Here is a 70,769-nt window from a genome sequence, read left to right on the forward strand (position 1 = left end):
TTGGCGGGGGAGCTGGACTCGGGGCCCTTTCCTAGAGCCCCTGTCCACCAGCCTGCAGAGTTCAGCTTCAGCTGCTCTCCCGTATTTACTCTTCCTTCTTACTGTCCTGCATAGAAACAAGAGGTGCGCAGGACAGCAGATGGTGTGTTTATAAATTATCCTTTTAAGTGCTTAATCCTAGGCCGCGGACCCAGCAGGTGTCTAAATGTCTTTGCTCTAGCTTTGAAAAGGTTAATAAGCCAGACATTAGCATTTAAGACACTTCTCTTTAAACTACTGTACGGGTTATTTGCCGCTTCATACTGCTTTTGAAGCAGTTATCTTCTGTGGAAGTAAGATGCAAACAGAAATGCATCTCCTGCAATAAACTGAGAACAGCCACAATCCATCAGTTTTCTAACTGTGTAATGCTGGTCTCAAATCAGGTAACGTGTGAATTTGGGCTGCCCTTGTCCTTTAATGGAATAAAGACAACAGAAAGCAGGGAATTGGACTGATGAGCTTTTAAACTCTTGGACAAAAGTGTTAAGCTTTGCTGCTGTTTCATGAGCTTTGGAAAGCAGTAGCTTGAATTGAGAACTGCTGGTAGAACTCGTTACTGCTTTTCATGTTCAGGAAAAACAGTAGCAATCCAATCAAAGGGAGGAGAGAAAAGCCGGCGCCTTATATACTTTTTACCCCCTTGGAACTTTATCAGCATATACTACATTTCTTGAGCATTAGATGGCATTTCTGCACTAACAGTTCAACGCGTATCAATGAATCAGAGTTAAAATGACTGTACAAAGCCTATTAGCCTCTTATTTCTGTTTTTTTCTTGATGTTTACAAGAAGAATTTCTTAACATTTGTCACACTTTCATTATGGACAAGTAAAGGCTGTTGTGGTTATGTCAAAGCCGGTTCAATGTTCATTAGCCTATGGTAAGGACAGCATGTTTCTTTTAGCCATATTTAGTACCATAAATAGCACCTATTTATTTTTCTGATGTAGGTGATTTATGGACATGTGAGCTATGGACACGTTATTAGTTAATTCCTTGCCCGGACTGTGATTTTAACTAAGTCACTGGCATCTTGTACTAGAGATGAGTGATTAATTTTTCTTGTTTCTTAATTATGAAACCAGTGCATTTATGCCTGTTACAGAAAGTCTGAGGTTGTCCTTCATTGCCATAGCCAGTTACAGATATATTCTGCAGATAAATTAAGATGCATTTAAATAGCATAGGGACATCTGTTAATACTAAGGGAACAACAAATACTTAAGCCTAGACCAATGGCAATTGAATTAAAGTCTCTAGTGTATTACTAAGCAGATATCCCTATCCCTATATAGCTTTTCCAGTATTAAAGTGGCATTTTCTTTAGGTGCAATTTTCATAACAAAATATTTGACTTTTGGTACAACTGTTTTAGATTAAATCAATTTCCAGTAAGTTAACATAACCCATATATTGTGGCACATTAGGTCAGCAACAGGAATTTAAATTTTTATATGCAGTTATAAAAGCCATACAAATACATTTCTTTTTTACAATGCTTAAAGTAATCTTTAACAGCTTTACATCTTTGAGGAACATACATACTCATTTTGTACTTTAAAATGGCAGCTTTAATGTAACTACTAAGGCTAAAGAATCTATGCTAAATGCAGTTAACAGTAGTAGCCTACCTCAACATCCTAAAAACAATTCATTGTACATTGCAAGGTCCTTTGCAGGATATTACTATAAAACTTAGCATAGAAGGCAGGGAAAGTATTGAATGAGCATATAAATAGTGAGGTATTGCATTATTAAAGTTTGTGTGTGTTTTCAGGTACCTAAGTTGGCCTTTAAGATCTAAACCAGAAAGCAATGTCTTTGAAGAACAGCCCAATATCCTCCATCGTGTAGCTTATTCAACTTCTGTAGTTTAGTGTGATCACCCAATAAAAACATGTAGAAACAGGAGTTTACTGATAACTTACGGATTTTTGGCTAGTTCACCCTTAAAATGACTGACAGACTGCAGTGATTCAGGCTCCTTTAAATATCACTGTGACACTCCCTTGACAGAACAGATATAAATCTCCACAGATCTTTGACCAAAAATGGTCGTAAGTTAATTATAACAGTAGAATCTTAATTTTTAGGCTTCACTACAGCTTGGCAAGGTAAGGCTAGCATTTGGTACTTGTTTAACTATTTTCCAATATTGCTATATCATTCTATAGCCATATATGGGCCAAGTTTTTAGACCTTCCTTGTGTACTATTTATCAGTGGATTGCTTATGTCCTGCTATAAGGAGTTATCATTGCTATTACAAGTATTTGCACATTAGAGACCCTAAGTAACTCTTAAGTACAAGTGAGTTCTGAAATCCGTGTATGAGAGCGTGGTGTTCTTCACAGAGCCTGATCTGTGCTTTGACTCTCATCTTTCTGGTAAGGGACCAGCCTAATACCTGAAAGTCTGGTGCTGCTCTGTTTTAGCCCTGCTTCTAGCTGCTTGTGTACTTGAGAGCAAGGATAGGAGATCCATCTATAGAAAAATGTCGAGTGAAATCTAATTCTCAGTCGTTTTGGCAATATGTGTTATACAATACTTCAAATAAATCCTACTCTATAGCCTGTATTTTATGTGGTGTTATATGTACTATACAGGTAATAGAACACAAGGTCTTTTTTTCTTCTTTACTATTGCATAGTCTCAGGAAAAGTGAGAGCAAATAGGCATTTCAGGTTTCCAGTGCAGGAGAACTGAACATAGCTCGCACAATATCTACGTAGGATGGTGTTTTCTATCTGTTTCCTCCATATTTGGCCACCCAGTCTGTTCTTCCATGTACTGGCTGAATTGTTGGTGGGCGAGTTAAAATAGTCATGTTTTTTGCTGCTGAATTGAAAGTAGGACCTGGTAACTGAGCACGAGCAGCTTTGGTTTTCCAGGAATAATCTGAAAGGAACAAGAACTCAGAATTAGTTATGACTCAAAAGGTATTTCACTCCTTTACAGATAAAAGAATGAGAGCTTAAAGGTGACTTGTGGTACTCAAGGATGCTAACACAGCAGGATGCTTTGGTCTCTGATATGCTGTCAATGCTTGTTTTCAGATAAGGTTAATGTTTCTTATAGTTTGTGTATCTTACTGCTAATTTTCATCTACTGGATACTTGTTTTGCAACAATCCCTTGAGAAAACATTGAGACTGAAATTCAGTGGAAAAACTGATGTGTATGTCTACAACTCTGTATCTCCTATTACAAAATGGCTACACAATGGAAGTGTTCTTTCCTCTATCATCTCAAGTATCTGAAAAAGCATATAATTATAACATTGCTAAACTTATTAAAAGCCGAACAGCCTAGACTGAAGGACAGCTTCTGGAGACCCTCTTCTTCCTTTTGAGATGTTATGCCTCTTCCTCCCCTCCTGCTTAGCTGAGAACTCCTGGTGTAGCTGGTGGCGAGTCCGCTTCATCTCCGTTTCCCATGTCTCTATAGATTTCATAGGATCTCTTCCAAGTCGTCAGGGTTTTTTATCCTTTATAGTGGCATCCACTCAGTCTCAGCCCCTGGTAGTAGTGTGCTACTATATTCCCGGCCTTCCTACCCAGATTTCCCCTTTCTGCATTTCAGATACTCACTACATGCTTAAGCTTCATGTGATTACTCTAATTGCCCTGCTGCAGGGGCTCGCTGCTCATGGTTTTCTTCATGTTCATCACCAATTCTGCTATCTTTCCAAGCCTTTCAAGTCAGTCATTTGGGACCTCTCTTATATATATAAGAAGAAATCCTGTTAGGATTTGTATATATAAGAAATATATATACTCCTAATATACCTTACCATTGTTTCCTTAGCATGCCTAAAGTATGTCTTGCTGCTTCCATTCCTACTTTCATAGTTTAGCCTTTTGTTAGGTATTACTGATACTTTTTTTTGTGGCAGGGGAGGTTTAGACTTCTTCACTGAAAGGTTAAATTTCTTCACCCCGAACTCAAACTGGGGGTCAGATCTCCACCTCTTTGAAAACTAATTCTGTTCCTTTTTATTGTAGGCTGGCAATCCCTATCTTTCATCAGCAAGTACGATTCCAGCCTACCCTCCCTTGGCAATGAAGGTCAATTTTCTTGGGTCTTGGCATTGCATTTTCCTCAGAGAAACTGATCTTTTATACTGCATTAAATTATTTAAGCTATGGCATTAAAAAACTTAACAGAACAAATGAAAAGAGCAAAAACAATTGAAAGCATAACTTACTTCACTTTGGATAATACAACACAAAGGGCCACCAAAAATGTTAATGTTCAAATATTGACAGATAGGAGATAAAAAACTGCCATTTGCTTCATCCTTATCTCTCTTCCCATGCAAGTCTGCGGAGTGTAGGCTAAATGTGAGGAGTTTAAGCAATAGGATTCTTGCTCTTCTCCAGGACATGGAAGAGTCTCTTAATTGACTTCCGTCTGCCAGCCTTTCTGACTTTTACTACACATTTTCCATTTCTAATTACAGATTAACAGTGAATTTATTTCCCTTTGGATCACCATAAGTAATTCCTTTTCATTCTCACTATTCACAGCAGTCTAGAGATAGTTGCAGATTTTGTCCTCCTGTGAACGTCTTGATCCACACACTGTGACAAATCAAAACTCTCGTCGTTGTGTTTCAGTGGCGAGTTGGTAAGATAATGAAGTGCAGCTCCAGCCTTCCCTGGTGGGTTTCTGATCAACTCAGACTCAGAATATGCATACATTTAAGTGTATTTTATATATGTGTGCCATCTCCTTCCTTCCCTCTCTCCCTCTCAGAAGTCACTGGCAAGTTCCTAAGGGGAACAGGTAACTCAAAAGAGCAAGTCAGCAAAAAGACAACATTATTAAGCAGGACCATATCAGACTGGTCTGCGATAGGCCCTTTAGCTAAACAATTCACAATTAGTTTAGGGCCTTGCTCTTTCCTCCGAAGTAACTAGAGAAGTGTGCTGTTGGGTTTTGGACAACGGCTCTAAATCTTCATTCACCAACCAGTTTCTCCTGCATCCTGAGCACTTCCGTTCATCTTCTCTGAGTCAGAAACATATCAACAAAGAAGGTGCTCAGAATGTCATCCATACCGCAGAGGATCCAAGGGAACAGTTACCTTCAGAACAGATTTCACATTGTTTTTAGCTGATGAACGGAACAGTCTTTTAATGTGTTTGTTAACGTAATCTACAGCTGTAATGTAATCATTTCTGTATCATAACTCTTAAGAACTGGTCATCTGCATTCTCTTGTTTGGCTTTTACCTTCTGTAATGTAGCAACATTGAAAGTTTCACTTCCTAAAGCACTCTTGTGATATTTCATGGATACAAGAGTAGTGTCATCTCAGTATCCACAGACTTACATAGCCAGCATACTGAGATGAAGACAAAGTGAAAACCTGCCTTACATGACCACTGCAGAAACCACAGGCCAACTAGATAGGGCCAGTAAATAAGAGAGCAAATAATTTGAATTTACTGCTTATACCGTATCTGTAACATTCTTTGTGAATTTACTAAGTCACTTGATGAAGGTCTTTGCCTTTTTGGAATTGTTGAGGCCACTGTAAGCATGGATCAGCACCATTCAATTGCATTAAGTGACATTAAACTGATTAAAGACCCACACAAGAAAGCTCCAAGCTACATGAAAGTCACTGTCAAGAAAATTCCTCCAAACCCCCTCAAATCTAAGGCTTTTTTAAAAACATGAACTTACCTATTTTGCATACTTACTAGTTGGTGACTGTACCAACTGCCACTAGCTACAGAAATCATGGATTTATGTTTGTGTCCAATCTACATGACCATTTGCTATAGACTTGTGGAGTTAACATATTTTTACAATTCTGCTTAGCCCTTCACCACTAATGAACAGTAGTTTAGCAAATGGTCCGGATCTTCTAGAATTACAAAACGTTTGCGCCTTTATTTTCTCTTTTACCTAACAAATAATAGTAGCAATAGTTTCTCTGGGTATCAGGACTACCTCTAGACACCTACATTCAATTCACTTACGTTAAAAACAATTTATGCCCTAGAATTTTATTTACACAACTTGAGGAAAACCTCACTAAGGGCTAATAAATCTTTTAGGAAGCATGGGGAATGAACATTTCTCTTTGTCCCAGATATGTATGGTATAAGGATGTTTCTTACCTGATACAGGTGCACCAAGAGGAGCTAGCTGTATCCGTTGTCCAGCTGATCCAACTTCTTTTTTATGAAAGGAAGGGATATATACTCCTGATGGGTTGTAAGCAGCACCACTTACAAAGCCAGGATTTCCTGTTGACATTACAGAGTTTTAGTATTTTCGGTTGCGTTCAGAAAATATTACCTACTTTTTATAGTCACTTCAGAATATATTTGCAGTACCACAAGAGTAAGCATGTGTTCTTTAAAAACTCCCCAGTGCTTGTCTGATGAAAAAAAGTATATATTCATTCTTTGCTTTGGACCCTTTACAGCACCTAACAGACTCGCTAAGCTGCAGATCCAGTACATCTGATATGTAATTTAGCAGAAATAAAGACAACAGAGCAGGATGAACGTTTCATTAGTACTTTCATTCAACTTAGACCACATAGAAAGGTTTACACTGAGTTTTAGAGAAAGGCAGGATCTTACCTTCTACTTACAGCTACTTGCTTTACTGGAAGCTGGCTTAAGTACTTCAGCAGTTGAAAACTAGCACTCAACAGTACTCTTGTGCTCAACATGTCTGGCCTAAATCTGTCTAAAATAATGGAACCAAACTTCTCTTGTGGGAAGTGGTGCACCACTTGAAGCTGACTTTGCTGGTTCCACAGCTAAAGGCCTGCTATAAAAGTCAGACCCAATTACCCTCTTTCTTTAACCCTGGTTATAATTTTATTGTGCCTAGTTTTGGTCCAGATCTTTCTTTAAAGGAGTGCTACCTTGGGAAGGTTGACATAACCATCCTCATTTGGAAGCTGAGAAACATTGTGCATTTACACACAAAATTAGTACTGAAATTATTGTCCAATGGCAGAGTGATCTGTTACAATATTTAGACTCCCTGTTCCAAGAAAATCTCTTACCTTCTCCATGTCTGTCATCACCTGGGACAGTGTTAAGACTGTGCTGGCACAATGTCCAGAGAGAAGTGCCTTTCTGTAGTGGTGTGGTTCTGTTTTCAGTAGTATTAAATTTGTGAACTACAAGGCCATACACAGTAGTTTTAATTTGACCTTTATCAAGTGTGAGCATTTCTATCATATTATTATTCAGCATGCTTTCAATGGTAGTTGCAGTAAAACACGCAATATCCGATTTGACAGTTTTTGTTTCCTAAATCTCTGGCCTCAGTGCAATCCCAAAATGTTCCTCTTCACACAAACACTCCCAGTCTTCTATGATAACTTCAGAGCTCAGAGCAGTGGATCTATAAGCTGCAAAATTGGTCATCTGCAAACCCAAAAAGGCATCCTCAGCTAATTACAGCTGTGTTGGGTCATTGCATAACTCCCTGTTCAGGAGCACTAACAAAAAGCATTCAGCTAACTCAGTTTTGCCAGTCTCCCCAAACTGTCACTTCTGTCAGTCCCGCAAATACTTGGGTCTCCATGTGGCTTCCCTGTATCCAGTTGATGCCAGTCTCCAGCACAGTAAAGAACGACACAAAAGTCCTAGTGAAAAATACAACTTTATTAAAGTGTTCTAATGAAATTTAACTTTCTTGTAGTCTTTAAGTTGTTCTTCCTTTGCCTGAAAAACAAAAGCAGCAGTTTTAGTGGTTCGTTCACCTGCCTGTGCACATACACATCTCTTATTCCTTCAGTTCCTAATTATTTCAGTGGGAGTGGTTCATAGCTCTGACAGTTTAGTAGCATTCTTAAAATTCTGAGGTCTGAAAGTAAGAACACGACAGGCCTCAAGTAATATAACCTCAAAAAGTCTACTTCAGTCTGCTTCTTAGCTACAGCTCAGCAAAGCTGCCTGTCTGTCAAAAATTGCTCAACCATTTTTTGGTTCTCCTTACCTCTCGATGTCCAATGTCCTTTGTGAACCCTTTTGCAGGAAACAGAAGAGTGCAGCCAGGAGGAACAGCTTGGGTGAAACAGAGAGGTCTGGAGGGGTGATCTTTTGTTGGATGAGAACAAGGGAAGGAGGAAAAAAGAAGTTCAATATAAAATAACAGAATAACTACAAATAATTAAAAAAAAAAAATCCTATTGAAAAGCACAGTTCCTTACCTCTGACCACTGCTGTACAAAAGAAGGGGTTCTTGCTGTAGAAGTATTCATCCATCAGGCATCCAGGAGGTCTGGCAGCAGGTATATAGGCAAGCACTCGTGGCCATGATGTCAGCAAGCGTAAGCGTGGCCCAGGCTGTACCCTCTACCTCAAACAACACATACCTTGTTCTTCATAAAGTCATTGAATCATTTGAGCTGGGTAGTGAGTTCAAAAAACCCTATGAATAGCTGCAATGAGACGTATCGCGCAGGCAGTACACACCAGAGGGGCCAGAAGCCGGGAGAGAGGTGAAACATTCCAGCGGCTTTGCAGTGCTCACAGCGAATAGTGTGTTGAGACACAAACTAGGCTGCCTGGAAACCTGAGGTTTCCACCCTCTTACACTAAGGTAACTCCACCAAAATCTATGCAATCACAGTGCTGTAAAATCAGTGTAACGGATAGAGAATCAGAATGCAAGTCAATGGTGCAAGTCCCAAGCGCTGTTATGAACAAGCAGTCTTTCAGGAGAGCTACATATACTGCTTTAGGATTGCTTCCTCCCCGGTATCCAGCAGCAATGCAGTGACATGCTGTGGATTATAAATAGGGTAGTAAAATATTCTCTTTAAAGCACAGTAAGTGCCAAGGGTCCAGAAGAAGTCACAATGAAGAGAGCAGGGTTTGACAAATCAGATTACAGATGAAAATGAAGTATATGATCATCTGGAATCTGCATTGTAAGTGCAATTTTTACAAGAAAATGTAATATTTATATGAAATGTGCCAAGAACCATTGTTGTAAATTACCTTTTGGATCCTCTAATTTTTCGTTTAACCTTTCTCTGCATGATAGCTTTTCAATAGGTATAATTAAGTTCTCATCTGTAGACAAGGAAAACGAAAGGAAGAAAAAGATGGAAAGACAGAGCTTTAGAAAAAGCGTATGAAGAACCTGGCTAGGTGATGTAAAAGAAATGAGGGAAAACAAAGCAAGCAAGAAAAAATACCTGACATTTTTGTAACTATAATGTCTCAATCCTATGTTTTCTCAAGCAGGAAATGTTACTCTAACAAGTTACTTTACAAGGTCCTTTCTAATAATGGAATAAAAATGTGATTTACCAACAATGCAATCACATTCCAGTCACACAAATACATAGATCACAAGTTTAAGCACTCAGGCGTATCTGCAAAGTTGACTGATCATAACCTTACAATTCTTCATAAATAAAGCATTCGTAACTATGTGGTCCTATCTTGTTTCACCTTAGGACAATGTTGTGGATGAGAAAAAAAAATAAGCACTTAAATAAACTAAATGTAGTTATTTAAACAGTAAACAGCCCAGTATCAACTTTCACTTCTGTCAATATGAAAAAAGGAAACATACATAATTTACATGTGTTGTATTTCCATGATGGGTTCTCCAGCTATCCTGGTTTCGTGTGTGTCTGTCTTAAATGTTGTTGCCTCCCCATATGTGAAGCATTACATGCAATTTAAGATACTGATGGAAACAATACCAAGTATTCTCAAACATACAAAATACTCCGGTTTAGTTTTTTTTTTTTCTTTACACTTTTGGTAGATACCCAAAGTAAGCCAGTAAGACAAAAACAGGATTTTTACCATTAGCATTCATCTTCATTTTATTTTCAGTGCAATTCAGTAGGCAGATGTCTAGCTTATTGATGCATACTTTAGGAAACAGCTCTTTGCCTTTTTGTGCCTAATTCCCTTGCAAGACTATTTTATGAATATATTAATTAATTCTGAGGCACCCAGATACTACATTTCGGAAAACAAAAAGGTACGTATGATGATTGCTTAAAAAAGTCTGTTCTGTTCTAGGTAGGTGCTGTTATTTTTCCACTCCTGAAATCTTCCACATAATTTCAGATGAACAACTTACAGCTCACCTGACTTTCAGAGAGAAAATCAGGTTTGTTGACACTGCAGAATGGCTACTAAAGTTCTATTAAAAAGGGGTGCAGCACCTGCATATAAACAAACCTTCTAAAGTTCTTTCTGTACAAGCACGTAAGGCTGGGTGGTTTATTGGCATTGAAGTATGTGGGAGTGACTGATGCTAGCTGGACAATGGCTGCAAAGTTGTTAACAAGGTAACCTCTCGTAACAGGGTGATGGGACTGTGTACTTAAAGTATAGGGCTTGGTGGTCAGAAGGCAGATTTTAGTCTTGAGTCTGATGCTTTCCTCAGTGAAATTTTAGATAAGCCGTTTAGCTAGTCTCAGTTTTCACTCTATAAAATCCTGATAATAGTGTTCTTCACAAAACGTAGTACCAAAAGGCACCTTACTGCAAGTTCCTTGCTGGGAATAAGGGGACTTTTCATGCAGCAAAGTATTCAGGACAAGGCTAGTAGATTGTTAAAATGCATGTTTAGAATATTAGGCAGTACGTCTATTACACGAGCACACCACCCACCATCTTGTTTTCGCATGTGAGGCTGCTGTTTGATAGCGTGCCACAGCACACTGACCAGGCAGTAATGAGGTCAAACTATTTGCTTGAATTAACACAGCAAAATAATGGTCTGAGAGGATTACGGTCAAAATTTTTCTTGACAGAACTTTATAATAGGGGCTGCTCTATACTTCCTTTATGCTTTGAAAACAAAATACATAGTTTACATATGAAGAAGTTATTTTCAGAGTCTGTCATTAAGAAAAAAAAAAGTTAGCCTAGAAGCTAAGCCTGACCACAGAAGTTAAACCAGATGGTCTTAACTAAATTAATGAAATAAAGTATGATGAGATATAATGTGACCACTTTTAATTACACTTTTACCTGTAGAATTTCTGTTGAAAGTCACCCCTCCTCCAGTATGTGCCAACGGTTTAGGAAACAACTGGTTGTTCCAGGTTCCATGCGATCCTTCTTTACTGACTGCTACTAAAGAGACGCTCTTAGGGTTTACACCTTAGAAAACAAATTATGGAAAATGTTATAAGTATCAATTTTCAAACATAATTCAACCAATGAAAATCGGACATTTCTAGAACAGTAAAACAACACTGAATTATTTGTGGTATAATGTAAACACCATTAATGAAAAAGAACAATGCCCATTGATTAGGTTAGTTTTTTCAGCCAAACCATGAAAACTAGAGACACTGATTTAAGATCAATTCTCTTCATGCTTCCAAGAGAACTTTTAAAAGCCTTTTTAGTACAGCTACTTGGTTTCTGTAAAACCATAATCTCATTATTGGTATTTTTGACTCTCAAAACAATTAACACAAATTAAAAATACCTATCAAAAACCAGGGTTCTCAAGGCTGAAAATAAACCATTTATTCAAGAGGTAAGTTCAAAAGTAGGACAAAGAGGTTCTTGTTACTTCAGCATGTTACAAGCATTACAAGACGTAATGGGATTACACAGCATGAAGGCAGCTCCCAGATCTAGTGGTAACAGAACTAAAGTAATACAGATAACAAATATGATTCTTGGAGCTATTATTCTCTTAAGAGCTGATATTATTTTTTTACATCTAAGCCTTTCTTATTGAAAACTCCACTAAAACCAGAGAGACATTAGAAGAAAAAAAAGGTTAAAAAAGATATGAAATATAGATGAACTTTCCATTTCTGTTACCTTTAGATAGGGAGAGGCCCCCCTACCTCCCACCCCCTTTTTTTTTTTCCCTTTTGGACTTAAACTCTTGAGACTCTGGGCATCCTATTTAACATTCAAGAAGTGATTTCATATTCAGAAGTCATCACTGGCCAATGAATTCCTGAGAAATTAGCGATACATTGTAACAAAACAACTTGCCTAACAATGAGGAATTCCTCTGTGAGTCACCTAAATTCTCCTATGTGGATTACAGTAGAAATCATAATACACATACTGTAATTGTGCAAACCATGATGGCAATAAAGAAAAGATACTAAGTGAGACACCAAGGCAATCATTTGATTATAGAATATATTCAGAATACTAACGGAAGGCAACATTCCCTTTTCTTTCTCCTCCTTCCCATTCTTACTCCTAGCAATTACATCATTTTATGTTATTTTCCTGATAAAATCACCCAGATTTAGACTAAGCTAGCTATCTATTTTTAAGGAGGATGACTGCCTTGGGAAGGGAAGCGAGTGGGTGAATTCCAGCTAGCGCAAGTGGCTGATATTTCTAAACTTCCTACCAAGAAGGGTAACTGTGCTTATCAGAACTTTTAAGTTCAAAAAATCCCAAACCTCCTGATACTGCAAAACTGGGAACTATGCACTATATATTTATATATGAGTCGTTTCTTTAGTCCTCAGATACACTTGCTTATGGTCAATCAGGATATATTCTTAGGAATCCAAGAGATCTTGGATTTATATTACTGAGGGTTTTATATGTTATTGATCATAAGAGGGCCTTTGAAGTTTTATGGTGTACGAGCAGCGTTGAGCTCCCTTCCATGTTTAAATAGCCAGGACCTTCTGCATCAATTGTGACGAGATATGTTCTGGGAAAGGCATTTAGTCCAAAACTTGAAAATCTAGCCTGGTTATGAAAAGTGAAATTACCCAGTGTGAAATCTAAAGTTTAAATGTACTGTATATAGGTTGTTCACAGCTTGTATTTTCCATATGTATTGACTTTTACCCTTACCAGGTAGGTATCTTGATTGTCTTAGATAGTACTGTTTTGCTGATGTATTTGATCTTCCAGAATCATTTCTCCTCAGAACCTTATTTTCCCCTCCTGGCTGGATACAGCATGAAGCTTTTGGTTCTGGCACACTGAAAAATCAAAATGTTCAAACAGTGTGACCAACAACTCCAGCTCAGAATATCACAAGCTGACCCTAGCCTGAAGAGTGCAGTGCTTTCCTCTTATCCTGCCTTCATCAGTAGAATTTATTCCCACAGAAAGTAACAGCCAAATCTCATACTTCATGAGAGAGTTTGACCTGGGACTTCAAAGAAAGAAAGCGTATCCAACAGTGCTGAATAAAAGCAAACGTGGATAACTGTAGCAGACCTTTCCCTAGCTTAACTGACAAAGAAAATGAAGTTAGTATATCTGATTTTAGTAAAACACACAGTTTCTTAATAACATGACAAACACCTAAACCACACAGTGCCTGACAACTAATTTGATTCAGTTTGGGTATTACTGGCACTGTATCAACACCACACCCAAAGCTGGTCTGCTCACACAGGTCTTTGCATTCGTGCAGGCTTTTGGCCACTTAAATTTTAGCAGATTTGTCCTAATCAATTTATAAATCTACTGGAAACTGTTTACTAAAAAAATTGTGATTTTATAATTATAGGACTTACCTAAAAAGACATTCCTTGGTTTTCTTTTCTTTTAACAGTGCAATGCTAGGCTTCTTTGAACACGACATTCCAAATTCAGTGTCATCCAAGTCATCCCAGCTGTCCACAGCCTTTACCAAAGTCTGACCCCATCGTCTTCTGCAGCTTTTAGGACCTGCTGCACCATTCTGAGGGCCACTAGCTGCTTGTTTCTATTTTAAATAGGGAAAAAAAAAAAGCTTCAATTCAATTCTAAAATTCCGTACTTTGTGTCTGGTTCACTTCCTGACTACTGCTTAAGAACTTTGAGAGAATTTTTCCTATTGTGTTGTGCCTATGTTGGTCATAGTCTTAGAATGATTTTAAGCACAAAACATAACAATAATGCTGGCAGGTATTCTGAGTGTAGCTTTTTTGGACTGTCATCCTTAAATTGCTCAAATCTATCTGAAGTATTGAAGTTAACATTCTTTTTGCAGACCCAGTTCAGTGCTCAGCCTCTGCTACTGGTACCTTGCTGAACTCACGCTCTCGACAGTGGTAGGTGAACTGTCAAGAAGTAGGGCACAGTGGTGCACAACATTGACAGCAGACACACTCAGAGTTTATAAGTGCCAATTGCCATGGCCCCAAAGTAAATACAGCAAATAACAGAAGTTAGGCAGGACTTCCCTTAACGTTCTCTTCCAAAGAAATGTTTACATTTTAAAGCTGTCCTTTCGTCTTGCTTTCCAGTATTTTCTGAATACCTATTATTTTTTAACATACTTTATATTGTAGTTCAGTGGGTATAAGTGGAAAGCAAAAAGAAGATCGTAAACCAAAGTTTAATATTCATCTTGCTAAAAATCTTACAAGCTTAGGAATCACGTGAAGTGTCGAGTTCCGTATGATTACAAGTGTTGCTCACTTTGCAGCTATCTACTAGTAGCCAACAGGTGGTAGTCAGAGAACTGCCGTCATAAACAACACACTCAGCTTTCTCAGGTATTTTCCTGCTTGAGGCAAGCAAAGTTCTCCCTTTCCACTTCTCTATTGTACACTAACAATATTTTTGTGAATTGTTTTTCAAAAGTCAATATAACGATATTGTTGTAACTACATTACTGCATAAGCATGACAGTAAAGGCTATTATAAATGAACATACATCGTTGTTACAAGCAATCTGTTCTTCTGATTTGCTGTAAAATTTCAGTAAGTGGCCAGTTATATCCTTAATTAGTCCCTAATTATCTATCTGTATTTCCTCTAATAAAAAGTATGACAATTTTCAAGGGATCGCCTGGTTGAATATAAGACCTTCTAATAAAACCACCTAAATATTTATTAAAGACAACTTACTGGCGATGAGTTTTTATTGATAGTTGGAAAAAATGGTTGTGCCTGTGGCTGCTGCTGTTTTGGTACTTGCTGGTTAGCTGTATTCTGAGGCAACTGAATTTGCTGGAGAGGCTGGTGGTTAACCTTTGACAGGGGCTGTGGCTGTGTTTTGTCAGGTACATCAGGTGAAGACAGAGGTTCGGGCTTGGATATAGCTTCCAGTTTAGGTAAAGCTGGCTTTGGCTCTGTTGGCTGAACTGGTTTAATAGGAGTCTGCTTCTCCAGATACTGTGGAGGAGGTCCTAAAACTTGGCCGACTTGAAAGTAAGCGTACTTCAAAGCCTGGAGAAGAAGATATAACATACTAATTTTACTTCAAAGAGTTGACTTTGGTAACCTCATCAAGGATCGAAGCAGGTTTCTCAAGCATTTGCGCAAGCTCTACAGCACAAATGCAAGATGGATGCATAATGAGATCGTATGTAAATAGTGTGTATTGATAACTGTCAGTTCTGTATTTTAAACTCTTCCCATCATCTAATTTAGTAAGATGGATCCCCTTGTACATGTTACAGCAGTCACGTCCTTTCTTTCCATGCTTTACTTCTACGTTTTGTGGAGTCTGCATTTTGAGGTGCATTTTACATTCATCACCATTCTATATTCATGCAGTAACAAATATCAATTTTAAAACAGGTAGTCTCCACTACCTTTACCACGTGCTTTATTATATGTTTCCACTGCTAACTATGTTTTGGAAACCCAATGAACAGCTTTTTTTTTTTTTTTAATCTAAAAAACAAAAAATCCCAGAAGTGTGGCGATTGCCGTTTAATATTAATGTATGGGTTTTACAATTAGAGGATATTAACAAGCAAAGTTTCCCCTTCATTTTCTTATCACCAGCTTTCCTTGTTTTGTTTTGAAGTACATTCACTGTGCTTGCTGTGCCTTCATGGTGTTTATTAGGAAACTACAGTGTCTGTCTTCAGGCAGATGTGCATTTCATTCTTTCTCTCTGACCTTTTCGTGTCCACCACTAGACACACAGCACGGACATACCTTACTAACACAGCTCCTCCTGTGTCACTCTCTGCTACTCCTTCTGGGTAGGATCCTACTCTTTGTTAGTTCTCAAAGAGATTTTTTTTTTTTTCCCCTCAGCTGCGCTTGAGAATTGCTGCCTTTGTACACATTTCCATGTATGTGCATTCAGCTCTCCCTTTTGGCTGTGGATTACACAACTGCTGCAGTTGCATCATTGACAACTCACTTGGGCAAAAGCTGGTTATTTGCTTTCATACAGCACCATGCAGTATTCTGTGTAGAGGTATATAGCACCTGACTACAGTTAGATCTCAGTGACCGTAACAATAGATATGCTTTATAAAGCGGAGAGGAATGGTTGCTTTACTTGGTACCATCTGCTTAACCACTTCTGAATCAGTTACATTGCATCCACCTAGGATAACTTGCAATATGTCTTTTTTCTTTCCCAACTGTATTCCCCTTTTATACTTTCTAAATAGGATTGCATTAGGTATGAATACTCGAAAGAAACCCCCGTCCGCAGTAGAATGTAACCACCTTTGGTACTTGAAATATGTTTTTTTAAAATTAACTTGGAGAAAAACTCTGACCTTTGTGACCTATTTGTATGTTCTTCACAAGTTCTTTCCTTATCATTTAGTACAGTTTACGTCCCATCTCCAAGTAAAAATAATCCCTAGCTCTTCCATACTGCATTCTATCTGCAGCTTCACGAGAAGCAAAGCTTCATTTTCAATATCCCCCTTTGTTCAGACGGGGGAGGAAAAAGGCGGCGGCAGAAGTGAATTATTGTTACAATTCAGCAAACTTGCAGCTCAGATTTTTCTCTGTCCTGTACAGAGAAAGTTTTAGAACATGCCCATACAGAAGACAACATTATAGAAATAACTAAAGAGTTTATGATGTCCGCTGAGCAAGGTTTAGAACGTTCTCTCCTCACAGCTCAGTCGCATTACCATCACAGCGTTCAAAACGAGGAGACGTTTCTCTGGCCATCAGTATTATGACAATCAATTGGTTTCTGTATCTACAATTTTTTTAACAGTGCAAGAAAATTCAGTCTTATACTTAATCATTCAGCTGCTCAGACCTGACTTGCTGTAGGTCTCTTCTTTGGATTCCAGTTCAGCATATCACTCATAAGCTGTATTGCTTCATTGCTTGCATTTGGGATGAGAGTTTTTAGGCTTATAGGGACACATTGTGGGAAACGGAAATTCATGGCAGAAGCAAGGTGGTATCCTTCTGGCCAGTCACTCTGTTTCAAAGGAAAGAAAAATGAGTACCAAAAAAGAACAAAGACTATATACCTTCGAGGTATTAGATCAAATTTAATTTTATGCAGCTTGAGTCACACTTGGTCTGCGTATCTCCTTCCTGTATAGTGGAAAACAGGCACTCCTATTTTCCATTACAATTGTTACACCACCAGTGAACGCAGCGTAAGTCTCCAACGGCAGTCCTTCTCAAGCTCTCCTGTAGGTAAAGGTGGAACCGTCACTGGGGATACCACACTTGGACATATTCTATGTGAAGGAGAAGAGAGCGCAGCAGTACCAGAAGCAGTACCGAACATCCCGTCTACTACGGCAATGAGCTCAGACAGCTGACTTCAACATACCTTCTTTATGGGCATCGTAGAGGTGAGGCCCTCCCACCCAGCATACCGTGGCTGTGTAACCGTGGTGCAGCCTATACAATATACCACTGATTCCACCATTAAGATAGTCAATGATTAAATTGCAACTAGACACTATTGCAACATGGAAAAAGCCATGACCGCCAGATGAAATTTTTTTTTTGGAGTGTTTAACTTTCCAAAAGTAAACCCTGAAGTCCTTAGTTGCTTCATAATTGCATTGTTTGAATACAGAATCACAGAAGGCCTTTAATACAATCTATCTTTCATTTTGAATGCGAACCATTAAAGCTTACTCTCTAAATAAGGCTTTCAGAACAGGTATGCATTTATCATGTTTGTTTATATAAATATGCTGATGAGAATGTTATGAGGGACACTGTCAGAAACCTTACTTAAGACAATTATGATATTAGTGCTTCTCCTCTATCCACAAAGCTTGTTACACTGCTACAGGAGTAAATTGGATTGATTTGACAGAATTTGATCTTAAGATACCATGTTAGTTATTACTCATCTTTGTATGTACATCAACAACTTACAGTTTTAGCTCTGTTAACACAGTCTATGGTAATCAAAGTACTCAAATATAATTATAAACCAAGTCTGGTTAAAATAAGTCTCAAGACTTCAAGTGACTTCCTATTCCACCTCAGAGAATAATTTGTTCATTTAAATTAATGTATGCAGACCCTTTTCTCCTCCACTGCATCTCCCTCCTTTCCTGGAGTTGGTGACATTCTGTCTGCCAGAGGTAGCAATAAAAGAACGATTTAGAATGAAGTAGCAAGGGATGAGTGTTGAACTCGTGAAGTACAGGGATAGAGTGAAAACAGTACAAGTGCAAAAAATGAAAAATACATTTCAATTTATAAAAAAATTAATTTGGAATTATTTAAAGTGCCATTGCTGACCCTTCAACTAATGAAATGCATTTCATTAATCTCTCCTTTTCACATCATCGTCAGCTTTTTCATTAAATTGGCATACTCCTAGTGCACCATCACGCCAGTACTTGAATGGTGCAACTTATTGCTTTATTTATAAGTAAATCAACTTCATTTATAAAATAAAACAAAATAGTTGCCTGTCACTATTTAAAAAACCCAAACTCGCAGAAGTCATTAGCGTGGTGTTATAGACTTCAACAGAGGAAGGTAAACTGGAATGAAGATAGCTTCTGGGCATAATTCCTGTAATTCCTTATTGCAGGATAATGGAATAAATGAAAATCTATGTCTGAAAAAAAAATACTATTTGTAAAACTATTTGCAAAACCAGACTATTAAAATAACTGCTGGTGTTTTTCAGAATGGAGAATAGTACTTCACTTGCAACAAATGCATAATTTGTTGTGATAATTCCTATCATAATATTTAAGTACTCTTCTTACACAGTGATCTCCCTGAAGAATGCCTTAGCATTGTTGTAAGGAGATAGAATTCCCAAGTCTGCCCAGCAGATGACAGGGGCACAAAAGACCTCATTACAGCTTCCTGATCCTAGAGAGCTGATTTACCGTGTCTCTAACCCTTAGGGTCTTTAGAAGAGGCTACAGTTTCCTCTGAAACACTCAGCTGGTAATGCTCCCTGCTTTCCCAAGCAATCAGCTTGCTAGTCAGGGAACGACAAGAGTGTAAACAGTCATGATTTGCTTCTGTTCAACTACTCATAAGGTTAGAGAAAAACCACAGCAGTCAGCTCAGCACTGCTCTGCTACTACACACAGTGAAAAATCTCTCTCTGGTCTCCTTGCACTTCCAGAACTTGTTCATGCTATACATGGAAAATGTTCCAGAAGCTAGTATGTTGCTCTCTTTCACAGAGATTCTCAATATACATCAAAATGCTCTTCTTACTATGCTAGACTTGTGAGCTGCTTAAGAAACTCAACATCTGTGTTTGAGAACTCAAGTCTTAAAATACTGCTCATGTTACACATTATTTCTGATGCATAATTGCCATAGCAAGCACTGTTTTACACATCATAGCAATTTTCGCTTAATCCTCTAGTTTTCACTTCCACAACATATCATCTGTAATTCTCCACCTCTGACCTTTTACTCCCTGCTCTGTCATGAGTTTGCACCTGTTTCTCAGTATGTTCTCTTGGATGTTTTCCCACCACTTCAAGCTCTGCATATTCCTAGCTAAGCTTAATCTATTTCTGTTTTAAGTTTTCTGTTCCTCACTTCTCCGTTGGTAACAGGTCCTTTACTGGACAAGAATTATGCTTTATTTTATATCAGTAGGACACCAATGAAATCGATGTTTTCCTCTCCCACCCTTAGGTTTTCCAGATCTAGAGACTCTGTGTTCAGTCAGTTATTTCACAAAGTCCTGTTTGCGCCCATAAAGCACTGATACACATCTGCCATCTCTTATTCTCCAAAAAATATTTATATTATATGGTCTTTTTTCAGTTTCTTCAAAATTTTGAAGGTAAACTTACTCTTTTCTTGCATGTTCATGTATCCATTTGCTAAAACAACTTTTTAACTGAAGTAAATATAATTGCATATGTTTTTATATGCACGACCCAAACCTTCCTTGTAATTTTAAATAGTATTTAGCCCCTTCCAGAAAATAATTGAAAATAATTGTTTCCTCTCTGAAGTACTGCATGTTTTTCCTCCATTACTTTTTATTCCTAATAATATTTTATGACAGATCTGTGTTTGAGATCAAATGTTTCCTTTATGTTTTAAAAAGAAGAAAAGCACTTTTTGTCTTATTTACGGTATCTTCTATAAGCTCCAAATTCTGGGTACCAGCCTCAAGGAATTATACTTTCAGTAAAGGAAAGCAAATTGGCTATGGCAAAATGAAATCCTAGGAGACTTCTGATTTTCTTTCCAATATGCATAGCTTTAATATTTTATGTGGCTTTCATCAGAGGAGAGCAAGGCTACTCATCATGGTATGATATACAACAAAATACTAGTATTACATGCCTTAATGGAAGCTTAAAAGAAATACAGTTGAGAAAACCTTAAGTCTGCAGGAAACTTACTAAAACTAAATAATTTATATGTATGTTCTGAGAGAGAGATAACATTCAATGTTTTATAATAATTTTATTTAACTTTTTTTTTTTAAAATACTATTGTGTGGATTTTTCCAAAAGTCTTACCTTCTTTGGAGTCCCTAATACTTGGCAGATTTTGAAGATTTCATCTACTTCACTTGTGCCTGGGAAAAGAGGTCTTAGTGTGTACAGTTCAGCCATTATGCTGCCAACTGCCCATATATCAATAGGTGAGCTATAAATAGACGATCTTAGCAAGACTTCAGGAGCTCGATACCTGTGAGGGTGGAAAGAAATAATAGATAAATTAAAATGGTAAGAGAAAGGTAATTAGTTAAGATAGTGTATTAATTTCTTAATATACTTACCACCTGGTAGAAACATAGTCTGTATAAGGTGGCTGAGACCTTAGTTCTCTAGCCAAACCAAAATCTGCTATTTTCACAAGCTCTGGTCCAATACAGAGAAGGTTTTCAGGCTTCATATCTCTATGAAAAAATCCTATAGAAGACCAGACAGAAAAGAATGGTGAATTATTGTGTCATCATTTCTTAAACAGCAACCTCTATTAGAGTAACCCCAAATTTACTTTGGGATGTTTTGGAAGAATATATATTTTTTTTCTTTTCCTTTTTTTTTTTTTTTTTTTTTAAATTCAAAATAAATGAATTGTAACCATCCCCCAACAAGCACACACATTTTCCCTCCAGTGATGATTACACCAAGTGTTCTTAAATTAACAAGTGTAAACTGTCATTAACACAGTAAGAAAAATGAATTGCAGCAATATCAAACAACAAACCAATTTCAGAATGAAATCTTTTGTGAAAACTACAACTGCTTTGTCAGTTTTGGATAATGGAAAATTGAGCATCTGACACACTTACTTGATTTATAAAATTCCTTGAACGTTTTTTAACTAGTTTATCATTGTGACAACAATTTGCAGACACAGACATACAGAAGGTATCAAAATTCTGCTCAGGAATGCTCGTATTAGTAATGCAGGCACATAAAGATTCTTTAATGCTTACTGTTGGCTTGAGCACCTATATACCTGGACAGCAGTTAAGTCGCTAAGAAAATCAATTCTGCTGTTTAATTGGTATACAAAATTTGTTATAATATAAATCAATTTGATTGAAATTCACTTGCTACAATAAAGCATTCAATTTCAGCATGCAGAAACTGACAACCACTGTAAGATATTGGCTGAAATTATTAGCGAAATGTAAATGTTCAGATTTATTATACCCATCATTCTCACTTACAGTCAAAACAAAATATTAATATTGTAACTTAGAAATGGCAGGTTTTCTTAAATTCTAATCTTCTAATTTATTTCATGTAGAAATGACGAAGGAAAAGAGGATGCTAATAATCAGAAAACAGTATATGATCTTGATCAGAAAGACGTAAAATGGCAATTTCTCGGTATTTGATGATACTGAACAGAACTAATTATTTATTTGAATTCATCAACAGGCCTTGCCAGGATACATGAAAGCTGCAGATCACTGGTAACATTGTTTCTTATTTCATTTTCAGGTAATATTTTATTGCCTTTGGAAAGTTTTAGGGATACCAATGTGATGTGAAGGACAAGTACAAAATAAACAAAAGAGTTGAGCAAGAAAGTAAATTGCTACTTTTTTAAATGCAAAGGAGCTTAATACCAGTATTTCAGAACACAGTTAACAGACAGATCTTAAACATGAGAATTAGACATTTTGTAAATGCTGTGCAACTTTTTGTTGTTGTTGTGAACACACAGAACCTCTTATTTAGACTGTGCTTGTAATTGCTAGAAAAGTCCCATCTTTTAAAATATTTAAATCCAAGTTGTATTTGATAAGGAGACTGTTTGAATTTCTTAGTCAACAATTATTTTAGTATTTTTTTAGATATAGAGTATCATATTAGTTGTAGTATCTCAAGACAGCAGAAACTGCAATCTGTAAAGTATCAGTGCTCTTAAATAGATCTTTTTGAGGAAAGAGAAATGCATAGTATAGCACAGCATACAGGTTTCTTTGTTTATTCGTCTGGTAACTAAGGTGGAAAAAAGTACTGAACAGTGTATGAAAAACATCCAATGCTTTCAAAAAGAAGGAGGCACATCTGATTATAGAACAACAGGGTGTAACTCCAGGTATGGTTTAAAAATGCACCATACTTGAAGCAGATAAGAATAATTTTTATTAGAGATTATTAATAGCCTTTGCTAGATATTTCTGTTCATGTTATTACTGTGCTTTATCTTATTTTCTAAAAACATGCTACACAGTTAAACTCTAGTATGAAACCTACCGTGTTTATGGATAAAAGCTAGCCCTTGTAATATCTGATACATCATGTTTCTGATGACTGACTCAGGGAACAACTTGTTTCTGTGAAGACAGATTAACAACTTCACATAATAAAAAAAAAAGTATTTTCAGAACATTTCATTTTGCACAACACATCATGAAGAGATGAAAACAGACCCGTCAAGCCTTGTGCACAAAGTAAGACAGATGCAACTGGCTCTCATCTCAAAACTCGCTTGCTGCCAGGCCTTAATTTCACTCACTTTAAGTGCTACAGAGGGACTTCTCTGCAGAGTGGTTCATGATCCTGTCTCTGTGTAGAAGCTGCGCTTGACCAGGTGAACACAGTAACATAGCAAGGAAGAGATGGCAGAGCGCAGCACTGTGGTAGGTGTGTTGCCCAGCAGTGCCCTTAAGGGAACCCTGATGGAGAGCAGTGCTTCTCAGCTATGGGGCAACATTGCGCTAATATCGCTGGCAGCTATCTCAGGATGCAAACCAAAGAGCTTTGCACATTAGGAGATAAAGGTGCATGACAATGTCGGAAGGAAACACACATTAAAGGCAAAAGGATTCAGCAAAGAAAAGTATTATTGAAAAGGCAGGTCCTATTCCAAAGTCCACTTTGCAAGCCTTGCTATGTACTGTTTGTCCAAGATTGCAACATCACACAGTTAGTCCATATACTGGTGTTATGAGCATGCATGTAAATGCATAACATGACCATCCCCACCTTAAGCCAAATCCATGAGCAAAAGCAGAACGAACAGTGTTTATCCAATCCTTCATACATTAAAGTGAAGGCTAATAAAGAAAAAAAACGTATTTGGAATTTCTCTCATGGCTCTACACGCCAAAGACATGCAAACTATTGTGTTAACAACTGAACAAACTGTCATTTCCAAAAGCATTACAATATGCAATATTGTAACGCAGAGCAATGCAGAATTCTACCCTCGGATAATCAGGTGCAGCAACTCCTGTTCACATCAGTGGGGCTGCAAGAAGAGCCAAAACCAGAAATTCCAATGTGTTCTTCAAGACAGCATAAGAATCATTAAATAAAGCATGATAGCACACGTTCTGTTCTGTGAAAAAGACATACCTGTCCTTCATTAACTGATAGAGATTTTCCTTCATGTATTCAAATACAAAGTAAAGGTGGTCATTTTCTCGTATGACTTCTTTCAATTTTATTACATTGGCATGATTTAGCTTCTTCAGAGACTGTAATAGAGCAAAATATGGCTTCAGATAACTCGACAGTGACTTTGGTTCCTTATCAGAACTAAGTTTTTAACATGCAAAAGTTTCTAGCAGAGAATTTACAAAATATGCCCATCTGATAGTCCATATTTATCTTGCAATCTCTGTTTCAAAGAACAACAAAATAGCATTTTAAATTAATTTCAAAATAAAAGCAGCAGCAGTATTAATAGTAGTTTAACACTTCTATTTCTAGGGATTACATCATAGCTGGGGTGAAGATTAACACAAAAACCTAATTCCCTACAATGAAAGACAGTTCTGCAGCTGTAACACCTCTTGCTTACAGAACTGAATGAGAAAACCCAGCAGTTTTTTTATTATGAAACTTTCATGAACAAGGATTCTCTTACGAGCGTTCTTTTTGGAGATACTGATTACGTGCAATATCCAATAAGTTAAACCTAAGTTATGGATACCCAACTCCTTTGTTAGGGAGTTTTGCATGTACAGAAAATCAGATGCCCAAAACATGGGATGACTTGGAATTTAAGCCCAGGATTTCAAGTGTGATTCTATCATCTGGCTAGCACTCCCAGTGCTTTCTACAAATGCCCCAAAGACACAACATAAGGACTGGATATACGCCTAGAAACCTGCTGGTAAAATGAAAGAGCAGGATGGTAAAACACAGAAATACACACAAAATCAATTTCTTTATCTTCTCTCAAAGACAAGGGGCTTGGCTATGAGACATGGCCACTTCTTGAGAATAGCAGGATATTCCACAAAGCAGCAGGAGCTCCAGGAGTGCCAGCAGCCCATGGCTTTGTGGAACCTGTCACTCCCATTTAAAGAGTTCACAGAGTTTGGCCTTATGCTTGGACATTGTAGATGCCCTTTTCCTTCACGCAAACATAACCAGACATTTATTTTCAAATGTGGTACGTTCGCTACTTTACCTTGACCTCTCTCAAATTCATACATTCATCCCACGAATAGAACTTTCTTTTCATTCTGAAATACAAGTCCGCGATAAAGTATTTTCAGTGAACAGTACAGAATACTTTCAGAACAAAAAAATCTAAACATGTTATTTTCCAAGTGTAGCATTACCTATATTTTGAGCTCAATTTAAAACATTCTAGAATACCTGCCAGCAACATAATTAAAAACAAACTCGACTCTTAGACTTACTAGAAATTTAAGTGTTTGATGATTAATCACTGCAAACATATTTTTAGCCAAAGAGACCATGATACTCCAAGGTATTTATAAAAACCATCAGGGACACAAAATCCCTTCGTATCATTTGAATTGTGCTCTTAATAACAAGGAAAGCAACAGTGACACTGCATATAAAACATAGATAGTTCAAACCAGAAAAATCACCTCTTTGTGCCTAAGTTGCATATTCTAGGAAAGCAAGAAAATTATATTTTTGAAATCTGCAAAGTATCTTGACTGCTTAACATTATAATTAAGTATCTGACCTGATCAGTCATTTTTACAAACCTGTTCCAAGGTATTAAATACCAAATAAAAATAGTTTCATTTTTTCAAGCAATACTCATACATACATACAATCATTATCTATAACAGTTTAATACATTTATTTGTAAGTCTTGCATAGATACAAACATGGACATTTGGCATTGCTCAGATCTTGGGTCAGGGTTGTGAATGTCATGTTATTTGCCATGTTTCTGTAAAGTTCTAGCACCTAGAGCAAAGAGATTTAAACCCAAGATTTTCATTTAAAATAAACGTATCTTCAACCAAAACTGCCCCCCCTCAAATCCCAAACTTACAAATCACACAAGAGAATTCCAAATCCTGAAATCATGATAATGAAAAACACTTCCCACAAAATGTTGTTCCTTTTGTCTAAAAATAATGAAAATAATCAATTGCAGATTTTTTTTTTTTAGCTTAGATTAATATTATTAACTTAGGTAACAGTACTAGCAGTATATGGAGAAACCTGAAAGCCTGAGAAATTCTTAAAAGAAAAGTCAGTCAATTATATTACAATTATCTTTCTGCAGTAAATCCACAAATGGAGGAAAAAAAAAAATCTCAGCAACATACAATTTCTGTATTTCAACTTACGCTTCATATCCTGCTTGCGATTCTGTAGGAATACAAGGGGAACTTCCCCACTCCTCTAGTATAATTTTTGTTGTTTTGTAATAAGCTTTTTAGGCAATATGACAATGGTGATGATTAAGGCACAACACAACTTTACTAGATCGAAGGAGACAGCCTTTATTTATCTGACCAGATTGTTACCTGGTATTTATCATTGTAGCAATATCTGAAACTTAATGCAGTACCTAAAAACATCTGGGGAGGTGGGAAGGTATTTCAAATCTACCCATTAAGACGGGTATTCCTACAATTCATATAAACAAACTCCCTCCCTAATTAATCAACTGCACATTCAGTTTTGCTTTTCCTTTGGTGTTAGCCTAACATTTTTAGAAGGAAGCATGTTCGAACTGAAGAAAAGCAGCATGCAATTTTATAAGCCAAGATAAATCAGTAACTTATACAAACTGATGTGTGTCTCTACTGATCTGTTAGCTGAAGTCTGACGCATGATCACCTTGTTAATGATCTTAATTAAAAAAAAATAATTTTGTCATATTAATTTCCTTAAAAAGAAAAGGGACATTTTTTTCTATTCTACACAGATGGCAGACAACAATAAGGTTAAAAGGGAAAATTTTAAGCTTTTGCAAGTACCTTTACTGAATTTAGATGTTACATACCTTTTGATAGCCACAAGTTCTCCTGACTCATTGCTCTTCCCCATCAGCACGCTGCCATAGGTGCCATCACCTAGTTGTTTCATGATTGTGTAACGGTTCATTTTTTTTTTTTTTTTTTTTTTTTTTTTTTAAGACCTGGATAGCCAAAAGCTTATGAAATTCTGTATGTCTTCTGTTTTATGAACAGATTCTATGCTCTTTGATTTTCTTAGAGAAATCTTCTTCCGGACTGTTTCACATTGGTGATGTCTTCTCATAACGGAGCAGGATATTCACCAGTCTCCTCCAAATTACAGCTACTTTGAGATCCAGATATAAAGTTTAAGAGACTGAAGAACATGGTTGTTCTCACATAGATCCTTAAAAAAAAAGAATAGGGAAATATGTAATTTTACAGTATTTTAGGAAAGAGACACTCTACTATTTGCATCTAACAATAACGGCTCCCAGACCTGTATGTGTTCTTTAAATAGAACACTTTAATATAACTAGCTCCTTTAAATCCTTCGAACCACAGAAGGTGCCTAGTCCAGGATTAGGGTTACAGTAAGCAGGGACTGGAGAGTCAAGATTACTGTCATAATTCCCTAGAACCAGAGAAGTGTGTTTAAGGCTGGTGTCCTCTGATGGAACTCCTTAATTTGCAGACAGCAGCAGGCTCCTAATCTGTAATGAAGGCAGGGCTGAAGGTTGGGAAAACAGACAGAAGAACCCAAATTTTGCACAGGGTGCTATGGCAAACCTAGGGTCTGAATGCTGTGTTTCGGATTGGTAGTGCAAGCAGGCTCGCTATGCTTAAAGTTAGTGAGGAAGGGAGGTGAAAAAGTGAGATAAACGCTGCATTCTTTGCCAAGGTAAATTGAGTTGTTATAAATGTACTTGGATATCTTGCTCTGAAGTTCACAGAATTCTTAGTCTTTAGCCACAGTTAGGATTAGGCACAGTAATGGATGAAGAGGTAAGTTTATTGTTCAGTTTTACAAGGCCTGCAGAAAGAAGGATAGAGTTCACGTGCATTGGTATGGAAGACTGGTTCTGCATTGTCATTTGGAAAAGAATTCACATTAAACATTTTGAATCTTCATCTTTGAATATACGTAAACCTTAATTTGAATCCTGATCCAAACTTGAATCTGAAGCCTAGCTTTCATTATACACAATATTATCTGTCTCCAACACTTCAGCTGAAGCCCAGTTCCCATAGGTCCTAGGCACAAATCCTAATTCTAACCTTAGCACCGGCTGCCTACCAGACAAAATCCTAAAAACTGATGTTAAGGCATTTATGCAAACTCACAATAGTCATCCACTTATTTATGCAGGCCTAGGAAAAACTAACAGCTAATCACCGTACCATTTATTTGCCATAACCCAAATGCTTAAACACAAACAAACCATTGACTGCGAACCGAATTCCAGCATTACCTCTGCCTTTTGCCTCTGCTGTCTGCAAATGCAAAGCTCAAATCAACTGGCATCCACTGTCAGCCTACCTCTATAGGAGATGCATGCAACTCTGTAGTCCTTATCCTTATGCCTTGATTAGCTACAGGCTGGTAAGTCTGTCCAAACAGATTAAGGAACTCAAATTCAGCTGGTGACAAGTCTCAGGACTGAGATTTACAGGCCTAGCAAAATTCAACAATAAAATTGGCCTCTTACAAGCACGAATGCAGCATTCTCAAGTAGACTAGCCTGCTGCGTAAAGGAAACATCTGCCTGGACAATTCAACGATGTTTCTAAGCAATAACGATGTTATTACTTGAAATGCTGCTTACTTGGAGAAGTCGTAACATGCACCTTGTTACTCCCTGTTGCTTCTGTTACCAGGGAGGAATCTTACAACAGCTGTCAAGATGCCAGTAACAAGCGACCTAGTGGACATCTCAATTTATAACCTTTGCACAAGACAACCACCAGTTTGGCAGTGAAAAATATAAAGAAGTTCTTATCCACCCTCCCAAAAGCACCCCTACAGTAAAATAAGATCGCTGGTTAATAGTGTATTCTATAACAAAGCTGAAAAACAGATTTAGCAAAAAGTAACAATCATAGACAATTCAAATGATGACTGCGTTTTAAATTGGACTTTCACATATTTAAGCCTATTGTTTTTCTCGGAATTCAGCTTTATATCTTATTCCCCAAAGTGTCTGCATGCACTCTAGTCTTTAATACCTTGAATAATGCCATTTCTTCAACAAGGCTATTTATTGACTCCAGTAATAAGCAGATGATCAAGTGTTTATGCCAAGTTAAGCTACATACTAACTACTCATACCTTGCAAGTTATCAACTGTTAGGTTTTATATATATATTTATATATATATATATATAAAAGCCAAAACGAAAATTTTCTGAAAGTATTCTAATAACACATTTTAAAACACAGCATCTGCATCTAAAGCATCAGCAATGATAAACTGAGTATGCATTTTGTGTGTAGGTACACATAGGCATGTAACATGAAGTTAAATGTAACAGGATTTGGGTGCCTGTGTTTCTCTGTTTCAACAAATATCATTGTACATTGTTTAAGACATGGTTTTCGGAGGGGCTTCAGCAATGTCTGCCAAAGATGGCCCTAGCCTGAACTTCTAAAGTTACATACATCAAAAATTTGGAGAACTTGCATGCGTTTCATGCCCAACCTTTTGCTCTCTAATGATGAAAGGCTCTGTATTTGCAATAAACAGACCCAGATCTAGACACAAACCTCAGGTTTTGACCTTTAAGTCCTCTAATTTTGGTGCCTAAATCCTATCAGCTTTCCAAGTCATTTTTGGAGTATAAACTAATCACATGCTTTTACAATTATTCCTTTTGTCCAATTCTATTATTTCAGCATGTGCACTTGAAACAGCATCACACGAAGTGTTTCTTCCCTCCAGAAGTCCTATGTAATGTAACACATCACAGACACAATTGTGCATTTTGTCTGTACTGTAATACATTTTATTGCCTTATTCCTTTTCTGCTGTATACTGTAATTTTCAGGGTATGAAAACAATCAAGTAAAGTACAGAAATGTCAGCACATTCCTTCAGTAGTCAAATGGAAGTGTCAAAATTGCTCTAGGGAAATGCACAGAAACAGGTGTGAAAACTACCTACCCTGACAACAATATCTATGTACCATCATACAGACCGCAGACATTCACCAGCACACTGATGCACGCTAGGCCATGCCACTAATGACTCTCATGAAAGAGTTGTCTTGGTCACCTACAGTTAACAAAAAAGGCAAACGAGGGAACTCTTATAGCGAGACATCATCAACTGAAAACTAACCAAATGCAGCAGGAAAAAAAAAAAAAAAAAAAAAAAGGACTGCAGGTATCACACTTGACTCTAAGCTCTTCTCCAACTTCTTAGGGAATTCATCCTTCATACAGAAGTATCTAAAATTGATAAGAGTTCTGTGGACAACTAAAGAGTCAACTTTACGGCAATGCTATGGCACGCAGTAGTCCGTAAGAAATGCTGGAGGGTGGCAGAGGTTTGCTGACCAAGAAGTACAGCGCTGGATCCTGCAAGACTCTAACCACCACCGTCCACTGACATTAGAATAAGCGAGGCTGCCAAGTACTTGCGTTCATCAGCCTGGCGTGACATCAGGGTCAGGGGCTTCTTTCGCTCTTACTGGAATTACAGAGCATGATGAGTTAGAATGTAAATGCTCTAGAGATTCACATCTCACTACAACAGACTTTTGCACACTTCGTACTTTGCACCACACGTAACCAGCTCAGGTGTGCAATTTCTTCTCTGTCGTCTCTATTTTTTGTTTTTCAAATTTGCAGTTCAGTTTTCTCTTTTATCATAGAATCATAGAATCCTTAAGGTTGGAAAAGACCCTTAAGATCATCGAGTCCAACCGTTAACCTAGCACTGCCAAGTCCACCACTAAACCACGTCCTCGAGCACCACATCTACCCGTCTTTTAAATACCTCCAGGGATGGAGACTCAACCACTTCCCTGGGCAGCCTGTTCCAATGCCTGACCACCCTTTCGGTGAAGAAGTTTTTCCTAATGTCTAACCTAAACCTCCCCTGGCGCAGCTTGAGGCCGTTTCCTCTCGTCCTATCGCTTGTTACTAAGGAGAAGAGACCGACCCCCACCTCACTACAACCTCCTTTCAGGTCGTTGTAGAGAGCAATAAGGTCTCCCCTCAGCCTCCTCTTCTTCAGGCTAAACAACCCCAGCTCCCTCAGCCGCTCCTCATAAGACTTGTGCTCCAGGCCCTTCACCAGCTTCGTTGCCCTCCTCTGGACACGCTCCAGCACCTCGATGTCCTTCTTGTAGTGAGGGGCCCAAAACTGAACACAGCACTCGAGGTGCAGCCTCACCAGTGCCGAGTACAGGGGCACTGTCACCTCCCTGGTCCTGCTGGCCACACTATTCCTGATACAGGCCAGGATGCCACTGGCCTTCTTGGCCACCTGAGCACACCGCTGGCTCATGTTCAGGCGGCTGTCAACCAATGCCCCCAGGTCCTTTTCTGCTGGGCAGCTCTCCAGCCACTCCTCCCCCAGCCTGTAGCGTTGCATGGGATTGTTGTGACCCAAGTGCAGGACCCGGCACTGAGCCTTGTTGAACCTCATACAGTTGGCCTTGGCCCATCAATCCAGCCTGTCCAGGTCCCTCTGCAGGGCCTTCCTACCCTCCAGCAGATCGACACTTCCACCCAGCTTGGTGTCGTCTGCAAACTTACTGGGGGTGCACTCAATCCCCTCATCCAGATCATCAATGAAGATGTTGAACAGGACCGGCCCCAACACGGAGCCCTGGGGAACACCACTCCTGACCGGCCGCCAACTGGATTTGACTCCATTCACCACCACTCTCTGGGCTTGGCCGTCCAGCCGGTTTTTAACCCAGCCCAGAGTGCACTTATCCAAGCCATGAGCAGCACCAACCTGGGGAAAAGCAAGGGCTCAGTCTAGCTTTTCTGGTTAACGCAAGCCTCTGAAGTGGCCTTTCCCAACCTAAAGCTTATATGATATTATTTCCTCAGTGGTATGAAGCTCTAAAATGTAAAATTGTCATCATAGTCAGGTACCAAACTGAAAAGAGAAATCCTACTGTAAACAACAGCTTGTTTTCTACTCTTAATGACATACTGCCCATAATCTCGTCACACAGGATTAAGGAAGGATTAAAGCAGCGGACAAATAGAAGACAAAATACAATAGCTTGAAAGAATCTAGTAATTTGTATACATTTAATAATTTTAACTTTTACTATATTACTGGTGTTTTATTTTAAGTACTAGCAACAATTTCAAATTATTTTAGAGGTCTGAATTACATTTCAAGATGTAATGAATAACAGCAAATCATCTGCATTTCTGCTGTACAGGTATTACGCATTACCAAAAGTTTTACATTTGCATGCTAAATAGGCTACTCTCAAATTAAACACAAACTAGGATATATGACCCGATAAAGACCTCCCACACAGATAAGCAAAACACTGACAACCCAATTTCACCAACCTGTTTAGAGTAAATGCTGATATCACCAAAACCATTCACAGAGCATGGTACTACTCTCAAGGATCAAAACTGGCAGTATTGCACAGTACAGAAGGTATGCTGATACAAATTTTAAAAGTTAAAAAAGAAAAACAACCACAAACCAACTGTTGCTACAGGAACCTTCTTTGCAGTGACTGTATATTACTAAAGCTGACAGTAATCAGGTCCCATGACGGGTGAATCCAGTTCTGGAGATTAACTACAAATCCATTACACTAATCGGAGACCACCAGTTACTTAAATGCATGACTGCTCAGCTGCAAGCAAGAAGTTAATAACATTGACAATAAATATTTGTTCTCTTAAATATACTGCCTTAAATAAATTTTTTAAAGAAGTCTCTTCAGAAGTCTAATATGTTGTTTCACTTATTTGTATTGTGCATTCAGGACGGGGCATATCAAAAAGCAAGAACTCCAGTTTGCTAGAAATATTTTCCCTTGTTTTGTTCCAAACCAGCTTTGGTTTCAAACCAAAATGATCCACACCAGCTTTTTCAGGATGTTTCAACAGCGACCTGCCTGGACACTGCCGCCCCGTGCCAGCAAGGTTACCTCTTCCCACAGCACAGAGAGCGGTACAGCCAGTTTCAGGGCAGTAATGGTTTCAGTCAGACCTGCTGCCGGACTTTCAAGTCTCCAGCCTTGGGCGGCGTCCAGAGGGAGCGCAGACTGCTCATCTTTCAACATCTCCGCACCCCTGTAAGTTTCAATAAATGCCCATTTCCGTGCCAATTTTAGTTTTACCTGATGACGTCCCGTTACCTCCCAAGAGCGTGCAGGTACCTCCCTTAATACATGCCGACGGTGGGAAGGGGAGCACAGCTCTCCTCTCGCTTACTCAGGCTGTGAAGGCCAAGCCCGCCTGGCCTGGAAGCTTCACCCTGGCTCTCATGAATAAAAATTCACCTCCTCTCATTAACTCTGAACGCGTCAGGCTGTCGAGGCCCGGACCTCTTACCTCTGCCCATCGCAGCCCAGCCCGGGGGCTGGGAGAGGCCATCCCGTTCGGGGACACACGGCGGACCCCGGGCTGCTCCCGCTCCAGCCCAAACCGCCACCTCCTTCGTCCCGCTGGCACCCTGGGGCCGCCCCAAACGGCCCGGCCCCGGACGGGCGGGACGCGACCACGAACGGACACCCGCTCAGGGCGCCCACCGCCCCCTTCCCTGCCTTCCCCATCGCCACCGAGCGCGGCCGCCCACTCACCGCGGCGCTGCGGGCGGTACCAGCCGGGCGGCCGCCCCCGCCGCCGAGCCCCCGGCCCGCCCGCCGCCGCCGCCGGCTCACGCCGCCGCCGGGCCGCTCTGCCTCGTCGCCGGGGCGACGGCGCGGGGCGGGAGGGGCCGGCCTCTGGCCCCGCCCCCTCTCGCCGTGGTCACGTGGCGCAGCAGGCGGGCACCGGGATGCGCGTGTGCGGGCGCGCGTGCGGGCGCGCGGAGGCGGTGGCAGCACCTGGGTGCGCGGACGGTGTTCGGGAGGGCGGCGGGGAGCGGCGAGCGAGTACCGGCGCGGGGGGCGGGGGCGGTGGCGGTGGCGGTGGCGGGGCAGCCCCCCGCGGGAAGGCGGGACCCGTGCCCGCGGGCGGCAGCCGTGTGGCGCGCCTCCTGACGGTGGCACCCTAACACGCGAGGCCGTCCGGAGAGCGTCTTTCGCTGTCACCGTCGCTAGCGGTAGTGATAATTACATGTTAAATAAAGCCGCCGCGAGCTTGGGATCCGCCTATCTGTAATATTCGTAGCTGCAGTGACGTCAAAAGTTCTTTTTTCCCCTAGCGTTTTCCTTTTATTATTAATTGTAAGCAGTTTACTAAAACGCACGTTGCTAATATTGATGCGGGGAGGGGGGGAACTTTCAATGCTGTATGTATTCTGAAATACATCTATTTCTATTATAAAAATAATCATGAAGTTTCTTCTCTTTGTAACCCGCATTTCTCCAGTCTGTGCAGAAGGCATGGTTAATAAAAATCGCGTATTTAGTGTCCGAGTCAGTGATTTTGGCAGTGAAGTCTCATTTTAAGCTTTAATTCTCAGCATTAGTTTGAACTTCCTATTTTGTAATGTTTTTGAGATCTTTTCAACACAATAACTGCTAGTGGCACCGTGGAGGGAAAGGCAGGAAATTGTTTTAGAAATTCAGATTCCTGTCTGCTTCAGCAAGCTGGCAGCTCAGGCTTGGTGAGCAAAAACGGGAAGCTGTCTCAATTATGCCTTTTGTTTGTTCTTTTTTTTTCCCCCGTTCCTCATTAACTGGTGTGGTAACTTTGTGATGGTTTAAGCATCGCTGACAGATTAATTGCTTCTACCTCAAGTCAACTGGGTGGAACGTGGGGCTATGGGAATCGGTTTTCTGGAATCCAAAGGATTCGGCCGCTCACACATCATTTGCTGAAATGAATGTGCAAGAAAACAACATTATATTTTCTGAAACAGAATATGCCCATTTCCTTTGCTGAAATAAAACATCAGAGGTGCCTCCCGGGTAAAATGAAGTTCAAAGGTGAGAGTTGGATGTGAGAAGGGAGAAGGTAGCATCACCTACGCCGGCGGAATTCAGGCAGAGATTCAACAGGAGTTGATCCTACGTAGCAAAGCATTTAAGCACGCGCTCACCAGTAAGGACGTGTTTGAGCGCTATTACGCGTATACGTTACGTGCGTGGAAGTACCTCTCCACCCTCCGTGGAAACGGTGCAGCAGTTGCCATGTGATGTCCCCTCCCTGCCCCTGTGTCTGTTCCTTTCCGCCTCTTCAGCTTAGCCTTGTCCCGTGGCTGTCCTTCTTTCCCCGTGACGGGCTCCCTCCTCCTCCTCTGGTGCTGCCACCCAATTCCCACAGCGATCCCTCCGGCTACCTTCCCCTGCAGGGCCGTGGGGCTAACCTGGGATCTTGCTGTGCTTGTGAGCCTGAGTGTTATGTGGCCTGTAAGACTGCTTTGTGAAACTCTAACCCCTTCTCCAAAGAGATCAGACCGTGGAAGGGAAGGAAGCTACAGCTGCTTTCATGCTCTTATCTGGGAATTCCCTAGAACAACGTTCTTGGTTGCTTCTGGGGCGTTTCTAGTCTAATTACAGTCACTTATAAGAGATCTGGCAGAAGCAAGGGATCTGATGTTTAAATAATTTCAATACTATTTTTCCACAGGTGCAGCACTTAAGTCTAAATTCTGTTACTGGGACCTTGCGTCTGTCAGTTGTTGGTACTTTCTGTGACACTCCCCGACATTTCGCAGGCGTGAAGACAGAAAGGCTGTAGACAGAACTCGCCAGTGTTTAAGCCAAACTGCAACATGGTGCGGAGTTGCAGGACAAGCACTGCAACCCAGTCACTTAACACTTCATTTTGTCACAAAGACGTGAGAGAGGTGCCGTGCTGTGCTTTTGCTATGAACCAGGAAACCAAAGGAAAGGCAACAGGCTGGAACAGAGAGACCTAGGAGCTGCAGCGATGTTTGTCAGCCTTGCGAAAGGACCTCCAAGAACATCTTCGTGCACCTGCTTCCCTGCTCGTTTTACACACCACCACGAGCGGACCCACTGCCATTTTTCTGTTGAAAGAACCCTCTTTGGTTGTGGTCCTTAAAGGTGTCGATGCTTTTCTCAAATGCCAGCCTAAGTACCAGACACCGGCTTCTCCCAAACGCCATCACAAGTGACAGCGTGCACATTGAACCTGGTAGGGCTTGTGTAAACTTCATTTGGTTTCTGTTTGTTTGAATGAGTTTGAGGCAAACAAGCGATGTTGCTGCGTGATGCTTATTCGCACCTGTATCCTCCCACTGATCCTCGTGTTGCACACGGACTCTTGCGAGCCCACAGAGGCGTCGTGTTGAACTGCACTCTCTGTTTTCACACTCCCAACTGTAGCGCTACAAAAACAGTAACTGGTTCACCCTCCCTTTGCTCCTGAGGGACAGGCAGATACTTACTTTACACAGCTAGAAGACCAAAGACGGTTATCCAGACATGGGACACCACCGTACACTGGCCTCATTATTTCTCAGGCAGAGGGGTTTTAACAGGCCTGGACTAACTTTTCACTCTGCGTGTTGAGAGGAACTATTCCAACATTAAAGGTCCCTGTTCTGCCCTTTTTATCTACATGTGACTGCTACTGATAAGGGTGGGAATGACATGAACTTTCCTAAATGTGTAATCCAGCTCTTCAGAAGACCTCCTGCATCTCTAGAAATACATTGTGCATCCTGCTAAATGGTGTCTCTCAAGAAGCACGATCCACTTTTGTGAATGGGAGCAGCTCGGTTGTGTTAGATAGCTTCCCTCAAAAAGGCACAAAGAAAACCCCTAGAAATCCAGAAAGAATCCCAGAAAACTCCCAGAAAAAAAACAACCAACAGTCTCAGAAATCATATTGTGCTCTGTTGCATCGTCAGTGTCTGTAGACCAGCTCTGGTTTCCACCCACAGAGCTTAGAGGAAAGCTTGATCTGTCTTTATAGATGCTAGTCTGTACCCCAAACGAGGAGATCAACTACCTCAAGCCCAGTAAGCCCAAAACAGCCAAGTTTGTGCATGCCTCGTTTGTAGCATTTAATGTATTTGAAAAGCCCAGAGGTAACCTGCTTACAGAAGAGGAGCAAGGGCTAAGCGAATTGCTCAGACTCGCGCCGGAGGTCTTTGGCAGGACTGGGTGGACGCACGTGGCCGCGGAGCGGGACAGCGTGCCAGGCTCTGTCCTCCCAGCAGGAGGAGACGGGATCACGAAATTATGCCCGCGTGCAGTTGCACCCGTCAGATGTGTGACACAGGGCTGCGTTTGGTGAGTACGCAGTTGAAAAACATCGTCACATGGCCTCTTGTCTCCGGGAGCCATCCATTCAACACCTGGGCTTTTAAACTTTGCCATTAAGAGGCTGCTGTTTTGGTACAAAGGGCAGCCTCGGCATGGGGACAGGTGGTACTTTACCTCAGTAGGGCCCTTGTAGTCCATATGAAGCCGGAGCCACAGGTGGCTGAGGTTTGAAAGCGCCTTTTCCCCCCCTCCCTCTGTGACTTTGCCATAACAACTGGAATTTGTTAGATGAAGACGTCTGCCGCAGCGCAGGATGCGGGCTGGCGAGGGGCTCCTCTCAGGTGCTCGAGGCAGGACCAGAAACCGCGCTTGAAGGGGATCATTAATGGAAGAGAAGCTCCTTACTCAGGGACCGAATCTTTCTTCAGTATGCTGCTTTGCTTGAGAAACACGCTTTTAAATTCAGTCTTGCAGCTATATAAACCAACAAGGAGGCTTTCAATTTCATCTTTTTTTTGTTACAGAAGCTCGCATTGCCTTTACATTTATATATTTTGGAGAGAAAACTATGTACAGCACTAGACTTTATCCATCTGGTCTTTTATCTGAAAAAGGTAACGTGCGGATACCTCGTCCCAGACACTTGTGCATGAAAGGGAGCAAAGCGAAGAAAGACTGCAATAACCTTTAGAGTGGTTTTATTTGTTCTAGTGCTACAGATGATGTGGCGAGGTAATCGCTACTATAGCTCTTTACTGTGCTTAAACAGCTGTCATGTTTATTAAAATTAAGTCCACTCCCAAAAAGTAGCATCTTAAGACAATTAGCTGCATTTTCTTTACTAATGCACAAAGTTCTGCTTAAAAGGCTGTGTTTAAGAGCATAGCATAATGATTTAAGCATACAGCTACAATGACAAGTTTTATAACAGTAACATTTACAGCACAAAACCCCCACAGCTCATCTTAATGTTTTAATGCCTCTGAAGCGTGAGTTGTGGTTATCTAACTCCTATAAAATCTATATAAAATGGAGCAACTTACAGCTTTAAAATTTTCATTGACTTTTGCATCTGCTGTGAATCTTTCCAGATCTTTTAGTCATTTAGTTTGGCCTTATTCCCCTCCAATATGTTTCTTTTTCTTTTAAACTTAGAAGGCTGTAAATCTTAATTTTTATTCTACATGGCAAATGTCTCAGTATGCTTTGGAATATAGATGAGAAATCTCAGTTCTGTAAACGTCCATATTACCATATATTCCTAAACTCTAGAACTTTGCATCAGTCTTTCTGGGTGGTAGGTTTTTTTGTTTGTTTGTTAAGGTTAGTATATGGGCTAATTATCAAACTGGTGTTGCTCACCTGAATTGGTTCTTGTCAGTAATTTAGAACACCTGGTAGAAGAATTGCCCTCAGAGTTTAACAAGAGCCAAGTGAGGTATACAGCAAACACCCTAAAAGACAAAGTAAGCTTGCTGCAGATGAATGCATTTAATCTTTTTGTAAATTCCAGCTTCACGTGGCTTGAATTTTTAAATGCTGAACACTCCATTGCTGAAACAGGATGCTATTAGCTAAATTCCTGTGGGGCTCAATTTCACATATCCAAGTGCACACAATGTTTTCATAAAAATACAAAAAGAAAGAAAATAAACTACACCAGAAATAAAGATTTTAAAAACTTGGGTATTTGTACACCATGCTTTGCAAGTAAGATTTGTTTAGTGGTTTGATGATAGCATTACAAGCTTCTGTATGTCAAAGCCAACTAGCCAGCTGCTCACGTTCCTTTATGTGGTGCTTTGTTTTTAACCACGATTTCATGTTTATTGAAAGGGTACAGTAGCATATTGTTACTCAAAGCATAGAAAAAACATACAAACCCCAGATTTTCCAAAATGTTAAAGATACTTGGTAACTTAATAATAAGAAATTCTGTCATCCTGACCAATCCCCTGTGTCTACATAGCTCCCTTGATGAGCACCCATGGTTTGGGTACAGGTTCCATTCCCCAGTAACTGGGCAGTTTTCAAAGTACCTAAGTACTTAAAACTGCTAAGTTTTAAGCCAGCAGTACTCTTCCATTTCTTTCTTTTCCTGACCTACTGGAGAATTAGTTCAATTAGCTAAGAATTTGAGGATGCAAGTCCTCACGTTTTCTTTGTTTAACTCAGGGTGTCTGGAAATTTTGTTTCCTCACCTCTCAGTTTGTTGGTTGCTTCATTTCCAGGAGAACGGTGCCATCATGGGGAGTTATGATTGCAGAGGGAAAAATGACTAGGAGAAGTCCCTTGGAGGAAGGAGAAAGATCTAATGAAAATGCAGTGCAGAAAGGCAACCAGGGAAGATGCATTCAATGCTGACCTGTACTGCTAAGCAGCTAGGATGTTGCATTTTTAGACAGGATGGAGTTGTATTCGTGGGTAAAATGAGTTTCTGCAGTAATAACCTGCACAGTATTGGTCTGACCAGCTTGCCAAACCCCTTTAGACAAAAAGCAGTTTCACTGCAAATGGTTTTCAGGACCATATATGCAACCCTGACACCCACACGATGCCGGGCGTGCTTGGTGGGGTTCACCTGAGCCTTCTTGCCTCCAGGTCAAGTGTTGCAGGGGGTTGGTTGCCGGTGGTGGTAGGGCTATGCCTGGGCTTTCCCTTTGGCCTAGGAAGGCTGGACAGTCTGTATGCTTGATGCAAGGGATCAAAAAGCAACAGGGAGTTAGCATGTAGGTTTTTAATTTCTCATTTCAGAGAAACTTATTCAGCAAATTGTCTTGCTTTCTTTTATTTCTTTCATTTTCTGTCATTTCTTTCAGTTGACTATGACCTATAGCCACCTTCCTTCACCTTTTTTTCCATTACCTGGTAAGCATTTTCTTTTTTACATATGGAACATTTTCTCTCAAAGCTGGAGGCAGCTGGCAGGAGTTGTGGCAACAAGTGGATTGCATCCCCCATCAGAGGAGGCTGTTGACTTCCAGAGGTGCCATGCCTCCACGCTGACTTCACCCAGGCATGTTTGGGCTCAGCTCCTTGTGCCATTTTAGAGATTAGGTGGGGCTAGTTTGAAATTTTGTGTGAAATATGCTTCACTCGCCACAGAGCCAGAAAGGCACTTTTGGGGGATAAGCTGTTGTGATGTACTGCTTCCTCATTGCTCCTCAAATCCTAAACCACTGGGTTTAGCATGCACACAGTCAGCATGAGAATGTATTTTGCCATTTAGGCAACATTTAGTCAATATTCAGCACTGTCAAACCTTAAGGTCTGTCCTTCATGCTCAGCATAGTTGTTCCCCAGCGGTGGCCCATACCGATAGGTCTCCACGCTCTCAGCTGGTTCGGACTTTGTAGGGACTGGGTCATGCTGGTAGAGCAACGCTGACTTTATCATTCCGAAGTCTTCCTGAATCTTCATCCCTGAATAGATAGCACCCGAGACGTTTTCTGCCACGTGGGTATAGCTCTGAAGATTTTTCGTATCGCAGAGGTTGTTGCTGTATTTCAGCGTGGATGGCTTGTAGGCCTGGTAGGACACCTTGGTGGTGGTTGTGATGACTGTTTGCAATGGTGGGGCTATGGGAGAGGGGCTGGGACCATACCTGCACGGGTAGTCCCCGCCATAGTAAGGGTGGTTAGCGCTTGTTTGCATCTGTCCATAGTCACTCCGGTCTCCGCTGCCGCTTTTCCCCCAAGCTGGTTTCAGTCCGTAATGTCTGCCAGGGCTATCGAAGCTCTTATCGTGGGCAGTCACAGCGTTGTAGTGAGATCCATTCAAACCGAGGGGGTCAGCATCGATGGCAGGACTTGTCAGATCTTTATAAAATGCTGGGTAAGGGCTGGAGCTTATAAAGGTAGGGACTCCAAACTCATAGCTGCATGGTCTGGGCACGTAGATCCTTGGGTTTGGGCACTTTGGGTATGGCGATAGCTGGTCCTCTTGGAAACTGGCTGAGTCGTAAGATGCTTTGTAGAGGTCAGCATTTTGCAGCGAAGGGTAAGACTGGGCTGGAATCGAAAAATTGGTGTCTGTGAGGATACCAACCCTTTCTGGGCCATCCATGCAGGGCAGATTCTGTAGGTTATTGGTGTAACCGCCGCTGTCATGGTACCTTCCTGCCTGACAAGGACAAGTAGATCTTTGAGATTTGGGAATCAATATTGCCTACACACACATATACGTCTCAACACTTGCACTGTTGCTCATTTCAGCCCCAAATGAACAGATGTAGCATGGTGTAAAGCTTTGTTTTGCCCTGGAATCCCTAATACGTGCTTATGACACCTTTTTAATTGAATAAAAAAAAATATCTTGACTTACCTCTGAGTTTAGAGGTCTCTTTTTCTGGGAATGGTGAGAAAAGGACATTTGCTTCTTAATTGCACTTCGTCTTGCCTCTGCCTCCAATTTGCTCTCTGGCCTGGGGTGGTCATGGACTCCTTTAGCCTAAATTAGGTTTAACAAAGAATTAGACGTGAACTGGAAGGGGACAAGAGAAGAGAACATGCAATAGTAGAATGAGAGGTAGCCACAGCATGGTCTGTGGTTTGGCAGAAGAGAATAGAGAGGAGAAACTAAACAACAAGGAGGGATTAAATTTAAAAATAAATAAAATAAATCATGATTTGCAGGTAGCTAGAAGAAAAAAAAGTGAGTCAGTGAGGACTGCAGAGCTGCAAGGCTGGATGATGAAGGAGCAAAGGTGTTACCTATGTTTGTGACATTCGGGAGCAGCTGATTAGAACCAAGGGGGGGAAGATTATAAATTTAGTTTGGTTGATCTTCTGCAGTCCAGGATCTCAGTTCTGCTTTATAACAGCCATCACTAAACCAGCATAAATAAGCTTAAAGAGGTTTCACGCCACCAGATGACAAATATTCTCTGCTCTGAAAACAGTAAACACCTTGAAGAGGACTGAAAAGTATACCCTGGAAAGCCATCCAAAGATGCTCTGCTATTCAAACATCTGTGGACATGCAGATCTATGTATCCAAAACTATACTGATATATGATAAAACAATATATTCTACATGTCCTTACACATTACATTTCCCTGAATGGACCTCCATGTAGTCCCTAATACAAAGTTGGAAACTTAAAATTGCTTTTAGAATGCTGTCCTTTCTCAAGTAGAAATTAACTTCTAAGTGAGGATTTATCGACTATTTTGATGGTAAAAACCTTCAGTTTTTGCATGTCTGTAACAGAATAGCTCAATAATAATAATACTACTGCTAATAATAAAAAAACCCCAACAGGTGAGAATTTGGGAATGCAGTCAGTTTGCTTCCATTTACTGACTGGAAAACAGAATTCACTGCAGTGTGGTTCAGGGAAAAAAGAGACAAAATCATCCAGCAGAGAATGTAATCTCATAGAAGAGAAGCTTTTTGTTATTTTTTTTTTTTTGTCCTCATGTTGCTAAGAGAGAACAAATCAACATGAATTTTCAAATTTTAGCTTTCTAGATTTCCCTTTTTTCTGCCAAGTTTTTAAATTCTCTTAAAATTCAAATATTATTTTCACATGAAGTAGAATTTTCACATTTCAACTTGTGCAATTTAAGTAAGGCTTTCCCTTGCCCATTTATTTATTTTAATAGGAAATAAATATTAGGTCCTTGGTGAGATTCAGTTGTCAGACACGCCAGGGTGCAGTTCAGCCTTTGTGTTCATATTCATGTAACTAAACGGGAGAATTTTAGACATTTATAATGATGTTATACTTAAAATTGAATATAGTTAACCCTCAAGTCATGCTTTTAAAAAGACACCCAAGTGTTATTGTTTTATTTGTTCTTGCCATGTTTGTACTACAGAGCAATTCAGTCCTGGACCATAATTCCACTGTGCTCAGCATTACACAAAACCAAAACAAAACAAAAAAACAGGGGGAGGGGAAAATAAGTCTCTCTATGTATGCATATAGATACAGTTTTTGTGTCTAGATATAGGTTTTTGTGCGTTTCTGTGTACACACGTGTATGGGTGCTTTTTACCTGGAAAAATATTGCTTTGCCATCAAGCCTCCAGAAGTTCGTGACTGGATAGCCACTGTGTCCTCGGCAAGGAATCAGCTCAAGGGCTGAGTTACAGTTCGGGCAGGCTTTCTCTGTGAATAGAGACAAAGACTGAAGACACTGGTTAAAGGTGAGGGTGTTGTCCGAGAATAAAGAGAGCTCAAGAGCAATGTGATCAGCCTTCAATGAAATTCAGATTAAAATATGATGTTCAAGGAAACACAACATAGACTCCCAGGCATAACTGAATGGTATGGACTAGAGCTGCGTACTTGATATAAATGCTAACAAGTTAAAGGATTGTAGATCTGTTCCCCCCTAAGTATTTACAGGCAGAAGTTGACAAAATTTGGAACTAAATATATTCACGACGCTCTTTGCAATTACACCTTATAGTCTGCATGCAAGTGAGGGCAAGCCCAGTTTAGAAATCAAGCCCAGCTGAAAGAAACGGGATCCCTTGGACATCCCAACTCTCCCCGGGCACCCCTCACTTTGCTGCTTCTGCCGAGCCTTGTCGCATATGGCAGGGCGCAGCTGCAGCCGGGCTCCGCCGGGCAGAGCGCAGCTGCGGGCGCACACCACCACCCCCAGGCAGGACTTCTTGAGGATCTGGCAGTTGTGGTTGTTGGTGTTGCGCATGGCCCAGCCGCTGAGGTGTCTCTGCGCGTTCTTCTCCTCGCTGGAGTAGATGAAGCGGACGTAGCCGTCGGGCCATTCCTGGAAGGCATCGAAGTGCTTGGGCTCCTGCAGCGGGGCAAGCGGGGTTGAGAAAGCGAGGCAGCAAGGAGAAGAGCAAGAGAACATTAGCAGGATATTGCAACCTGATGGTTTTGCCCTGTTACAAAATACATAATGGGGAAAAAAGGGCTTTTTCTATGACCACCCAAGCAGCAGAAAAAAAAATATTGAAAGAATAGCTTCTTCAGAAACTCTCTATAAAAGGGGAAAGGCAGTCTGAGCTTCCACATTTCAAAAGAAAGTCAGGATCCTTTCCTCTTTTACATCATGATCCATAATAACGTGGTTTGTTGTCACAGATGCCTCTTTGCAGTGGGGTTACCCAGCCATAAAAGGTCAGCCTTGTTACCAGAACTTAACGAGTGGTCTGCCACCGCTGCGCCCAGACAGGACAGAAGCCACCATGCTCATACTGGCTGTTAAGTTCTTCTCCTTGTGGGATTGTGCACCTGCAGGCTGGAAACTAGAAGTTTTAGCTAAGGAATGGTTTCTTAAAGCGCATCTAATATAAGTTGAATAAGACTTCTACCAAAAAATAAACATAAAAAAAATTGTCTTTGCAAATACACTTCCAATATATGTATATTAGTTTGGAGAAAGAACATTTCAATTTGGGATGTCGCTGGCTTTCTGGAGTTTCTTACCAAAATAGAATTACCAGAACAATGGAAAAATGACAAAGATTTTAAACTCCAAATGTATACAGTGCAAGTAAAGAGCTCCTGCAACGCTCGTTAACATACATAGGTACCACAGGTGAGCAATGCCAGTGAATGCAGGTAAACTACCAGCATTTACAGCGTTTAGCCATTCTGTAATTGCATGGGCTCTGTAAAATTAAATAAACTCTAAGATGAAAAAAGCTGTGAATTAACAATGTATTTGGAGCTCACAACTAGAAAAAAAAAAAGTGGAATGCTCACTGACAATAAAATGTCACATCAACAGACAAAATATTTAGATGGCTTTAACTATATTATTAGAAAATAGTCAATCCAAGCTTCTTTTTGACATTTCTGTAAATGAGGAACGAGGGAGAAGAAAACTGGCTGAACAGTGGAGCTGAAGATTGTTTTAGGAGTTCATACACAGCTGGCCAATACTGTGCATCAAATCCATATTTTTATTACAATTCATTTTGTAAGGACTACTGCTGTCCATCCAGACCCGCGTAATTCCATTCGAAAAGGTGCAGGAGAAATAAATGGAAGCCATAAATGGAAACTTTGCTCCTAGAGGAGGCTTTTCCCCCGGCACCCAGCCGCCCGGCCCCGCGTTAGCGCCGGCCGGGGGTGCTCTACCGCGACCCCCCCGCCCCGCCCTGCCCGGTACCTGCGGCAGCTTGGGGTCGTTGATGTCCCAGGTGAGCTTCATACTGGGGGGCAGCGGCCGGGTGCCGAATCCCGCTTTTTTATACGGTCGGGGCGTCCCGGGAGGGGGGGCGGAGGGCTCCCGGCCGGCCCCGCAGGCGGGGCAGCGGCACGGTGTCCCCCCCTCCCCGGGCGGGCAGGGGCTGCTCCCCCTCCGCCCCCCGCTGCCGTTACCCGGGGGTGGGGGGCAGCCCAGGGGGGGTCTTGCTCGAATCCATCCCCGCCAGTACCGGGGGCCGTGATCTCCGCAAATTTGAGCGGGGTCTGGAAGTCTGATCTGGCAACAGCGGGGCTCTGCCGCTTCTTCCCGGGGGTTCAGGACCGGAGGGGTGCCGGGCCGGAGGGGTGCCCACCTCCAGGCACAGCTCTGGCCCCTCGGGATGTCCCTAACGTTTGATTTCGAGGGCGGTTCGGAGCTGCCCGCAGCTTGAAAAGCCCCTGGAGGGGGTCAAAGGGGCTGTACAAACAGCCTGCTCTTCCTTAACTGCAGGCATACACCTGCTCTTTAGGTTTCGGTGTAAACGAACTAAGTGTTATTAATTTAAGTTTAGGTGTAAACGAATTAAGCGTTATTAAGCGTGTTTTCCCTTCACGCTGTGCTCTATGACACGAGGTTTAAAACACAAAACCAGAGTCAGTACCACCTTATTGATCGTTATGTAACTTTAATTAACATAATAATATCGATTATTATGTAACTTAGTTACAGGTAACATTCTTTACCTTCTTCTTTTAGGAAAAAAATAGCTGATAGGCTCTTGGGGAAACAAAAAGTTTGCTTTTAGCTCTCAGAAACAGAACAAAAAAGTATGCCTAATATGATCGAGACTGAATCGCTGAACGGCTGGTGCTGCGATAACCCTTTAAACGATCTCACCTGTTCTGGCGGATTTTCGCATTCACTTCCATCCCCTGCGGTCCCCTCTAAAAATTTCCTGACCTTTACTTTTGCAAAACAAAACCGGGGCGCCGGGCTCCCCTTTCGCGCCCGGCTGCTGGGGCGGGTGCCAAACGCCATCACCTGGGTGCGGAGGGGCCCTGCCCAGCCGCCGCCCGCCCCACAGCTGCGGCTTTTCAGTGCCAAAACGCGGCTTTCTCCCCCCCCGCCCCTCCCTTTTTTTTTTTTTTCCTTCTTTCCCCCCTGCCAGAGCCGGTGGATAGGGTCAGGTTTGCTGAGGAAAGGAGAGCGCTTGGAGCCGTGGGAAACGCTGGCGAGCATCTCCCAACCGCCCCATACGCGGGTTTATCCGGCAGTAGCTGGTCCGCGGTCGTGCGAGGGCCGTGGGGAAGGGGGTGAAGGAGCCCCAGCGCCTCCCCGGTCCCTCGCTCCCGGCTCCCGGCCGCCCCCCGCCGCGGAGCCGCAGCCCGGAGCCCCCCGCGCCATGGCCCAGGTAAGCGCCGCTCCCGGCGGCGGGGAACCGGCTGCCGGGCCGGGGGACGGACACACGGACACGTAGGTACGGCGCGATCCCCCCCGGGGGGCACCCGCGGGACCCCGCTCCGGCTTCTCGTGGTCGCGGCTTTGGTAAACCTCCGGCTCGGAAGCGTGGGGAGGTTTTGAAACTTTCCTTAGGAAATAAGGCAGGGAAAACAGCCTTTGGGGAGAGAGAGGGTGAGCAAACGGTCTGCAGCTTCGGGGCAGAAAAAGCGTTTTTTTCCCCCTGTATTCTTCTCTTTCTTTTTAAAGGATGAAAAAAGCGAAGAACGGAATAGAGAGGTGAATGACAACATGGCAGCCAGAGGAGAAGACTATGTAAACATTTTTTAAATGTATCTGTAGCTTTATCTTACAAATAGTTGTATGTATACTTAAAGGTGTATTCTTAAATGGATATGGCATGTCCTAGAATTGTTAGTATTCTAATGTAACGTGGGAAGCGCAGCAGACCCCTTAATCTTTCCTTTAGTAAGTGGGAAGAAATGATTGTAATAGTTGGGGGACATGGCAAGAGTTACAAATTGAGTGCACTAAAGGAGTTGCTTATTTCCTTACTCAGTGTCCTTTAAGGTTACTCAGTTTCAAAGGTCCTGTCTCTTTGGAAGATTAAGACTGATGTTTCACCTTCAGATGTAGCAGTAAAAGTGACAGTAGAGAAACAAATTAAGTAAAAACAAATAAACGAAAAGCCTACAACTTTTATAATAGCATTACAAGTATTTTCTCATAATCAGTGCTGCGATGATTCGAATACCCACTTCTTTTAATCGCTAGTTGTTTGCTTCCCCTCTCTCTGCAGCTCGAATCGCTGCTCACTGATGCTTTTAAGGGGAAGGGATTTCAGAAAATAAGCGAACTGCTTCAGGAGAGAGACATAGAGCCTCTCCAGAAATACAGTGAGTCTCTCTTCAACCAGCTAGACAAAGCACTGAGAAAGGTGAGTACCAGAAATGATCTTAACCATTTTAATGCCCAGCTCTACGAGCATCAGGCTAATCGAGCGCGGCGTGCTGTTTCTGTAGGAGCTGGACAAGACTGAATTCCAGAATGTTTCGCTGCTGCTGAAATGTATTCAGCTCTACCTTAAAAGCGATCTTCAAGAAGGGACGAGTTTGTTTATTGAGCAAGGACTGGTAGAACAGATGAGTATAATACAAGTTACTAATGTGTTTTAAAGTTGCTTGCATCAGGAAAAGAGCTTCAAGGAAGTGAGAACTAGAGGATGGCTTGTAGGCCACACAGAAACATTTTTTTTTTAAATATATTGCATGAGCTGAGTGGGAAAAAATGTTTATTTTCATTGCATTACTTCCAGTACAGCAGCTAACCTCATGGCTTCACTTATCACTTGACTTAGTAGGTTTGTGGGTTTTTTTTTTTAAGATGACAATGGCAGGAGAAGATGAGTTTTGATGAGTCCCCTCTGTGAAATGATATAGAATTTCTAAATACATGTTAAGTGCTCCAGCAAAATACCATTTTAGTAATAGAATTGATGAGTAGTTTGTGCTTTTATAATTTTAAAAGCTGACTTACTCTTTATGAAGGTCCCTTTTTAGATACATAGTAAACCAGATGCATTTAATCTGGAATTGTGTTTTATCTTCTAATGGCACAATACTGATTTCAGCTGGTCATATTGTAGTAGCAGAAATGCACTTGTGCCTAAGAGGAATAATACCTGGATCTAATGTAGCTAGGAGGGAACAGTTAACACTTGCTCTCTGTTAGCAGAGCTGTACCAAGGAGTCCTCAGTCCAAAATGTTGTAATCCTGCCTTGTAATTATGCTTTTCCAGGGATACAGTTGCTCAAAATTCCTGTATAGAGAGATCACTAATGAAGTTTAACCATCTGAGTTCTTTATCTCCAGTGAAGCAGAGATTTCTAGTTAGCCATAGACATGTGATGCTATGCAATATGTTTAATAACATAAAGTACTAAAATAATGACTTTGAAAAAGCTTGATGAATTTTGAAAACATTATTTCATCGTGAATTGATGTCCTCTAGGAATTTCCACAGCAGTTAGGATGCCACTAGCACTGTGTGTTGTGTGAAGGAGATCCTGGGCACCGAGAGTGGGGCCTTGAGACAAGCAAGGAGGGCTGGGGCGGCGGGGGGAGTCCTGCTGAGTGGGTGTCAGGGTGGCACTTTTTGTGTCCTCCTAGCAAAAGTCAAGCTCCTTAATGCCATGTAGCTTTTGACACAGTATATGACTCTGAAGTTCAAAGACTAAAAAAAAACCTGGCTATGTGCGTAAGGTTTCCTTCAGATATATCTCAGTTAAGGATTATTAACTCTTCTTCCTAGGTTTTAACTGATTCTTTTAACTTTTACCTGGTATCTTGGTTTGAAAAAGCAAGAGCGTTTGTAATGGTCATCGACCCAAACGAGAATAAATTTTTGATGTTACTCCTTGAAGACTTCTTTGACTCTGCATTGGTATGTATATGCATTAAGGTTGCCTTTGTTGGATAAGAAAGCCATTGTTCATGAACAGCTTTCTGTTAAAAAATAAATAGTTATGCAGACCTTGTGCTCTAGGACTGAGCCTGGGACGAAGCTCAGGTGGTGGGGACGGGCGGTGCCCAGGAGCCTGCTCTGGGCTGGCGTTAGCCTGAGGTTTGATGCACCTGGGAGAAGCTGCCCCAGGGCTGCACAGGGCTGCAGCATTTTCTAATGTGAAGCCAAGCATTTGTTTTAGCAGGAAAATATGTAAGAAGTTCCTATGCATTTTGTAAACCAAAGCTTTTGTGCTGAAGCCCTTGTTTGAAAATCCAAGCTACTGCCACTGAGCTGCACCTTAAGTGCAAGTGTGTTTGCCAAGGTGGTGCTGGCGATTTGTTCCTACGGTGTTTGAAACAGCTCACTTCTAAAGAATAATCTGAACTGCTTATAATTCTCATTCAGGTTTCTATTTTAAATATGTGTAACTTTAAAGGTATTGGAGGCCTAGTGATGTAAATTTTCAGTCGGAAGAATGCTTTTCGCTTCTTTCCCCAAGCTGTTCCCCCAGTCTTGTCTCCAGCTTACTGGAGCTGTGTCACCTTGTGCATCAGAATTTATTTGAATACTTGTGGCTCTTTTTAGGAGACTTGATAAAAAATATTTGAGTAAAATGAAATTTTCTTCTTTCTCTACTAACCTCATTGAAATTACAGGAAATATTCTATAAATTATTTCTTTGCCAAAATTTGATTTCTTTGTCTTCGTGGTCCATTTCTTCTCTATGCTTTCACTGCGGAGGATGAAGTGTTGTTTTATTTGTGTTGTGGGGTTTTTTTTATTATTTTTAGTTTTCCTCAATGGACTTTAACACTCTTCAGACATCATATGATAGCTCACACTGTAGTGTGTAAACATAAAATGTGTTCTTACATGGGCCCATGCGTGCAATAAAAATAACAAAGCGATGCCACGATGTGGGTTTTCCAGGGAACTTGAGGGCGCTGCACTCTCGGGTGCTGCTGAAATCCCTGGGGGAAGTGGGTGCTTCGCTCCCTTTACCCTCCCTGCATAATGCCAACCTGTATGCTCGGGGTGACCATAGGTGATGTACCTGTATCAGGTGGCACTGCTTTTCCTGATGTGGGTACAGTAATATTTTACGTTATTTTAGCTCCTGAAAGGTGTGACAGTGGGGGCACAAATGCCTCAGCACTTTGAGTAGTGCTGTTCTTGGGTTGTGGCATGTTAACGAAGGCTTCCTTTACTTTTTCCATCAGGTGATTTGCAAGTGTAGTAATGAAGGTCAGTATTGTTTTTCCTTTCATTCCTTGATATCCTGAAACTCAATCGCTCGTTTCTTAACTCTGCTCGAACTCTATTCCCTTTCTCTTCTCCCCTCTGCTCCCTGCCTCCCCCTTCTCCTCTCTGCAATGTTTTCTTTAAATCGTCCTGCTAATTTCCCCCCAGTTAACTTTCATTAAAATTTACATTGGAGCACAAAACCTTTTACTGTTTATCTTTGGTTGCTTGTTTTGCATATACTGAAAAAAAAAAATCTAGCTGTGGTATCTTGTTTAAATGGTTGGCATCAAGTATTTCACTTGGTCAGAGTAAGCGGTGCTTCTGAAAGGACTTGAGGCTAGACAGTCTGCTCTTGCACATCTATTTCTAACGGCTTCAGATGTTACTCCCTTGCTGAAGGCAACCACATCCGCAGAATAATGTGGCGACTCCTTCAGCCATCCCAGCTAGGCAGAGGGATGTCTGTCTCTCATTTGTTTCAGCAGCAAGGTTCCGTCTGTGGCCGCAGCTGGCTTTCCATTAGGGCTGGGAGCAGGTGCTTTCAGCCAGAACAAGCACGCGTGTGCCCAGACGTCCAGGCTCACAAGTCATGTAAAAACGAAGCATTACATTGTGGGCCGGGTAACTTGAGCTTATTCGTCCTTGTAGCTTATTCTAGTGGGAGCAGAGTGGGCATGAGCATCTTCTGGTTAATACTCTAGTGGTTTGCTCAGCTGACTTTGTCAAAAGCTGTATAGTGCGGGTTTATCTGTTGTGGTTAGTAAGCAGCTTCTCCTTTCTGCGCCTATTTAAGTAGTTACCCAGGTTAAAGTATCTGAAGCTTTTTTTACAGAGAAGCTACAAGTTCCCTTTTCTGTCTAGGATTAGATAGTTGTCAGCTTTGTTTAAAACTGAATCCTCAGCTGGGATATTTTTACTCCTTTAACACCACAAACTGTAGTTGCTTCAACTATCTTTTATATGCAGACCAGCTCATTGCTAGCTGTAACCTTTCAAACGATTTTTCTAGGGAAGAAAGAGCTGGTGAATTTGTTTTTACCTGAACTAGGGCATCTAGTGACAGAAGTAAATATTTGCTGCGCTCTGCGGCAGGAGGTAAGACCCTTACTAGGAGAAGAAAATACAGATACGTGCACACGCGTATGTGTGATTAGATAAAAAAATGTAAAAAATGTTACTGAATTCTTTCCCTTCCTATTCTGCCCCTTCCTCTGTGGGGGAAAGGCTTTGAGGACCCTCAACTCTATACTTGACGGTGTCCCACGGGAGGAGAGAAAGAAATTCCCTCTGTCTGAAGAGATGTGCTCGCTCACGTAAGTGGTTTTCCCTCCAACTCTTGTTGCAAGGAAGATGGTGTTTAGCTACAGGAGTTAAAGTTGTTTCCACTTTAACTCGTTGCATTATGTCGTTTCAGGAAAGACCTTGCAAAAACTATGCTGGAGGTTGGTGGTAAGAAGTACTTAGTGGTTATTCTTATGAAGCTGGGCTTCTCCGGCTTTACTTCGTCTGCTTACTTATTATAGATGAATTATAATTTAATTAATTTCCTTGTAGAGAGTTGATTTTTGGGGAGGAAAATCAGATGGTACTTTAAGAAATTATTAATCGAAAATTGTTAGATGTAACAAAGGATTAGTTCTTTCTGGTTAGTATTAGTAATTCGTATTAACTAGTAAGAAAAGCTGACCTGATATGTGTAGAAAGGTAATTAGATCAGCTTTATGTATGTGTTTACAAAGTATGCTTGCTGTTAGTCTTTAAAAAATAAATTTTAACTACTTGGCCACAATGTGGACAAACTTAATAAGGTTTATAGCCTCTTGAGTGAAATCTTGTTTGTTTTCTCCTAGCAATACCACTTCCTAGGGCGTTACCGTGGTATGTGAAATGTAACTTAGTTGTAGTGAGTTAGTGATGAGTCTTTGCTCTCATCCCTCCCCGATCCCCAAGAACATCCCTGACGTACCTGCGCGTGTTGTGGCTAGCAGTGCTCCGCACCTCGACCTCACTGAGCCAGGAGGAGCTGGGGATGCCCGGAGCTAACGCTCCGCTGTTACCCTCCGCTGTTTTCCTAGGTGAAACTGAAGCTAGCTGATTAATACGACTGTATAGTATATTTGTGCAAGAGTAGCAATGCTGTAACCCTCCGTTATGCTGCGGGGGATATTTATCCTGTGTTTATATTTACCATGTAGATTATGACCTTCAGGTTGCCCTTTCAGAAGCACTTTGTAGGTTAATGACAAAAAAATGGAGGGATGACCTTGTTCACCACTGGTTTGAAGATAACTATCTTGCTGAAGCTTTCAAAGCGATCAAGGACAGAGAATTTGAGACGGTGAGGGTCCTTGTTTTGAAAACAACATACTTGACAAGTCTGTATAGGGGCTAGTTTTGGTTCAGTTCAGTCAGGATGTCCTTGTAAGAAGTTCCTACAAAACTGATTTTATAAATAGACAAAGTTATTTTAGTTACTTGTGGATGGTGTGGGGTTTTTTTTTGTGTTTTTGGGTTTTTTTTCTGGCAAATATAAAATGGCATATTGTTAAAATAGTTCTTATTTCTAAGTTATTTTACTTCTAAAGCATAAATAAGTTAATTTTTGTGGTTTATATTTGGAGGCTTGCTGGTCATAAGTTGGTTCCAACCATTTGTAGCAACTTGAGTGTTTCTTCCCCAGTGGCCTTTGGCATCACACTGAGTAGTTAAAAGCTTATAACTGGAGTAGAGGTTACACAGCCCAATAGAAAAACTCTTTGCAAAGGAAATGTAGCCCGATTTTTAATAAGATGTCATTTGCCTTGAAGGACTGCAGAAAATTTCTTAACCAGCTAAATGAAAGGCTTGGGGATGAAAGAAGGTAAGCTGTGAACCAACAGAATAAACTGGTGCCATCATTATTGCAGAGGGGAAAAGCTAGGATTGTAAATTGATTTGGGTTACATTAAAAAAAAAATCACATATGAATAATTAAGTTCTTAAGATATTTTATTCATTTTAATGGTGGTTCTTTTGAAAGTAAAATCAAAGAAGACAATGCATCACTACTAAAATACTCTATTCTCTAAGCTTCTCCAAGCTTAATTTACTTCTAGGAATTTATTAATTCTTTTTTGAACAGCAAGATTGGTTACTAATCTTCATGATTTTCTTTCGTAAATTTGGACTCTGATGTTGAATGTATCATGTGAAGTCTGCTTTTCTTCCAGAGTCTATTCATTTCCTTGCATATCTGCTTTTGCTGACATGAATGAGGTAATAGTCCTTAACACTGTGACACCTTCCCTACAGTTACTGCTGTTAAAATGTTACTTTCTGTGGTATATGTGGGGGTTTTTTTCCTCCCTGATTTTTATTAAAGAAGTTAATTTCCTGGGGTGTGGAGTGTAACCTTCTCTTCTAGTTGGAAAGTTTGCATGTTTGTCACTTAGCTCTAACTTACTGCTGCTGACTTTGCTTTTGTATCAGCCAAGTGATAGAGGCAGTGCTTCTCTTCATGGTGATGACAGAAGAGAGGTCTCTAAAAGGAAACAGGAGGCCAGGACAACTCTGATTCCTCTGGCAGACCTGCTCCCAGACTGCCAGAAAACAAGATTAGCCCTATGCCCATGTAGGAGAGGTCATAGTCGCAGTTACAGATCCTGCAGCTTGCTTTACTGGTCTTTAAGTAAATCTATTTGTGGCACCATTCCTGACTACTGTATCAAATCAAAACCAAGCTGTAGGAAGCCAGTTTTGCTGCTTCTGCTTATTTCAAGTGCTTAGAAACACAGAAAACTTTCACAGACTCTTTCCTGCCACAAACATGTGAGCCTTTGTGTATCGCCTTTCCCTTGGCTGACATAGAGCCATGTCTGACTTTGTGGGTATGGTTGGGTGAGCGACAGGCTGGCAACTCGCAGGTTGACCCCAACTCTTATTTCTGTAAGGTATGCATATGTGTGTACACATATGCATACAACTTTTCCCAATTTTGTCTTGTTAAAGCAAACTGAGACTAAGACAGCAGTTGTGGTTTTTTTTCTGGGAATGGCAGCACTGCTGTTGTGCTTCCCCAGGTGAAGAAGCCATCAGATGAGAAGCTGGAGGAGTTCTGGATCGACTTCAACACCGGCAGCGAGAGTGTGACTTTCTATGTGGACAGTACCGAGGTAACAGCAAAGCCGACGTGGCCTTGGGTTAGCCTAATGCAACGGGTGCTTGCTCAGCCCTTCTGATGTGGTGGCTTTGGTTTTCAAAGGGTGCTCTTTGGGACTCTGTGAGGCTGGCGAAAGAAGCCGTCAGCAGTTACAGCCTGATCGGTAAGGTTTTCCAACCAGCATTATCCTCTGTTTGGCTGTGGGTCCACAAGACACATGGAGCCAACCTAAAATCTCACTATCACCAAAGAGAGTTCCTGTGTCTTCTCCCCGCTCCCCGTCGTGCCCTTTGATGGTCACCGTGCACCAGCTCTGCTTGTTGGACTGTCTGTGGGTCTGTTTAGCACATAACCTACCCTCCCTACCCAAGCAGGGCATGTTGAGGGGTCAGTTTATAGATGTGCTAGGGAGTGGCATAATCATCTAGATCCAATGAGAAAGAAATGGGTGAACAGAGTAGTTGGAAATGCAGGGGCAAGATGTAAAAGAGACTGTTTCAAGAAAACCCGGACACTTATTCAAATATTTTTGAGGTGATAAACTGAATGTCTTGCTCTAAAACAGATTTAACTGTTTTTTTTATGCAGAGGATGATGGAAAAAAGATTGTTAAAATTTACATGAAGATTCCTGCTACTCTTAACAAAACAGAAGCAACAAAAATCAAAATATCTTTCAGTGCTGAGTTTGAAATCTTAAGTATACTTAGAAAAGTCCTGGGAGATGAAAAAATGATGGTAAGCTCTTAGTATAACTTTTTCTTTTCTAAACTATATTTTTCCCCGTGTATATCAAGTGAAAACATTCAGTGGGGTTTTTTTGTGTGATTTTTTTTTTTTAATGTCTGTTTATTATATATATTTCTTCCCCTTGTGGATTTGTGACTCTCCATATAGATGTTCTTAGCTTTGGCCTGAGATTAGAGACTTTAGGAAAGAAGTTTCAGGGGACTTAAATTTATGGTTTAGAAGCTGGAAGGTTAAACTGGTTTGTTAATCAATTCAGTGAGATATGATTACTTTTGCTGAGTTTCTGAAATAGGAAATAAAGTCTATGGCATTTAATTGCCATAATTAATAACTTGAAGTACAAACATTCCCTTACATTAGCTCAAAGTGTTACATTGCACAGGATGAGCAAATTGTGACATGACAACCTGGAGAAGAGAAAAGCGATGCCACAAGACACAATTCTTAGATTGTAGGTAGTACTTCTAGATTAAAAGTAGAGTACTTTTAAAACATCAAGATTTTTTTATAAGCTAATGTAAAAACACGGGGGATGTGTGCAATTTTTTTTTTTGTAAATGTTAATATGGTTACTTTTTTATACTTGTGATTCATCCACAGACCATGGGGTTTGCAGAAAACCTTATATGACAGTAAATAACCATAGTATAGTGGCTGTCATTTATCCTTGCAGGAGCAGAGACATTTCTAAATGGTCAACTCAAGTAGCATCCAATGATTTGCCAATGATTTGTTGCTGGCGATTAACAACTCTGACGTTATTAAGTAGCTGACTTTACTAGATAAAGATTCTACTTTTTTTAAGGTCACTTTCACATGAGATTAATTCACACCAACAGATAAATGTGGCTGAAGAGGAGTCTGTCCGTGCTGGGAAGCAAGCCAGGCAGAATGAAGCAGGTGATTTTTTTAATTATTATTTTATTTTATGAAATCTAAATGCTTCCCTTCTAAAATTAGTATCTTTGCTTGCAGTTAACCACATTAAAAAAAAAAAAAAAAAATCCCCAAGCTCAGTCTTTTACTGTTCGTATCTCGTGAGCTTGGTAGCTGGTGTTTGTGGCAGATGCTGAGTCCTTCTAGCCCAGGGAGCGAGGATGGGGCACCGTGGCTGTGTGCTGCTGGGATTGCATGGGCAGGGGAACAGTTCATGGAGGCTGGAGCTGTGCACTGGACATCTCGGCTGCTGGCAGACCTCTGACAAGCAAAGAGCGTGCAGTAGTGTTTCTCCACTTGCAGGTGCAGTGGGATGCACCCACCTAGCCTCCCTTGCTTGCCCAATGCATGGTTTATGGTTTGGCTGTGCTGTGTGAGTGCCTGTGGGAGACTCCCTGCAGGAGGGGACAGTGGCATTTGTGTGCCCATGGAAGCACAGGTCCTCTGATGGACCAGCGCTTGCGCCTTGGCACATAACGTGCTCTCCTCTGTGCCGTGGGTGTGTGTGTGGTGGTGCAGCCTCCTCCAAGGCTTCCTGCAGTGAGGTGACTTCTGTTTCTTTCCAACAATGTGATGTGATAGAGAATGGTGCGCTCCGGTCCCATTACTCCACACAGAGTGGATGATGCTCTGGAGATGCCTGGTGCTGTGGAAGTGCAGCTGGGGGAGCAGAAATCCTCACCCACAGTCCTGGTTTGTAGAGAGAGATGAGCAGCGGCGTAGCTCCTGTCTGCAGGAGGTGACACGCTGCCGTATGCAGGGGCGTTGCGAGTGCTGCCCTAAATACCTGCTGTATGCAGGGGCATTGCAAGTGCTGCTGTAAATACCTCATGTCACAAGGCTGTCTCTGCGTGTGCCACAACTACAAGTGTAGCTGTGTGCCTTAAGGTAGGAAAGGCTCTTAGCTGGACCTGGAAAAGCCGTTACTTCCTCCTTCTCGCCAGCCTACAGCCAATGCTTTGTATTTCTTTGAATTGGGCACATTGAATTTTCCATGGTCAAATGGTGCCATTTCCCGTGCTGCCAGCGAACATCCCCTGCAAGATGTTTCCTTCGAGGATCGTTGGGCTGAGTTTAATTTTGTTCCAAATAGAGATGTTGAGGGAACACAGAGCCTGAAGTACAGGCATGATGCTTGGGTGCCTGACCCAAAAGAAGGTCCAAGCCCAGCAATGGTGTGAGGGGAAGGGAAAGTAGCTCCTTCCTTTCCCTCTACCCCGCTCTGAAATTCTTTTCTAAATCCTCACCAAGGCTGTGACCCACAGTTTGAGGAAAAGCTGTTTTCAGCACAAAAGCTAGACACGCATGATCAAAGTTAGTCTTAAACAGGAAATGCTTCCTTGGCTCAATTTCAGTATCAAATTATTTGGGAGGTGGCTATTTTTCTGTATAGTGATCTTTTCTCTTTGAAGACTGGGATATGTCCTTGCTGCAAAATTGGCTGTACTTCAGTTTTTAAAGTGATTATTTTCTGTGTGGCTTATTCCTTGGGGTAACTTGCTTAACAGATCTTTCCAGGTCTTCTAAGACAACAAACTCGCAGCTCTCTTTCTGCTGCTACCATCCACCATCTCAGAAAATTAATCACAAGTTTGAAGAGCCCTTAGATTAGGTAGCATTCTTTCTGTGTCTGTGTTAAAAGCAAATTTTGTGTTTTTCTTAGTTACTGTGCATTTCAGATTCCTCCAGGTGAATACCTGAAAGAGCTACTTCCAGCTCTAGATGTCTGAGACAGTAACTTCTTCAGTAGTCCTTCCCATTTCCCCCCAGTTACAGCCCAAAATGAGCTAGAATGGGAGTCTTCCAGATTCTGGAAGTGCAGGTCAGGGAGAAGTTCCTTCATCAGTGTCCACCATGAAGCATACACGGAAGTACAAGGTGGGCACTACTACTTGGAGCAATCAAGGAGTACAAAGGGCAGAAGGTAGTTCATCTGTAGCGAAACAGCTTCTGCAGTGGCCAGTAGAGATTCAGTGCAGGGAAATGGAGATGGTGGAAGGTCCCGCTGGTCTGCTGCTTTAGCCAGACACAAAGGGTTGTTCCATGGCTTCCAGAGCTAAGAGTCAAGGTATCAATAAGATGATAAACTTATACGTCTTCATACAGTACGAAGGGCTTAGAAAGGGGTAGGCTCAAGGTGCTGTTTATTTAGCATTCCAGTTCTGCACTGGGTAGTTTGGAGGTGCTTGATGTTTTTGTTCTGTTAAACACAATTTTGAGATGTTTGTGCCTAATAAGTTGTACTGTCACGCTTTTACGCAAGTGTGCAAGAATGGAAAGGGAGGGGGGCGGGTGTGTTCAGTTACTGCAATGACATTCTCGCCCCGTTGCTGTTCTGCAGCGACAGCCGAGTCCGCTAATCCACAGAGGAGGAAAGATCCTTCAAACTCTGAAAACGCGGAGACTCTATCAGACAACTTAGCCCCTCAGCACAGCCAGCAGTTAACAGGCACCGTAGCAGTAAGTGTTTGGAGTATGGTGAAACAGTCCTTGTGCCCCATTTTCCCCTTCCTCCAGTCTGCTTTGTGTGGTTAAATCCTTCTTTCAAAGAAAACTAGTTTGTACCCAGATCTGACAATGTTTTCAAACCTCACCTTATATTGGTGGGAAGTCAGCCCAAACACTTGCCTCCAGAGCTGCAATTTTGGCAAAACTGCTTTACAAAGAAAGAAGAAATTTTACTCCCTCTTAGAAGGGGGTGCTGGGATGCTCTTGGTGAGAAGCTCATAATATCACCTACATGCAACCTAAAATGATTTTATGTGTGGCTAATGATGAACCTGTCATCTAGCTGTTGCCACAGGCTAGCACTGAAAATCTCTGTTTCTAAAAACAACCCACTTCTTTGATCGTATGCATGCTCCGTTCATGGTTTCTTGTCTCCAAGCAGAAAACAGCTAACTCTGGTGTCACCGTGATTACAGTGAGCCAGCAGACCGACATGGAAGACGCTAACCACGGCTCAGGTCAGGCATGGCTCCCTTCAGTTCCCTAAGTCTGACCCAGTTAGGGGTCACCCAGGTGACATGGTGAAGGCTCTGCTTTTGTGGGCCTTACAGCAAAAGCAGATGAAGTGTTTAATAGTAGCTCCAGAGGGTGAAGCTGTAGTTTCCTTGCCTCCTTCAGCAAAAAAGTCCAAAACTCCATCTCCAACGACAAAACCTAAGCCTAGGTGAGTGTCTCGCAGATAAAAAGTTGCAAGGTGGGGTTTTTTTCTGGTTTTGTTTTTTTGTTTTCCCTCCCCCGGGCTTTTAATGCATGTGATTTTGAGGTATATTCCATCAGTTATTAAATGGAAAAAAAGATTCTGTTTTGCCACCCTGGCTGGTTGCCCAGTGTTACAGTACTCTGGAGTTGCAGAATGATGATGTTTGGTTACTGGCTTGGCTGCTACCTTGATGTGACTTTTCCCTCTCATCGTTGATTTAATCCAAGTACAAGATGAGCGTACAGCTGTACTACAGAGAGTTTAGCTGCATAACCGCAGCTCACCAGATATGTAGCTATTTATAACGAGGACCATGACTTCTGTGAAAGATCATGTGAATTTGAGTTCACCTTGGCATTAGTAATACCTTTTTTTCAGAGCTTTGCAGGACAGCATTTCTTATAGTTAACAAGTTGGACTTTTGTGGAGCTACTGGTTAGCTTTCTTCCCTACACACCTTTTAAACCACTGCTTTGATGCTAATTCATGCAAGCTTTTTTCCATCTTAGTACTTCACAAACTGACTCTTTGGGCAAAGAAATTAAACAGCCCCTCAGCACTGCATTTCCCTCATGTGTTCTCTTGTCCCCAGTGAGAAGCCCCTAGAAGAAGAACGCACGGAGGAGTCAACACCAAAGGTATGTTTGCCTTGAGGCCCACCTGAGTGAAGAGATGTGGGGCAGGGAAGAGATGCTCTGGTGGAGTTGCAGAAGAAAGCTAGGGTGCGTTGACCCACTACTGCCCTTGAGCAGTGTCCTGAGCCCGTGTAGTGATATATCTGATATAATGTGCCATTTCGCACCAGGAGTGCGCTGCAGAGGCAACAGCTGCCAACCTTATTCTAGTGTGGCCCAACCAAGTAATTTAAGCTCAGCTGTTTATCCAGTGCATATACCCCCTGGCAGTGGTGTGCTGTGCTTCTGTCCGGGAGCATGGCATGTGGGCAACCAGCTCGGCCCTGCGTGGGACAAACTCGCACCATGAGACTTATGCACGATTTACAAGAGCAAAGGTTTGCTTCCTGAAGGGAAGCCAGCCTTGGAAGTCTACAGACATATTTATTCCATTTTGTACCTGAGCTCTAATGATCCTCCCACACTAGAAGCTTGCAACCTGCGTGATTTAAGAAGTAACTGAGAGCTTGGAAGTTTCTATTGATGTGTCCAGGTATTAAAAAAGAAAAAAACTTATGCACTACAGGAGAGAAATTAAATTCCCAAAGCAATAATTTTAATTTGGAATAGGTACTTAGCTTATATAAGAAATCACATTTTAGATTTGTTCTTGGGTTTAAGTTTCCAGGTACTAGTTTTAGACTTTTTAAAAATTATTTTTTAATTGACAGTTCAAAGGTTTTGTAACGTTTGCCCACTGTGCAATGATTTCAAAGCTTTTGAACTATTTCTTTCTGTATCCTCACCCTCTTGGCCCCTCAATATCACTTCTGGGAGTCCCATAGTTTCTGGTAGGAAAGAACTGCAGGAAACGGCTGTACCTGGACAGTTGTTGCAAAAGGAGGAATGGAGCTTCCTAGCATGCCTTCCCTCTGCTTTTAGCAGGCTCTAGGGTAAGAACATGACTTGGCGTATTGTGGTTTTATGTCCTGTAACTCCTTCCTTTTCAGAAGGAGGCTACCTGGGAAAAGAGAAACAGAAAAACAAGATTGGTCAAGCAGAGGACTGAAGGCAGGTATGACACACGAGCCCTGTGCCCATGCAGGGACTGGTGTACCGGGCAATTTTAGACCATTTCTAGCACTAACGAGGGGAGGGTGTGCCCACAGGGAGGGCTGCCTGAAAAGACCAGACATTCAGGAGGCTATGGAGGGCCATAACTTGTCTCAGTGGGAACCTTTGGGTCCCCAAAGCAACAAAGACTTCAGAAGCTAACCCTAGACTGCCAAAAATGCCCTCGCCTCTGTGATACTATGTCACGTTGGCTTTTCCGTTTTTTCTCTCACCTAACCGTAATCCTCCCATCCTCCAGTGAGTTGAGTTATGAGCGGCAGCTTCTTTCACAAATACCTAAGCTTTTTCAGATACTGTTCCAGTTCTTTGGCATTGTGTGTCCTAGAGTTTCAGAATGATCTCTTCCTCAGTTTGTCCCCTTCCCTCACACCCATACATCGGTCTGCTCATGTTCAAAGCTAGTGGCACTGCAGGCAGAAGCACTCGAGGGTTTGAGGGCCGTATGCAAGCTGCGGCGCTGGAAGGCTGTCTTGTTGCACTCTCCTCCTGCGCCCTCTGCCAAGCGTTGTGTGCAAGTTGATGTCTCCTGCTGGGCAGGAGAGCAAATGAACTATATGTGAGGACCTCTGCTGTGGTTCTGGCTCTCCCAGGGCTTCCTTGAGTGTCCTGCTTCAGCCTACTGACTCTTAGTTTGTGTGTTTGTTTTTGTTTTTTCAAATCAAGTGTTTAGATGATTTTTTGTTTTGATTGCTTGTAGATAAGAATGGGAAAAATTGATGCAGAACTTCATAATTGCTACAGGTTCAGGGTTGTAAGATCAAATAACTTGATGCAGCAAATACCGGTGGTAAAACAGGAGTAGAACTGTGGAAGTTCGAGGTGGGGAAGGTCTTAGTTCGGTCGTTCTGCTCCCTCTAGTGTTTCATGTGAAAATGAGCGTTTCTTCAGGAAGCTTTAACGAGAAGAGCTCAGTTGTTTAGTCTTCCTATTCTTTCACTAGTAAGAAGAGGAGGATGCACTGTATGTTGAACAATAATTGTAGGATTTTTTTAAATAGTTACGATTTGGAGAAAGAAATAAAGGTACAGTTAAGTTTAAATGTTGAAAGACATGAAAACAAAATCCAGATGCATACAGAGACGTGATTAGAGAACAAACATTAAATGCTAAAATTTTCAAAAGGGAGTGACATGATTTTTTTTTTTCTCTTAAACGCTTCTGAAATTGTCTTTGCATTCATGATTTCTTCCTACCTACATACTATTAGTGGTGATGTGGGAACAAAATGTCCACTACATAAACAGGGACAGGCTAACTTCTATCTTCTCTTAAAATTAAAAATTTGCAATTGAAAGACTGAAAATCAAGGCATACAATAATAGAGACTAAATAGGAAGAGAACAAGTTTGAGTTGTTTTTTTTTTTTTTTTTTAGAAGCCGAGAAAACAGCGTTTTTAGGCACATAAAGTATCTGAGTGCTTACTGTATAATGGAGTTCATAGGAGAGGGGGGTGGAAAAAAAAAAACATAATTATCCCCCATATTCTTAGTGAAGTTCTATAGGGTGACTCTTCACGATTGTATGTCACTGACACATATATGTTGTCTTGCAGGAAGGAAATCTATGATTTTGAAAACTCAGACTCTGCAAGTCATGAAAAGGTAAAGTTGAGACAGAAGCTGTTAGGTGATGCACTAAGGTCCCAGCTCAGTAGCTAACAGAGCAGTAACTTGAAGCAGGGGGTTGCAGAAATGCAGTATGGATGGGCACGCTGTTATAGCAAAACAGACAACTGGGAATCTGAGGTTCTTGTATTTCTGTACTGTGTTATACATGGAAGTATTTTTTTGAGGCAGGGAGAGTGCTCATCACTTCTTGAATCTTGTGGTGGGTACTGTATGATAAAACCAACTGCAATAGGAATTTGAGCTGTTGCTTGAGTGAGGCTGTGGGATATCTTTGTGATTGAAGGCCAACCTCTGTTTGCGTTTTACGGAATATTGAAAGCAGATTGCTGAGCATCCTTCACTTTGTACTCCTAGGCTAAACCAGAAGAGACCGAAATCTGTTTCGAGCCGCACTTGGCACACTGGGAATTCCTGGTTAAAGCCAGTCATTGCAAAACTTTTGTTGGAAATTTGGCTTGACTTATATTTGCAGGCTGTTAGAAAAATTGAATAAAAATGAGTCGCTCTGCTTTGAAACTTTTACCAGTGTGGATTTGCCCAGGAAGTGGAAAACTTGCTCCTGATGGCTTCTGTTGAGGTGGCTCTGCCATACAAACCCTTTGGCTTTCAGCCTCTTCCTTGGTGCCAGTGCTGCCGCTGCTGCCTGTTAATTCGGAGGCGATGGGTGCTTAATGGGCCACCCCAAATTTCTGTTATAAACTGGACGCCATCCAGTCCTTGCTACTGCCACTGGGTGTCAGCATAAAACCCTGCTTCGTGGTGCCCTGCCCAGTGTCCCAGCAACCCTGTCCAAAGGCTGTCCAGCACGCTGCTACTAGCGGTGTTAGTGCTTAAAATGACATTTCTTAGGACGTTATTGCTTAAAATAAGCGTTATTCACAAAGCAAGCAAAAGAGGAAGTAACTCCATTTAAGACGACAAATGTTTCTCTATTATGATTTATGACACTGCTTCAATCAACAAATCCCACTCCATTAAAAAAGTTGAATTTCCTTGCTGGACTTGTAATCCATTCTTCCTCTAGCCCTTCTGAGTCCTAATACATTTTAATTTTGTAGATTATTTTACAGGGTAAGTGAACTTTAAGACAAATACCTGCTTCTGTTTTAGGTCACTGAAGCCAAAGAAAAGATTCTTGGCCAGAAACTTTCTTCACAAAATCAGAGGTACAGGATTATACATGTACCATTTATGAATATTTTGGTCTGTGAAAGAAGGGTTCATTGCCTTAGTTAAGCTGTTCTAAGTTGGGATCAAAAAGGCGGTGTGATGTTTCTAACAAAATAGTTCATTGCTTAGCTGCCACAGTATCCATGGATGTTATCAATACTAATATTTAAACGGGACCTGAGAGAGAAATAATGACCCCTGTCAACTTTGACAATAATAAGACTTAAACTCTTAAGCATCCCTCTTCCCTGATTATATGCCTAAATTACTGATTTAATTTTTGAAAAATGCTTAAACCCTCTACCTTGCTCTGGCCACCTCCGGTTACAGCAAGCTGCCAGGGACTTGCCACTTCTAAGTATGTAGCCTATTTTTTCTTTTAAAACATGCTAATTTTCAGGTATCCCTAGACTGCTACTTTCAGAAACCAACCAAAGAAGAAAAAGTTGGTTAATGGCTGCACATTAACAGTTTGGTTCTCCTGATGATCTCTTAAGGATCTGCCTGCTGTTGCTATTTGGCTGTGCCCCTTCTGCACTGTCATGACGTGCTGTTGCAGAATCTGCTAGTCTAACTGTGGTCTTTATGGGTTACTTGGCAGGAGTCATGACACAGGAAACACGAACGAGGAATCAAACAAGGTCGAGAGAAGGCTGGTAGGTCATCTGTGCTTTTTCCATCCCTAAAGCCTTTGATTGCTCTGTGTATCCACCTGTACGAATCGGTTGCACCCTTAAAGAGGCTGAAGTTTAAGGCTTACCCAGTGCGGAGGTGGAGGAATGTGAGCCTGGGAGCCTCAAAATAGCCCACTTGTTGCTACTGAAAGCAGTGCTCAGGGTGCACCAGGACTGCCAGACCAGCGAGTGAATGTCTGTGTTCGTTTTTTCTCGCTGTGCTCTTGGCTGCAGCTCAGGCATGCTGAGGCTTTCCTCCTTGCAAGAGCTTTTTATCTGGATGCAGGAGGGAGGGAGAGGTGAGGATGGAGGATGCTGCAAACCCCACACGGAAAAGAGCAAGCACTTGCCTTTTGATGTTTTTATACTGCTGGTTTTATAGTTAACTATTACTGTTCTGGCAGATTTCACAGCTTAAAATACTTCAGGCATTGCACTGTGGTGAGGAAGAAATGGAATAATTCAGTTGTAAATGAAGGGGGATGGCTAGGGGGCTTCTGAGTGGATGGAGGGAGCTGACTGAGCACCACTCACTCTTAATAGTGTTTTTAGTCCAGTTACAGGAAACATCTTTTCTCTGAAAGCAACAATGAAAATACAAGCACTGGTCAGAGTGAAAAAAGCTGGATCCTTGACTCTCAGAAACAGTCATTGCCAAAATCTCTTGACTATACCCGAAAAAGACCCAGGGTGAGAAGTAAATTAAAAGGTAAGCTTGGTGTCCTGTTTACATTTAGCTATGTGTGATGTACTGTACTGCAGATAAGGAAATGGCTGATGACAGTTTGAGAAAGAGGATTTGGCTGAGTCCTGAACCGAGTAGGAGAGAGCAAGCTCGAGGCCGGTGGTGAGGGATGCCCTGTGGAGGACGTGCATTGTGCGTTCTTGTGCTTGAAGAAGCAGGCTCCTGTCCCCTTCCCTCCAGTGAATGTACTGGGGTTAAAATGTCCAGGTGGAAATCAGTCGCCTAAATGTCTGTGTGGGTGCAGTCCTCTGTGTAATGGGCCTGAAGAGCCCATGGGTGCTGAGCTGATGGATAACTTGGTGCTCTTGAACACAAGAGGAAGATATCTCTGGAGCTGCCATACCTCCTCCCTACAAGTTTCCCTCCTCGTGTCTCCAGAAATACAGTTCACTGGGGGAATAAACCTTGAAAATCCACACAGCTTGCAGACCAACAGCAAACCTCCCTGTGGCCGCACTCCATGGCGGTGTCAGCTGCTGGGACCTCCAAATTCAAACTAAATTGCCCTGAAAGAGTTGGAATGTCTCTGTCCCTCTTATGGAGGATAAGCCTTGCTCAGGTAGCTGTTGGTTTCTGTAGGGATGAAAAAGCAAGAGAAGGTTGAGGAAGAAATTATGCTTTATACTGTGTTTCCATGGGAGTTGTTGTTCTCGCTCCAGTGCCAGCCCACGTGCCCTGGCTGGACTTGGGGACCATCAGACAAGCTGCGGAGCCTGCCCCTTTTTTGGCAACTGCGCTGGATGCAGCGAATTGTGTTGTGTGTTTGCATCGTTTAGAAGCTTTGTTAGAAAGGGGTTTTGAAGCTTAACGCAAGCGTTGTGAAGTTTTCTCTTGTAAATGCTCAGAAAACCAAACTCAAAACTGGATTATTTAGCTGCAATGCAAACCTTAACTGGGTAAGGCATGCAGTTATGTTGTCAGTAACCAGGTAAGCTTTTCTCCTTGCAGTGCTTCCAATGTCTTCCGCAAGTAGCGGCAGTGACTACCCGACAAAGAAGGTAAGGAGGTGTCATGCCTAGGTGCCTCAGATTTAAAAATATTACAAATGCAAAACATGTACAAATGAGTGGGAATTAAATAAAGTGGTGTTATATTTCTTCTGAAATGTTCTGATGGACAAATTTTCCTACTAAGTGTTGCTGAGACTGTGTTGGTCTACTGGAGGCTGGGGAAACAAGGAAGTCTTAGGAAAACACGTAAAACTTCATAGAAACAACTGTATGTGAACCCTAAGCAAGTTGTTCTAAAACTATAACATTTATCTGTGATAGATGGAAAATTGGGCAGGAATTGTCATGCTTGGTGTGACGCCTGCCTTGGCTGACGCACATGTCGCTCCAACAGGAACAAATTTGGCTCTAGGAGCATGCCAAGAGCTAGAGCTTCCTGTCTAAATACCTGCAGAAATCACAGTTGGGTCCTACTAGGTTGTGTCCCCATGCTGTCCCCTGCCCCGTCCTGCCAGCTGGTGCCTTGGGAATGCTCATGTTCTCCTCTGCGTTTTGCTGGCATTTTTCAGGCTTTTCTTCCAAGCCCTATGCTCACGCTGAGTCCTCATTCATGCACTGTCCTTCTCCACTTTCAGCTATACCTCTAGGAAAACTAACCATGGATTATACTGATGGGGGAATTAGTGGACCAGACATACATCAAGCAAAATAAAATACAGTTTAGCAATGCCAGACTTTTCCAGTGCCCAGCTGTTAAGTGCTGTGTATCAAATGTTTTGGAAAGGTCCCTAAATAAATGCAGAAGTTTTGGGACAAAACTCTCCAGAACTGGTAGCTGCATTAAAAACTTTTATTTTTCCCCTGGAAACCTTTTATTTCCTCTCTTGACTAAAGTGCTTTGATTCTGCTTATGAAAAACTTCATCCACTATACAACTCTAGTGGCTAAAGGGAGAACTTACACATGCATTGAACTTCAGGGCACAGATCTCCTTCAGTGTTGGAGCGAGCTATCAGTATGTTAGGCATATTTCAAGTGTATCTCTGCTCTTAGTGCATTTAAAAAACAAACCAAGCAAACACCACCACCACCTCCCCAAAAAAACCCACAAGCTAAAACCCTACTTCTGTAGTAAAGTTTAAATAAAATACATGCTTAGACTTGGTTTTGTTTTAGGAGGGAGCATCAAGGCAAAGAGCTCAAAAGGAGATGTTAAGGAAGAAAAGCACATCCAGCTCCAAGGGAGATGATTTACCCACAGTGGATCTTGCTGGTATTTCTTTTCTAATCTGCAATGCATTAGAAAAGTTGTTTTGATATGTGTGGGTGTGTGGTTTTGGGGTGGGTTCTTTGTTGGTTTTGGGTTTTTAATTTTGCCTTTTTCCTTCACATTTTCTTCATAAGCATTCTGCCTTGTGATATTTCTTGTAATGGCTATGAGGGCTGGATATTGTTTGTAGATAAAGTCTCTTGAGCAGGGAAAACATTAGCTGGGGCTAATCAGAGGTGAAGGAATGAACTTAACTGGCAGCCAGAAATAAAAGATCCTTTGGGCTGTGTTTGAGCTACTGTCCGTTCCCTGCGTGAAGAGATAAAGGAGAGGGTCGTGGTTTCTTTTTTTTTCTGCATATGTCATTAAATGGAGGTTTCCAGTCAATACAGGATTCAGCCTCTATTGCTTGTGTCATTTGGCTGATCTCTCATGCAGATGAAACGCTCTCAGAGGAGCTCGAAGGGGGTCCGCTATCACTTGATGCATCTGCCCAAGGCTATTCCAGTGATGAGGAGAAGGCCACGCAGGTGCAGTACACTGCGCTTAAACTCCTAATCTGCTATCAGGCTACTTCTCTTCTAAAACCAATGCATCATGTCGCTCTGCTTCCTGTAACTGGACAAGTCCCTGGCAGCTTGTCTGCAGTGCAGGATGGGTATCTTCTTACTTTGTTGTCCCTCTCTCTTTAGAAGTTTCATGATGCATCTGACAAATTGTCAAGAGAAGAAGAAAGTCCTAAGCGGAAGGACTCAGGTTTGTTAGTCTCGATAATATGGAAGGGCTGTTTAAAAAGTAGAAAGGGGTGTTGGTGGATTTGTCATTTTTCTTTCAAAGATAAGCAGGCACTGAGCTTTTTAAAGGATATTTGAGGGATACTTTTTGCATAAGAAAATATCTTCCATTTCTCTATTTTGTATATCATGATAGGCTATGGCGAGATGCTTTTATATGCATTCCTGAGTTTATCGCTAACTCTTAAATCTTGTCCTTGATCACAGGGGATCTACTAGTGTAGCTATTAAGAGCTGGGGATTTACAAACCCAGTGACCCAAGAAAAAATATGTGAAATCAGTAAAAGAATCTCGAAAACTAATTTTTAACAATTTGAAAGTGCAGTGCAACTTCATTTTAAAAAATAAGCATCTCTGAAAGTTGTTGACTTTCTTTATATCTCAGAATATAGATGTAGACCATCATTATAAGCATTTGGTAAGTGGTTACATGTATTACTGCCGTAGCTTTTTTTAAAGTGACATTTAAGGACCTTTCTTTAACGAAGCAGAACTTGCACAAACGAATTCAAAACTGCAGCACAGTCTCTTTGTGATTGGAAACAACTGAACTTCAAGAAGGTCGAGCAGCAATGGGCCATCTTCATCCTAATATTCCTAATGCTAATGTAGTTCTGAGAGAGATTATCTTAAAGTTATTGTTGTGACTATATGAACCAAGTCACTGAAGCTTTGGTCTTGGACAAAAGCATTCCCTTCCTCGTGAGCTGGCTATGTTCATGTTCCCAATCTGTTTCTTACCTGTTCAGCATTTGCAGAATATACCTTTGCTGCACCAATGTATCTGCTTAATTTGGGGGGAAGATAAGCGCTGAGGACTTAATTTTTATCACCGTTTACTGTACAGTCTTACAGTGGGAGAGGAGTTCATACCATGCAAAGGCAGAAGTAGGGTTATGTTCAGAAATTTCAGGTGTAGTCTGTGACTGCATTTGAACGCTTGCTCCGTGAACCCTAAATCTACTTCATTGTTCTCCTCGTGGTCTGACTGTCCCTCTCTGTCCTGGGCTCCACCACCTTCCTTCTTTCTGCACTACAGAGACACCAGAGAGGTGGTTGGTCAAACACAGGCAACTCACTGAGCTCAGAAAAGTGGACAGTGAGACAAAGGGATGATTTTTTTTTGCAAGTTTTCCTTAAAATATGGGCTGCAGCCTCCCTCACTGTGTTCCTAGTGTTTTCCTAGATTAAAAGTAATTGTATGGCAACTCTAGTGAGGCTGCAGAAAAGAAGGCTTCTATGGGTGTCAATAGTTTTTCTCTCTACTATGTATTTATACTTTTTTTTTTAAACAGCAGCTGAAATTAGCTCAGTAGCAAATGAGTGTAAACAGATTGTGAGCTTGGGCTGGAAAACAGAAGGGGAAGAAGAAGCTGGGCAAGGGTTTTCTTTCTGGTTAGAACAGTGGGCCAAGAAATGAAGGTATCTTTAAAATGGAGACATGGTACCTCTCTAGTTATGTGCATAGCACTAGGCAGTCTAGTTGCCTGCTTTTGCAAGGGAAGAGAATTGCTGGTGAAGTCTTGCCCTGTCTTGTAAGTGTGATGCCAGACCGTAAAATGAAGTTGCTTGCTTTTCTGCAGGATTGCTAATTCCAGTGGTGGTTTTTGCTTGAGTAGCTGGTAGGTACTGCCACATACCTCATGCAGAAGAACAGGTCTGTTCTGAAACATCTTCTGTTCTCTTTCTAGATGTATTAAGCAGCACTGTTATAAAAAAGCCTAAATTTTCCAGTTGGGAAACAAGTCATTTGTCCTCTGACACTTCCTATAAACCAAGGGAACTTTTTGATTCAGTAGAGAAGGAAGCAGAGATCCAAACAGGTAAAGTCAGGTTGGCAATTAAGGTGAAGTGTTTGTTTAAATGTTTCCAGCTTTTTTTTTTTTTTTGTGGTAGAAATCATAGTCATGTGGAAGCTTGGAGAGGTGTCTGTAGCGAGGATATCTTCTCCAAAAGTCAAAATGTAGCAGAAGGCGTGTATTGCGGCACTGCCATGGGATACCACATATATAGAGGTGTGAATAAGGAAATTTGAGTTACCTAACTACAATCCACTTGGGAAGCCACTCAATGATGCCAGCACTTTCTAGTCCTTCTGAATAGTGATTGTCCAGAGCTATTAAAAAAAGGAAAAAAAAAAAAAAGCAAGCTGAAAAAAGGATTCAGATAACGGACAAAGTATGTGCAAAACACTGCTAACTCTGAACAGAAGGGGGTTAGGCTTTCCTTGCAACGAATAAGTAGGAGATAGGAAAACAGTGGCCTGACTCTTTTTTTTCGTTGTGCTGTGCTTTTACCTCATTATCTGTAA

General features: G+C 41.3%; 3 protein-coding genes across 3 annotated transcripts in view; 1 reads left to right on the forward strand and 2 right to left on the reverse strand.

The window, feature by feature from the left end:
• Positions 1-2,785: 2,785 nt before the first annotated feature.
• MAK (male germ cell associated kinase) lies at positions 2,786-33,653 on the reverse strand (the record flags this gene model as incomplete). Its single annotated transcript, XM_082307639.1, has 15 exons — positions 33,581-33,653; positions 26,833-27,191; positions 25,021-25,075; positions 23,958-24,079; positions 22,854-22,933; positions 20,912-21,044; positions 20,649-20,820; positions 16,967-17,134; positions 14,848-15,168; positions 13,527-13,717; positions 12,853-12,983; positions 11,032-11,163; positions 9,028-9,102; positions 6,175-6,303; positions 2,786-2,940 (listed from the first exon to the last, which is right to left on the reverse strand). Exons 2-15 carry the CDS (start codon positions 26,931-26,933, stop codon positions 2,786-2,788), a joined length of 1,965 nt encoding a protein of 654 aa, XP_082163765.1. The 5' UTR covers positions 26,934-27,191; positions 33,581-33,653.
• A 6,710-nt stretch (positions 33,654-40,363) lies between these two features.
• GCM2 (glial cells missing transcription factor 2) lies at positions 40,364-45,261 on the reverse strand (the record flags this gene model as incomplete). Its single annotated transcript, XM_082307099.1, has 5 exons — positions 40,364-41,245; positions 41,447-41,572; positions 43,126-43,238; positions 43,641-43,893; positions 45,220-45,261. The coding sequence occupies 5 exons, from the start codon at positions 45,259-45,261 to the stop codon at positions 40,364-40,366; spliced, it is 1,416 nt and encodes a 471-aa protein (XP_082163225.1).
• A 1,378-nt stretch (positions 45,262-46,639) lies between these two features.
• Positions 46,640-70,769, forward strand: part of SYCP2L (synaptonemal complex protein 2 like) — a gene marked incomplete at both ends in the record, with an annotated part of 28,798 nt that continues 4,668 nt past the window's right edge. The window contains 28 exons of the mRNA XM_082329253.1: positions 46,640-46,648; positions 46,945-47,010; positions 47,495-47,632; positions 47,718-47,828; positions 49,007-49,138; positions 50,422-50,446; positions 51,456-51,541; positions 51,671-51,759; positions 51,861-51,895; positions 52,642-52,784; positions 53,254-53,306; positions 53,656-53,701; positions 54,505-54,597; positions 54,687-54,747; positions 55,173-55,321; positions 59,160-59,235; positions 59,396-59,441; positions 60,070-60,115; positions 61,102-61,166; positions 62,779-62,827; positions 63,965-64,020; positions 64,626-64,680; positions 65,251-65,407; positions 66,392-66,441; positions 67,570-67,666; positions 68,102-68,193; positions 68,356-68,419; positions 70,150-70,281. Coding sequence (XP_082185379.1) covers positions 46,640-46,648; positions 46,945-47,010; positions 47,495-47,632; positions 47,718-47,828; positions 49,007-49,138; positions 50,422-50,446; positions 51,456-51,541; positions 51,671-51,759; positions 51,861-51,895; positions 52,642-52,784; positions 53,254-53,306; positions 53,656-53,701; positions 54,505-54,597; positions 54,687-54,747; positions 55,173-55,321; positions 59,160-59,235; positions 59,396-59,441; positions 60,070-60,115; positions 61,102-61,166; positions 62,779-62,827; positions 63,965-64,020; positions 64,626-64,680; positions 65,251-65,407; positions 66,392-66,441; positions 67,570-67,666; positions 68,102-68,193; positions 68,356-68,419; positions 70,150-70,281 — 2,221 coding nt within the window. The remainder of the gene's footprint in view (positions 46,649-46,944; positions 47,011-47,494; positions 47,633-47,717; positions 47,829-49,006; positions 49,139-50,421; positions 50,447-51,455; positions 51,542-51,670; positions 51,760-51,860; positions 51,896-52,641; positions 52,785-53,253; positions 53,307-53,655; positions 53,702-54,504; positions 54,598-54,686; positions 54,748-55,172; positions 55,322-59,159; positions 59,236-59,395; positions 59,442-60,069; positions 60,116-61,101; positions 61,167-62,778; positions 62,828-63,964; positions 64,021-64,625; positions 64,681-65,250; positions 65,408-66,391; positions 66,442-67,569; positions 67,667-68,101; positions 68,194-68,355; positions 68,420-70,149; positions 70,282-70,769) is intronic.

The sequence above is a fragment of the Platalea leucorodia genome (assembly GCF_965183815.1).
Source record: "Platalea leucorodia genome assembly, chromosome: 1".
Taxonomy (NCBI): domain Eukaryota; kingdom Metazoa; phylum Chordata; class Aves; order Pelecaniformes; family Threskiornithidae; genus Platalea; species Platalea leucorodia.